Here is a 72,089-nt window from a genome sequence, read left to right as displayed (position 1 = left end):
GTTTCAGTTATTTATAACTTCCACGCTCCCTTCTAGTGGCAAGCAGCCAATTATTTTACGTATTTTAATTCTCGGCACATTAAATTTACAACCTGTAATTTATTAATTCATCTTCTCCTTTCAAGTCAGCCACAATAAAATCTCGCATTTTAAACCAACGTCAACGCACATTATTCCCCCAGAGTTTTTACAAAGGACGGCCCTTATGAACGTTAACCATATCTTCCCTTGTTTATTTTGTACGCCTCCACTCAATGGCAAAACGTCGCTGGTAACGTCCCCTTGGTACCCCGACGAACCCTTAAAATATTGGCCTTATTTTACACCGTTGTGAGGGGCAATATCTAGCCGCCGTACCAACTTACAGATGCCTTAAATAAACCTTGTTTTCCCATAAACAATCTTTTTGTAGAATTAACAACATCCCCCCCATCCATTTCCTTTTTTTTCTGGTATCATTTCTTTTGTAATTTTTAATACTTTCATTCCTTTTGTGATTACATTACGTGCACCCTCCCCGGCTTCAACATATAGGCCTGACCATTATCTATTTTACACATAGCCTATCGTTTATTTTTACTAGGGTCAGTTATTTATCTTTTTAAATAGACATTCTTAACTCGCGACAGCATCAGTTGTTCTACCGGAACCTCACGATTCCGGGCATCCGACATTATATTTCCTTCGTTCATTTCCTACGCTCGCCCGTACGGGGATCTACAACAGGTCCCATTCCCAGCATCAAGCGTCGCTTAAACCGATACCTTTGCCTAATCGCAACGACTCTTATTACCCATAGCATTTACGCCGTTGTGAAGGATCATCCATATCGCCTTATTGCCCCTGTGTTTTGGATTCATTTCAGACCCCTTTTATTTTTATTATTCGTATTTACGCCACCTTTTTTCTCTCTCTCTTTTCTCTTTATAGTTTAATTGTTTCCCTTGTCGCCCGGTACTCCGTCTCCAGAGTACCAATACTTCTTGCCTTCGGTTTTAGAGTGACAATAGTCCTTTCCAAATAGTATTGGTGGCCCTGAAAAGGGCCGTTTTGCACGAAGCTGAAAGGGTTCAACTTAGGCGTCCTTCTCGGCTAATCGGGACGGGGACGTCCGACCTCTGTGATTCCCCACTGGCGGCAGAAAATCCAAATCCCATTCAGGGCAAGGAGCCACCGCACTAGCCGCTGCATGGTATAGCGGCGTGTCCGCCTCCACCTCAGGAGCCCTCGTCGGCTCACTGGGAAGGGGGGATAACGCAGCCACCGGATGTGTCGGCGTAGGCGCGCTTGCTCCCGCTCGACGTCCGTCACTGCGCGAATAGGGTGGTGACTCCCTCCTTCCCTGTCCCCTAATACAGTTTGCACCGCCCGGAACATGGCAGGTGACGCCTCTGCCATAACATATAGGGCCCGTAGTTGACTCCAGGAAGACAGCTCGGGGAAGAAGGACGATAACAAAGGACCAAGGGGGTCCATGTTTGACCGCTGTCTTTTGCCGTCTGATTAGGTTCACAATTTCTAGCCTTGATCAGGCGATGGCGCATACGTTCCCTCCCCCCCGCATAATGTTGCTGATGTTTTAATTTCGAGCCAATCATAAATCTAGGTGTTAATTTACATCTCCAGCACTGTTCGCACAGCGAGCAACAGTTCGCACGATTTTTCTATGATTTTCACTGACTGATGCATTTTCTTTCTGCTTCGTTTCACACTCGCGATCATGGGATCGACCCCCCCTACCTATTTTTTTTTCATGTCCCTTCTCTTCCTGTTTGTCTCTCCCTCGCTTTCGGCTCTGCATACTTCCGAGGATAGTGACCTCTTCTTCGAATCCCTCGGTCTTTATTACGAAAAACAGGCACTAATGGTCCACACGTACGAACACGTCTTTACGACAGTCAATGTACACCTCGATATAAATATCCGCACTCAAAACCCTCAGAATTGTTCTCGCTGGACTCAGATTCAAAACAGCTCGCGGGAAAGATTGAATCTTACCTGCATTATGTCTCGCAGTATTTTCCATGTAGATTCACCGTCGGAGATTTTCGGCCGAACTGCGGAGTGCCCTTGTCGAATGGATCAGTACATTCAAGGGAAAAACGTTCAATTATTTTTAACCTTTTAAACTTGTTCACCGCCGGACTGAGTGTTTTAAATTCATTTTCAATCCACCATCTGCAAGCATCCATCCAGACACTGGCGGATAATCAACACGCGATTGCCGAGGAAATAAAATTCATGAAAAAGATTCAAGTCAAAGCCTTTAGTAAAGAACATGACATTTTGCTAATTTTGAAACGTCCGTTCTGGAACTACAAGACGAACTTATTAACAAATTTTGTGATATATATATACACACAGAGGAAAAGCATATTTTGGCAATGATGCAGGCTTCTCAGCTGTTTGAGCGCCTCGACTTCTTAATTATGGAATTGTCTTTAAATAAATTATCATACCATATTCTTACCCCGACTTGGCTTCGCATTTTTATTCAAGGGCACCCCCAATTTAAAACCACACTGTACACCACTGATGTTGGGTTGTTTTACGCCCTGGCCAATGTCTACTTGATCACATATGACGTCGATTCGAATTCCTTTCATCTCCTACTTGATAAACTGACCCCCCTGCAGGCTGGTTTCAGGTCCAATTATAGCACTGTAGATATAATTTGTTTGTCCTGAACACACTGATTCAAAGCAAATTAAACGAGAAAAGGGGGAAATTATATTGCTGTTTTGTTGACTTTGAAAAGGCGTTTGACTCTATCAATAGGCAAATGCTATGGGGGAAGTTATGGGACATGGGGGTTTCGGCTAGAATGATTAATACGCTAGTGAATATGTACAGAGGTAATTTTGTGTCAAATGTGGGCAGGGGGTGGTGTCTGGGCAGCACGAGAGCACGGTAGGCGTCAAGCAGGGATGCATACTTTCACCTTTACTTTTCATTCTTTTTATTAATGACGTTGCTAGCTTCGTGGGAGAAGAAGGAGCTGAAACACCGGAGATAGTTGGGACACCGATACCAATGCTTCTCTATGCTGATGATCTCGTTTTAATATCAAACGAAGTACAGGGGTTACAGCGGGGATTGAACAGACTTAAACAATATTGCACAACATGGAAGTTGAAGGTAAATACACGAAAAACTAAAATAATGGCGTTCAAGAAAGGTTATGTTTTCGCACCAAAGGAGCGTTGGACCTATGGGGATTCCGAGCTTGAAAGGGTCAAACGTTTCACCTATTTAGGCATCACGCTGAGTATGGCAGGGGAGTGGACAAAGCACATCGAAGGCAGAAAGGGAAAAGCTTGTTATGGGCTGGGCAAGGTAGAGCGACTGCAACGGAAAGTCCCTACAGTCAGTGTGAGATTGCTGGACCAAATTTATGAAGCAACGGTGAAAGCAACCCTATTTTACGGCACGGAACTATGGGGGAGGGTAGGAGGGCGAGTAGCAAATCAGATACAAGCGCGGTTTTTAAAACAAATACTGGGAACCAGCACGAGTGCAAGCACGTGTGGCGCCCTGAGGGATATGGGAAAACATAGGGAGGATGTCGAAGCGAGGATGAGATGCTTCAAGTACTGGATGAAGCTGGAACAAGGGGCCGGAGACTCGCTGAAAGAACAGTGTCTGCGAGTTCAGATTGAGGAAGGGTTCGCACGCCACTGGGCAAATGGGATTAAGGACGACTTGTACAGAATGGGTCTGGGGGAACTGCGGGAAGAGGTGAGGGGCGGGAGGTGCGAAACTGGGATGTTGCAAATCATAAGGGAAAGGTTGGTGGACAGTAGCAGGCAAGACATCATGGCAGAATGTAGGGGAAAGGTAACGCTCGTCGCCGCACAACCGCCAGGGGTGTGGGTGGAATGGGGGTAGAAAACGATACATTGATACGTGTACGTACCAGCAAAGAAGTGGATTCGCCTGGTTCCTGCTAGGGGTGGAGGCAACACAAACTCAAGGGGCCGGACGGTCGTGCCATCTGCACGTTATGCGGCGAAGAGGAGACGAGGGCTCACATCCTACACGAGTGTGTTTGGTCGGCACCCCTCAGACAACGCAAATGGGGGACAGTGCAAGGGACAGCATTGAGCAGACCATCCAGGCTATATGTAGGGAGGAGAGGAGTGGTATAACGAATGTAAATATCAAAGCCCTGGGCTCCTATTTACATGCAGTTTGGAGGGAGCGCAGGAAAATGCTGCAAGGAGTCAGTGAAAGTGAAGGGTATGGAACAGCAGGGGCTCAAGCATAGGTGGAGCGTGTAATGTAGTGTTGTAAAAATGAACAATCTCAAATGTAAGAAGAGGACCACATTGCTATTTATATATGTACATAGTATGTAATTATTTTCCAAATGTTTCTGTTTATAAATGTTTCTGAATGTATGATAAAGGGGGTGCATGTTTAGGGTCGGGGTGTTTATGTAACAATATTGTAAGATACGCACAGCCGAAAGGCTCGTACCAATATCAATAAATATCAATATCAATATATATATACTAGAGACCCCCTTGCACACCTTGGACGCGATTTCTCCGATGTACCGTGCAATTAATTTGCGATCCTATCAGCAGGGTCATGGTCCCGTGTTCGAATCCCGGAATTGACATACAGGGTGATGCAGAATGGCGCGCCCCGTTTTGTGGAAATTGTCGCCAGTGCATGTAAATTTACTTAGTGGATACTAATTCCACGGAGGGATGTGCCATGGAGATCAAGTCTCACTCTGGCCCCGAGCTCCGTAAAACCCGGTCACGCCACGACATACTTGCAGCCGGTATTGGTAAATTCATTTCCTCCCAGCTTCTTAACGGTAAAATCCATACACGTCGCACTATTGAAGTACTTCCCGGTCACACTGTTTTCTTGAATTACAGTCAATTTGACCAACTCATTTTTGACGATGAAATTATGCACACTCGCCCTATGGCCGACGCGTACATAGAACCCCGACCGGTTAAAATGTTTACGGACGAGTCTGTTAACTTTACGGGCCTAGTTTTTTTCGAACTGGGCTGACATGACGCTGGCGCTACAGCAGTTGAATAATTCCCGCAATCGCGATATTCCACTCCATGACATTTTAGTTTCCAACCTCCCAATTACAGTTTTTATTTTATTTTTTTGGAATGCGGCGTTAACAGGATATTTCCTGTATTACTGTTATCGAACCCGGAACCAACCGGCGTCTTCCGATTAAATCCCGTGGTAACCGTCTACGTGCGAGTCGCGATACATGTTTTGAGTTTCGCTTACAGTTTTCATGTTTGAAACCCCTCCTGCACGTCTCGGTTGAGTATTTTCAACAAACGTTATAAGCCTTCATTTTAATAGACTGACCTTGTGGTCTCCTGTATATGTTTTCGACTCCCTTCGACAGAACGTTCAATTGTTTTTATTCTCCCTCCTCCCGTCGAATAATTGTTTTCCTTATCCGTTTAAACCCCTTTTATATTTATAAAGTTTATAGACCCCCCCCCCCTCATGACTGAACAGGTATCACCTGTCTTGTTTTTACTAACTTCTCTCTCCTACACGCTAACCTATGTTCGTGTCACCTCGCAACCAACTGAGGCCCAGATTTATTCATGGACTTTCACGGGCGGATTCGGCGCCCCATGAAGGATGTGATTCCAGACTCCCAGAGTGCTCCAGCAGGCTGTGACCTCCCCTTACGTCACGGCCAGAAGACTATCCAGGACTACTACAAAAGAGGTCTCCCCTCTTACAGGACAAAAGTGCATCGTTCAACCCCCTCCAGGGCTCATCTTGCTAGGCGTCGTGTCCCTGGACCGCAATCGCCGGAACTTGGCCAGAATTAGCAAGCCCCAGTTGCTTGGGTAATATTATTGCTCGCATCATTTGTGAGGTTAGAAAATATTATTTCTACAGTAACTAACGTCATATTCGCAAATTTGATTCAGTGGAGTAGAATCAATCTTTGAAGCACATCTAAAACTATTGATCCAATTCTGAGCAGTATTTATGTAGTATAATATATTCTGCAATAAAATTATTATCTTCAGCAGTTATTTTCACTAATCAAAATGCCTATTGCAAGAGTTGCAATATTCGTTACTTTTATGTAAATATATTTATTTGTCTCCTAGTGGAGTGAATTTGTAGTGAAAATGTTTCTGTAACTTGAGACTGGCACCTCCTAAGTGGATGGTATTTCTCGCATCCTCCCTATTTTAGCCCTAACTTCTGAATTCCAATCGCTGAACAAGAAAACGTAAGATATTTCATCATGACAGAGAAAATAATATCTGAATCACGAAAAGCTGCTATCTTGCTATCTTTCGCCGCTGCCTTCTGTTGCGATATGGACAGTTTAGTTTAGAATTGTGGCATACTATGAGGCGGAAAGGAACTTCAGCAGCTGCTTTCAATAGTTGAAACATTCAAAATTACCTTTTACGAACTTTATAAGATTTGTGTTATTGAAATGTGCATGCCCCATCAACGGCTGCTTGCGACAAATCAAAGGTTACCTTAGTAATCGAATTGGTAACGAGAGGTTGAGTGCTCTATCTATTCAGCCCTTTGAGAAAGAGCTTGCAAGATCTTTGGGTTTAAACAAGGCTGAAACTGCTCATAAAAACAGACTTACCTTATCGTAGTTTTTTGCTGTTTTTTTTCTCATTTTGACAAAAAAATACTCAAACTCTACATGGAAATAGTGTTGCGTGTAGTATTTATATGTGTATGCAGCGAGTTAATAATTGTAATTCTTATGGCGTATTTTGTATTGTTCATATAAATAGTAAGTCTGTGATATTATTCCACTCAATAATGGCTTAGGAAAAGTAAACACTGTAACTATTGCATTTTATTTGACATAAAATATTTCGTGATTGATTGATTGAATTGGTGTTTTAAGTCCATTTTATGCACAGTAAGGCTAATCGAAACTGGACCTACAGTTAAAGTGGGATCCGAACCACTATGTGCCTCCACCGGGTGTCGAACCCGGGTCACCTTGATTACAAGACGACGACGCTACCACTGCACCATCTGGGAGGCCCATAAAAGATTTCGTGCCTGGAACAAGATGCAGTGGGCCTGACTGTCATGGTAAAATTATACCGTAGTAAAGTATTACGTAAATACCTTTTTGCCGGTATAAGTTAGGCCCCCAAGAATTTGACTCCGAAATCTGTAGCCCCCTCCCCCCCCCCCACCTATTTCAGGCTGGCGCCGTCACTGCTCGCTTACCAAAAGTGTGAGAAGTAGTACATAGTATAGTTTAATAGTTTGTTTCTTTCAATCGCTTGTTTATGTTTAGCTGCTAAACGAATTTATCAAACTTATACTTACTGCAATTCATAAACATGACGCCACAGAGACTACACAATATTCCAATTCAGAACCTATTCTCGATTTTGACACTTTTAGATTTCTTCCACTAAATGGCAGAAGCACTCACCAGTGTTATAAGCAAGACTTATTCAGAATTGTTGTTAAGAACAAAGAGGGAAATGTCAAATTTTAAGCCAAAAGTTTAGAAAATGCAAAGTTCAAAGGCATGGACGGAGTTTGAGCTTTTGCTTTGGGGGGGGGGGGCAGACCCTGGGAGAAGCATATGATGTACCTGAGGGTTATTGAATATCCCCTAGTTTATAAGGGGTCCGGAGGCCTTTCCCCGAAAATAAAAAAAAACTTAAAAACGGAATTTTAGGCCTTTTAGATTTGAAAATATTAAATTTCGTCGCTTAAGTAAACAAATATTAATTAGTACATTGGTTGTTAGTTTTAAAAGAAGCAAAACAGTACGATTATTGCATTTTGCATTTCATTATTTTTTTATTGATACAATACTCGTATTACTTTTAAAAAGTTACGGTACAATAGTAAGCTTCAGAAATTTTAGAAAAATTAAATTGAAAAGTTATTTTGATGCCTCAACAGTAACTGTTGACTCAACACAAAGTCATTTTACGTTTTTCTTTCTTCAAACTGTACACATCAATCAAATCGTCTACGTTAATTATTTTAACAACATATGGTTCAGATTATTAAATCATTAAATTGTTCAATCTGCCTTGACCCATTGTGCAACGCAACCAGTTGAGGATTCGCCTCATAGCAGAAAATGTCCTCTCGCAAGTGGCACTATTTGATAGCAGGGTAAGAGCAATTTCCAGAAGAATGCTAAAATTCGTGTATGATTCTGTATGTTTGCTCAAAACTGTGTCCACTATCTTTAGAACAACTTCAAAGACGCACTTATCAAACTCAAACCTGAACTTTCCATTACATTTCTTAAAATGATCATTTGTGCCTTCAACATTGTTGTGTCAATACCAGGAATAGAGTAAATCTCAATGAAACGTCATCCAGACGAATAAATTTTTCACTGGCTTCAGCAACTTCCAAAGTTTCACCATTAAATCTTCTTTTCAGTTCGCCAATCAAAATATCCAGCAATGGATAAAAAAATATCACACTTGTATTTTTTCTTCCAGTTTCTTCACTTTGAAATGTAGAAAGTGTTTCAGCAGATGTCTCTTCTCTGGTTCTCTGGCCTACTGAAGAACAAACGAGATAAGAATCTAATTTGTTTAATATCAGTCTAGGCCGTATTGGATTTGTACCTTCTTTCATCTCACCTCCACCTTCAAAAATGTTTAGACCTAATTCTTTGTCCATTTTCTGTCCCAAGTGTTTTCGTTTCGCTGAGACTCAAGCACAATAATCACTCCGTTGGCTACACTGGAACTTTGAGCTATTGAGGTATCAATTTTCTGAAGGGACTGGGAAAAAAAACATTTATGAGGGGAAATATTCAGAAAATACTGATAAACATATAATGAAATAAAACGATTTTATAGCTGAAAGCAGGCCTTTGGCTTCAGAGTTTCTAGAACGTCAAGATTTGCGGTATTGCCTAATAAAAAAAATTGTAGTAACTGAACTTAATCATGTGTTAATTTTTTAGTCTTTTTAATTTGGAGGCCAGGCCCCCCTGGCCCCTCCAGAACTCCGCCTATGTCAAAGGATGAAGGATTTTCCATAGACAATAGTTGTAAGCATCAAAGAAATTTCATTAATTGCTTGTTATCAAAAGGAATAGAAAAATATACCTATCAAAGCATGTACTGATAAAAAATAAGAAATTTTAGTGCAATACGGCTAACGTAAATATCGTATCAGAAGTTTAAAGAAAGAAAAATATATCATATAATGTATAATTAGAATTATAAAAAATACATGTAACACAAAATTTAGTTTTCAAAAAATTATACAGAACCACATCGTCCAGCCAAACACAATATAGGGTATCTTCGCCACTTTCAGCTGACTGCAATATGTCCAAAGGAGATATCGTAGCTCCTGGTTACTTTCGTTCGATTATTGCAATACGTGCAAAGGAGATATCGCGTCACGTGGCCACTTCCGGTCGGTTGCAATACGTCCAAAGGAGATATCGGGTCTCGTGGTCACTTCCGGTCGGTTGCAATACGTCCAAAGGAGATATCGGGCCTCCTGGCGGCTTTCGTTCGATTATTGCAATACGTCCAAAGGAGATATCGGGTCTCGTGACCACTTCGGGTCGGTTGCAATAAGTCCAAAGGAGATATCGGGCCTCCTGGCCCCTTTCATTCGATTGCAATACGTCGAAAGGAGATATCGTGACTCTATGCCACTTCAGGTCGGTTGCAATACGTCCAAAGGAGATATCGGGTCTCGTGGTACTTTCGGTCGGTTGCAAAACGTCCAAAGGAGATATCGGGCCTCCTGGCCGCTTTCGTTCGATTATTGCAATACGTCCAAAGGAGATATCGGGTCTCGTGACCACTTCCGGTCGGTTGCAATACGTCCAAAGGAGATATCGGGTCTCGTGGTCACTTCCGGTCGGTTGCAATACGTCCAAAGGAGATATCGGGTCTCCTGGCCGCTTTTGTTCGATTGCAATACGTCGAAAGGAGATATCGTGACTCTATGCCACTTCAGGTCGGTTGCAATACGTCCAAAGGAGATATCGGGCCTCCTGGCCGCTTTCGTTCGATTATTGCAACACGTCCAAAGGAGATATCGGGTCTCGTGACCACTTCCGGTCGGTTGCAATACGTCCAAAGGAGATATCTGGTATCGTGGTCACTTCCGGGCGTTTGCAATACGTCCAAAGGAGATATCGGGCCTCCTGGCCGCTTTCGTTCGATTATTGCAATACGTCCAAAGGAGATATCGGGTCTCGTGACCACTTCCGGTCGGTTGCAATACGTCCAAAGGAGATATCGGGTCTCGTGGACACTTCCGGTCGGTTGCAATACGTCCAAAGGAGATATCGGATCTCGTGGTCACTTCCGGTCGGTTGCAATACGTCCAAAGGAGATATCGGGCCTCCTGGCGGCTTTCATTCAATTGCAATACGTCCAAAGGAGATATCGTGACTATATGCCACTTCAGGTCGGTTGCAATACGTCCAAAGGAGATATCGGGTCTCGTGGTCACTTCCGTTCGGTTGCAATACGTCCAAAGGCGATATCGGGCCCCCTGGCCGCTTTCGTATGATTATTGCAATACGTCCAAAGGAGATATCGGGTTTCGTGACCACTTCCGGTGGGTTGCAATACGTCCAAAGGAGATATCGGGTATCGTGGTCACTTCCGGTCAGTTGCAATACGTCGAAAGGATATATCGGGTCTCCTGGCCGCTTTCGTTCGATTGCAATACGTCGAAAGGAGATATCGTGACTCTATGCCACTTCAGGTCGGTTGCAATACGTCCAAAGGAGATATCGGGCCTCCTAGCCTCTTTCGTTCGATTATTGCAATACGCCCAAAGGAGATATCGGGAATCCTTGTCACGTGCCAGTTTCGATGACACAATGAAAGTTGCAAGGAGTAATGGTTTCTCGGAAGCGACGATAGATGGCAGCACGCCATATAAAGAAGAGCAGAGCTCATTGTACAAACTAGGTGCGGAGAAGAGGGATTACATATATTATAGTAAATTGAGAAATATATAAAAGAAGAGTAAATAATATAGAAGAAGTAAATAGAATGTTGTATATAGTAAATTAAAATAATAAAGAATATAGTCGCATATGAAACGTTTAGGAAAGTTATTAAGTAAACGAATGAATTCAGGGTACTATTATCGTATGGGTGAAACACCTACGAATCATATATTTCGGACTTCTTTACATTGCTAACGTGTTGCGGAACATTTCTTAAGGCGAAATAATGCATTTCTAACTAAGATAATGTTTATTTTCTCTATTTACGAGTACTTACTGTTACTTGTTGTTTCGAATCTGTAACACAGTATGGCCGTGATAGCATACTGGTTTAGGGGGCGTTCTGAGAGTGTTTTGTCGATTTATGCAGTGGTGCAACCTCGTTCACCGGAAAATATCTACTTTCGTGCCCCTATTTGAAATTATGCTAATACGTCGCATTTACGTGTAGAACTTGTGAAATAACCTTGCGATTTACCACGTTCATTGTACATAAACAGCAATTCGGAACCATCTTCCTTTCGCAATTCGGAACCATCTTTCTTTCGCAATTCGTTAATGCTCTTCCTTTACGCACAACACTCTTGCAACCTTGAACATTGACGTCAGACGAGGAATGCCTACGTGGTTAGGTTAGGCCTGTTAGGTTAGGATCCATTAGCATAAATACAAAGAAAAAATAATATTTTCGCTAAGAGACGCGTTACCTTTGTATTGCCTAACATGAAAAAGGTCTCTCCTGTGACGTCAGAACACAATGTTGCTAGGGTGTTGTGCGATAAGTGATACCCATTCGGGTCGGAACCATCTTTCTTTCGTAATTTGTTAATGCTCTTCCTTTACGCACAACCATCTTGCAACCTTGAATATTGACGTCAGACGAGGAATGCCTACGTGGTTAGGTTAGGCCTGTTAGGTTAGGTTCCATTAGCATAAATACAAAGAAAAAATAATATTTTCGCTAATAGACGCGTTACCTTTGTATTGCCTAACATGAAAAAAAATTTCCTGTGACGTCAGAACACAATGTTGCTACAGTCTTGTGCGATAAGTGACACCCATTCGGGTCGGAACCATCTTTCTTTCGTAATTCTCTTCCTTCCAACCTTGAATATTGACGTCAGACGTCATACGTGAGACGAGGAATGCCTACGTGGTTAGGTTAGGCCTGTTAGGTTAGGTTCCATTAGCATAAATACAAAGAAAAAATAATATTTTCGCTAAGAGACGCGTTACCTTTGTATTGCCTAACATGAAAAAGGTCTCTCCTGTGACGTCAGAACACAATGTTGCTAGAGTGTTGTGCGATAAGTGACACCCATTCGGGTCGGAACCATCTTTCTTTCGAAATTGGTTATGTGCTCTCGTGCTAGTGAAAACACGGCGAACCTTGAATATTGACGTCAGACGAGGAATGCCTACGTGGTTAGGTTAGGCCTGTTGGGTTAGGTTCCATTAGCATAGATACAAAGAAAAATTATTATTTTCGCTAAGAGACGCGTTAGCTTGTATTGCCTAACATGAAAAAGATCTTTCCTATGACGTCAGAACACAATGTTGCTACAGTGTTGTGCGATAAGTGACACCCATTCGGGTCGGAACCATCTTTCTTTCGTAATTCGTTAATTCTCTTCCTTTACGCACAACAATCTTGCAACCTTGAATATTGACGTCAGACGAGGAATGCCTACGTGGTTAGGTTAGGCCTGTTAGGTTAGGTTCCATTAGCATAAATACAAAGAAAAATTGTAAAAACAGCTCTCTCCTGTGACGTCGGAACACAATGTTGCTACAATGTTGTGCGATAAGTGACACCCATTCGGGAAAAATGGCTTGTTCCGAACTCGACAGGTGGTTCTAGTGAAAACACGGCGAGGCTGAAACACTGGCTACGGGGTTGCATCGTCTTAACACACGGAACATTGCACTCTCATGCAAAAAGCAAATGGCGGGAGCAGAAACAGCGTGTCGGACAGAGATTTTCGCAGAAAACAACACGCATTCACATTAAAATGGATCAAATCTACATTCAGGAACTTCCAAAACGCTCAAGAAAATGATTTCCGTAAGTACTTTCTCCTGTAAATTTGAAGGAAATTTGAAGGAATCCGTTTCACCCATACGATAATGTTACCGAATTCAGAAATCTATCTCTTTTGATTTTCCTGACGAGGAGAACATCGTCAGTGTTTTCGATGTTTGTCCCCGGTGGCGCTGTGTCAAATTAGACGCCCCGAAGCACTTTTCGGTTGCGCTCTTTTATTAGTCGCACTGGGCCATTGGCAGCGCTTTTTATTAGCGATCCTGGTTATCCCCTTTTGGTCGTTACATAGGAGGTGGCGCTAGTGTCAGTTTAGTCGACCCTACTCCTTTATATAAGTATAGCTTGTATCGTTTGCCAAAGAAACGGGGAAAGGGAAAGAAAACATATATAGGGCATAAAGAAAAGGAAGCGAGACGACGCAACTAGATTTCTTATATATAGAAGAAATAATAAAAGAAGTCTTTTCTATAATCAAAAGAAGAAGAAGCCTATTCGATAATCAAAAGGAAAAGAAGAAGAAGCTTTTTCCATAATCAAAGAAGAAAAGAAGAAGAAGCCTTTTCCATAATCAAAGAAGAAAAGAAGAAGAAACCTTTTCCATAATTAAAGAAGAGGAAGCTTATTTCCATAATCAAAAGAGGAAAAGAAGAAGAAGCTTTTTCCATAATCAAAGAAGTAGAAGCCTATTCTATAATCAAGAGAGAGAAGAAGAAGAAGCCTTTCCATAATTACGAAGAGAAAGAAGAAGATTTCCTTTCAAGAAGAATGTAACCGATGTAAATTTTCGATATATTTCAATGTCTCTATATATTTTTCTCTGTATTTTGTATAGTTCTCAGAATATAGATCCGCATTTAACTATATCCTCTTGGCTATAAAACGCTTTCTTATTTGGAATTCTCAAACAAAGAACCTATCCCCTGAGATTAAGATATCTGTAGCCGTGGTAAATAACATGTAAGTACGTACTCACAAGGGGCGTAGCATTACTGGCGCTCCTAACGTGAGTCATACATAAGTTGGTAGCATTAGTGGCGCCCAACGTCGGGCATTACATAAGTTGGTAGCATTAGTGGCGCCCAATAAAGTGGAGCTTTGCCTTACATTATCTTACCCACGAATGAGGCGTAGCATCCTGGCCCCTTTCGTTCGATTATTGCAATACGTCCAAAGGAGATATCGGGTCTCGTGGTCACTTCCGGTCGGTTGCAATACGTCCAAAAGAGATATCGGGCCTCCTGGCCCCTTTCGTTCGATTATTGCAATACGTCCAAAGGAGATATCGGGTCTCGTGGTCACTTCCGGTCGGTTGCAATACGTCCAAAGGAGATATCGGGCTCCTGGCCCCTTTCGTTCGATTATTGCAATACGTCCAAAGGAGATATCGGGTCTCGTGGTCACTTCCGGTCGGTTGCAATACGTCCAAAGGAGATATCGGGTCTCGTGGTCACTTCCGGTCGGTTGCAATACGTCCAAAGAAGATATCGGGCCTCCTGGCCCCTTTCGTTCGATTATTGCAATACGTCCAAAGGAGATATCGGGTCTCGTGGTCACTTCCGGTCGGTTGCAATACGTCCAACGGAGATATCGGCCCTACTGCCCCTTTCGTTCGATTATTGCAATACGTCCAAAGGAGATATCGGGTCTCGTGGTCACTTCCGGTCGGTTGCAATACGTCCAAAGGCGATATCGGGCCTCCTGGCCGCTTTCGTTCGATTATTGCAATACGTCCAAAGGAGATATCGGGTCTCGTGACCACTTCCGGTCGGTTGCAATACGTCCAAAGGAGATATCGGGTCTCGTGGTCTCTTCCGGTCGGTTGCAATACGTCCAAAGGAGATATCGGGCCTCCTGGCCGCTTTCGTTCGATTATTGTAATACGTCCAAAGGAAATATCGAGCCTGATGGCCGCTTTAATTCGATTGCGATACGTTCAAACTAGATTTTGACGTGTTCCAGACTAATTTTATCGACTTACATTGTTAATGAATATTGCTATAGTGCTTCTCATTGTTTAGGGGTTTTACATTGTTTATAACATTATTTTGAAACAGATTTCCAATATATGAGAAGCCTGACAGGCTTCTACTATCCACGTCAAAAATATTGACCCCTCGATTTAAGTGCTTGTAAAATTGTACTCCATGGGTGGGAAAGAGTCAAATATACGTACCTCATTGGAAAGCCTGTAGCATTTTCTTTGAGACTGTTTAAAGGAAGGCAAAATTATTCTAAGGCTGTCTGTTCTCTATACAAACAAAAATGTTCGTAAATGTGTACTTTCTTGTGTTTTTTTATATATATGGAATTTTTCGGTGTGTAACTTGTAAGCCTGTCGTAAAAGTATGATTTTTCTTATGACTCAAGCTTGTTTATGTAAAAACATTTCAGCCATATATAATGTTGCTAACATTTGTAGAACAGCCACAATTAAAGCTTGATTACAATGTTGCAATTTCTGTAATGGTCAGCCCAATGGTCATGCAATGCAAATCAAAATGATGGCCGTGGAATAACAAAAAAAATTACATATCTCATCCTTGTACACATGTAAAAAAATAATAATCCTGATTATATAAAACAGTGGCATATTGATAACAGAATATTTTCAACTTCCTCTTGACTTTTCCGAAGGGCAAAGGTACCTATTTTGCAATAGGCTGGCTCATTCAAGAACATGAAGACTACAGTATTCCCACGCTTCTTGCTCTATTCTCGCACATATTCATTCATAATATACCATGCGTTTCCTTAATTCATTGTCCGTTTGAAAAAATAGATACTGAAATAGTAAACGCACAAAAACAAGAAAGACACACAGTAATACAGTAGACCCACATTATTGATTCTGCCCATTTGAGAGCAGAATCCTGCGTAATTTCCCACCTGTTGTGTGCGAAGTTTCTGTGTGCAAAAGTTATGTAATATGTTGAAAGTTATACATTGGGCCCCCTTTAGGTGGGTACCAAACGAGAACTGGAGGGGCCCGGGTCCCTCCGGTTTCGGCGCCCGTGTTGATGTGATATACATATGACACTGTTTTCTCACACCTGGAAAATGATACATTTGTTACAATCATGCAGTCATATCATTTACCTGATTAAAGATAGGTTGATGAAACCTTCACCACTGCATTTCTCGTGAAATTCTAGCCTGATTTGATTCTAGTCTGACTTCCACGCAGGAGACCCGGGATGGGTGACCTACGGTCGGAATTTTTCCGGCTTTGTCCCCGCATAAAGCGGCTCTAGGGTCCACCCAGTCTCAAACAAATGGTACCCGGTGTGGGGGAGGGGTAAAGGCGGCCGGAGCGTGGTGCTGATCACATCACCTCCAACATGTCAGACATCGAAAATATATTGGTCCCTACCCCCATATACCCTACATGTGTCTTCATGGCACAGGGAACTTTACCTTTACCTGTATATATTGTATTCATTTCTGTACCCCTGAGTAACTACGTTTATTTATTGCATATGCGAACCCTCTACTATGTCAATGGCTGAGGGCACCCTAAAGACTTACTTGTCCCCCTTCCCCCCCGCACTGCGGGATTTTGCGGCTTGTAGATCCGGCAGTGAGCAAACACATTATAAAGTGAGCGCTTTGATGGCAAGGATCATTTCGTGTCAACTTGCTGGGAACTCAGGAAGATCACGCACATACCGGCTAAAATGTAGGCCTACTGACTGTAACATTGTGTATGTGTTCCAATGTTCAATATCATAAGCAAGCGTACAGTTATTGTGAGTGTAATTGTGAAACTATAGAACTGAAAGGTGATAATATAGCAAGAAAAATGTATTCTTAATTTATAAAGACAATAAATGCTAGTGAATAATATCAATAAACCATTATTCATACTTTCATAAAAAATAATATGGAGGTTCCAATTATCTCAAACAACATCACCTGATTGCAAAAAGATGGCGGACTTTTTGTGAATTGAGGTTCATTTTCACATACATATTAGAATATAAGGTCGAAATGCTCACAGAGAGTAATCTGGGACTTAACGGGTTAAGGGAATGGAGGAGAAAAGTGTTGATAAAAAGTTCAGTCTAGGAAAGAAAAATAACATTCCATCTCATTGCTTTAAAAACTCTGTATTGATGCGTACAAAACAGTGGCACGTCTAAGGTTGATACGAACACCCCGAAAATTCCTTTTATGCGCACATTTAGAGTAATTTTAGGCGTAATTGTGTACATGTCATATCTTTGATGCGGGAATGGAAGTCATATTGACTCCAAGTAAAGGAAAGCCAAATCTAAACAAAAGTCACGGTCTTCTTAAACTAAAACTTTCTCTACACAGAAGCTTACGAATTGATGGCAAATATATTTACAAATATTGAATAGAGTACGAAACACCGTTGATCCAACATAATATAAAATATCCTATCCCAAAATGTCCTTCAGTTGGTACAAAAGTTTTAAATACCTCCACTTTGTCACTGACTCATCCAATTTACAGCCGACATAATCCCCTTCTTGTTTCCAGGAACTTTCGTCGGTTTGAAAACGCTTAATCTTTTACGAGAATATAACATCGTTTATTAACGATGATAAAATCGCTCTACACTGAATTTAGAAGGAAAAATATTGGGGGACTGGCCCTCCTTCCCCCTTGTGCACACGCCTGTAACCAGGAATGCTTACTAGGTCTATTGCGAGAGGAATCCTGCAGGCATTCGGCATTAATTCGTACCCTGGTTACAGTTGCAAATGTACAAAAAAGTATGTTACTTTCAAAACCTGAAAACGGCAACAATGGACAAGTACACTTCTCTATCGTGAAGATTTATAAACATACACTGTTATCTGCAGGTTATTTCATGTCGACACCCACTTTTTACCTCATATCTATCAGCAGTTACCGATTCATACGAAGGTCAAAGCTACTAATAATACAAGCTTACTTCTTTTGCCCTGTCACTGCCAGATTATACTGAGTCATGTAATCCTGATTGACAATGTGGATTAGAAAGTGGTGCAGGTAACTTCATTTTATAGAGATTTATGGCTACCAATGAAACCGACGTAGGCCTCAATCGCAGATAATGAAACGTTGTTTTAAGGATTCGACGTAATTCAGAAGTTTATTCACAATGTAGTTTGATGTGAAGTAGAATGTTGAAGCGTTGAAAATGTTGTTAAGTGTCTTGATTATTGTATATTTCGTGGCAGCTTCGTATACACAACAGGACACTACATGTGAGTTTTTGACGCTTCAATGCACTTAACTTTATTGTTGATTGTTCATACACATGGGGTCATTCTTTAATAGATTTCAGTTTATATATACGTATAATTGTAATTGATGGAATAAGTTAGTACATTTCTTATTCTCGCGAATCCAGTTAAGTTCGTATATTGCAACACATTTCAGTGAACAGCTAATAACAATAATACTAGTAACAGTAATAATAATAACAACAACAAGCTGACGGATGGTTTGCGTCAACCACAAATTCAAAATAAGGAAGGGCCATCTTCAATGTCAAGTAGCCTAAGGGTCCCTGCTCGACCCTCTTCAATTTTGATGAGGGCCTCCCCGATGGCGCAGTGGTAGCGTCTTCGCCTTGTAATCAAGGAGTCCCGGGTTCGATACCCGGTCGAGACACAAGTGGTTCGGATCCTACTTTAAACTGTAGGTCCAGTCCCGATTAGCCTTACTGTGCATAAAGTGGACTTAAAACAACAAATCAAATCAAAATGTCAAATCAAATCAATTTTGATGAAACTTCTAGCGGTTATGCATACATATTCCACATGGGTACCTGCAAAGTTTCACATTCATAAGTAGTTCGTTTGGGGCGCCATGGCTGTATCAGTGAAGGTCGCTTTTGTCGCGGAAAATACGAATGTTGTGATGAATTTGCCCCTAACTTTAGCTACGTAGTTGTAACCACTGAACAATTTGCTTTGAGAGGCTACGTTCAAGGGCCATGGGCATGTCGTAAAGTTGCTTAAATTAGACCCTGTCTGCTCAAATATGTATTCACTTATCCATTCTTAAATTCCTGCCCCAAAATTTAGTTCATAAATTTGAACCCATTTTCAGAAGCCTATATTTCAAAAACGCGGTAGCTCAGTCGTTATGTAAACTCAGGCCCGACAGATTGGCAACAGGGGTCCCGGATTCATGAAAAGTCCTGAAATACAAATTTGAGTGTAATGATATGAGTGAATGAAGTGTGATGGGGGAAGCTTCCGCTTAGGGGCTTTCCTTTTAATAAAAAAAAAAAAAAGTCGTTAGGGCATCTGACCCGGGTTCGATCCCCGGCGGGGGAGAACCGGAACTTTTTCAACCTGTTCAAGCGGCTCCGGCGCCCACCCAGCGTCGTATAAAGTGGGTACCTTGAGGAAACTCTGTGGGATAAAGGCGGCCAGGGGCGTGGTGCTGATCACATCACCCCAGCTCGGCCGAGATCAAGAACGTGTGGGGCCCTCACCCCACACCCCCTATACGCCTTCATGGCGTGGTGCAAAGCACAGGGGAATACTTTACTTTTTTTACTTTTATATCTCAAAACAAACAGTTCTAAATTGATCATTGTTAGCATGGCTGGAGAGAGCACATTCAGGGACTTTGGAACTTATTTCGGAGTGGGGGGGGGGCAAGTTCTTAAATCCACCAACCAATTTTTACAATCTATTTTCCCACACATATTATATATATATATATATTATATATATATATATATATTATATATATATATATATAATATGTGTGTGTGTGCGCGCGCGCACATACATACATACATAGGCGATCGGAGGTGAACTCCCTACCAAGATTAAAACCCATAAAACTTTCTTAAAATCTCCAATTTTTTGCTAAAAGCTGAAGCTGTAAAAAGGACATTCAGGACAACAGGGCATAAGCACAACACATAACCCCACAGAGGATTATAAAGGCTGTGGGACCAGGCGCCAGATTTTTCTTGGGAAAAGTAAGCAGTAATTTTCCCTTGTAAAGCGGTCAAGTGACCTTTGAAATTCCCTTTGGACGCCCTACAGATATCACCTTGTAATTAAATGGTCCCTGGTTCAGCAGCAGGTGAAAGAACTTGCCAGTGAGAAGTACTGTAATATTCCAACTTATACTGTAGCATTACTCCCGATTATCGTATTAAAATAAAGAAAGAAATTTTAGGGGATATCAGGTGCAAAGAAAAGTATTACGTAAAATACGTCTTGAAGTTTTATGCTAGTGAATTATGTTGATTATCTCTAGATATCGTTGTGGGGGATGTTATCAAGTTCTTGGAGCTGATGATAAGAATGGAGCTAGCTCTCAAAAGTATATTTTTTTAGCCTGTTCGACATACAGGGGAAATTATAATTTTATTCCATTTTTGTCGAATTTTTATTTCTTGAGTTAATCGCGATATTCACAATGAATAATGATTAGATTAAGTAGATAACGCTACAACAACAATAACACACTCATGCATGGCCAGGATCCGAACCTGAAACCTCCCCTCCTCGATTTCAAAATATCAGATGCAAGCGCAAGGGAAGTCAAATTCTTGCTTGCAGGCATTAAAAGCATGTTCCTTACAAGCACTTTGTTATGTACACAGGCCATTTAAATGTTAAAATCATTTATAAAAAATAATGCATTTTCAAAGCTCGAAATTCATGATCGACACTACTTAAAATCAAGAAATGTGAAGTGAAATTACTGTTATGTATTTTTTGCTAATCATAAACGAAAGAACTAAAATTTTAAAAAATGTCTGGTTTCAATTTTGCATTGATATTCCATGTAGAAGAGGAGATAATGTAACTGGCAGGCATGTGAATAGCATTTTACCTTGCAGGTATTGTATATGCTTCCATGAGTGGCAGGTTACAAGATTCCATATGGGTACTATCGTTCTAAATTGCTGCCGATGGCCTTCGGCTGATTAAAAGATGACAGACTGTTCAGTTATATTTTACTTTGATGTTGCACCTTTAATAATTAATAGACAGAGACATTTCACTCCTGTTTTATTGCCGGTTTTTCAACAGTGAAGACTCCAGGAGTAAATAACATGGTAGTTTAATGAACTTTCGTTCCCAAAAGAGAAATTTGCATGTGATATTTAGGAATATAGGCTATATAAAATTGGAATCTCCACACACAAAATAGTCTCGCTCGTCGCCTACCTCCTCGCTCCTTTTTTGGAGAGTTACTGCTTTTCAGTCGCCGTTGCGGTTAATCTGATTTTATAAATAAGTAACGTTAGAAAAACTTTTCGAAACTGACATGGATTTTCAAGACTGTCACTTACAGATATTGTCAATTATAATCAACATTACATATTTTGGAGCTGGGTGTACATATATATAATTCCGAAGCGGTGAAATTGTCCCCTATCCATAGGAATCGAACCCTGTCCCTTTAATGATAAGACGGCTGCATTAACCACTGCGCTATCGATAGTAAACAGCCAGTTTTTGTAATATTAAATTGTTCTCGGAACCGCCAATAAATTATTCCAAATAAGCAGTTAAAGGATGATACAATCCATTGAAAATACTAGTCTTAATTCTTTTTTTTTTTTTTCAAAATTTCTAATAGCCACATAGTTCTTGGAAAGGCTGGTAAAGCAAATCTTAACTCCTTCCAGGGCCAGCCCTAGGTGGGGGCATATAATATACAACCAAAACCTACAACCAAAATATTACAGAAGTCTGAAAAAATCAAAGATTTTTGTTCCTTAGTCTAAAGTACATATGTTCTATAAAATCACAATCTCATGCTACTACTTAAGAGCAATAAGCAGAACATGTTGAAGGCTAAAATCAAGAATTATGTGAGCTTGTAAATTGGTGTTTCTTTTCATGGTTCGATGTTCATTATATTTAATTACAAAACTCTGTGTGTTCAATATCAAACTATTGTTATACCTATATGAATGTGGCCAATTTTAATCATATACAGTATGTAACGTATAGCAGTGTCCACGTTACAAGAATATATAAACTTAATATTTTATATGTATCTATACCTCTACATATTAATGGTTGATTACCTAGTAATGTGGAACATACCTCGTATATAAACTATACATCCTGGTGTTAAAATTTAATATAAGTTTCAAGAGTTTGTTTCTTTCTGCCAGCAAGCTGAGCTGGAAGTTGTTATAGGTGACGACAATGCAGGAAAGCTATCGCTATTGTGTAAGAGCCAAGTAGACACGATCTTATGAAATTATAACTCCATTAAGCCTTGTTTCCATGATTATGAAAAACTAAATATGCTGACCAAGGCAGTAATTTATTTTATTAAAAAACATAAACTAACGTAACGTTTCAACCTTCTAGCAAGGTCTTCTTCAGACTCTGTATCAGAATTTAGCTACTTTTGTACTTGATACAGAGTCTGAAGAAGACCTTGCTAGAAGGTTGAAACGTTACGTTAGTTTATGTTTTTTAATAAAATAAATTACTGCCTTGGTCAGCATATTTAGTTTTTCATGATCTTATGAAAACGTTGTTACAGGGACAAAGACGAAAGATTAGGCTGTCTTTCCTACTCTATATCTGTCGTGTCCCTTGGCGGACAGTAATTAGACTTATATCATAATAATCCCTGATTCTTTAGCTGCAAGACAGTATTTTCAGAATTTAGCTACGTGGACGCAAAAGAAAGTTATGCCCGCGCAAAACAAAACTTGTATATTTTATTTTACCCAACATTTTTCAAGTTGTAAGAAGCCATACTCCCTGGTCAAATTAAATACTCAGTGTAACATTTAAAAATTCCATGGTATATTTATTAATCACAAAAGGGTAAAAGTGATAATTCATGCATGTAACTAATTATGTTTCTCATTGATACCTTATTGATTTGTATTTTATTGTGAGGTAATATTTGTGTAAAGTTAAAAGTTTGTAAATCCATCACGGCACCGATAAATCAGATATAAGCAGCGGAGCTCGGTGAATTCAAGCCTCTGATAAATGCGGAACTCGTATAACCATCTTTTCTTTTAACGCTCGAACATCTGCCTTTACATCCACTTCGATCTTAGAAATTAGTTCATTCTGGGATTACCTTAGGACAGTTACTTAGCTCTTCTGGTCAGAAGGCGTATATTCTCTCTGTTCTATACTCCTGGTCAGGAGATAAAATGGACATTTCAACTTTGACATGAAAAACGTTTTAAATCCATTCATTTTACAGATAATGACACAAACATGAGATGTGCAAAATATCTCGGCGATATTTGTTTTGGTTCTCGAGAAACACGCCTTCAAACACCGCTGAAATTCACCTCCTACGTCACGGATTTGAAAACGTCCTCTCCACAGACACCGGAACCTCAAGCGAATTACGTTTATTGTAGAAATTTGAATACCTTCAACGAAGAAATTTTTGCAAAAGATATAACTGATGTAGATTGGTCAAAGCTTTACTCACTTGATGATGTTAATAATAAAGTGGAGTTTTTGACCTCAAATATACAAAATGTTTTTGACACGCACGCACCTCTAAAAAGCGTCAAACACAATAAGAAAAATGCACCGTGGATCACCAGTAATGTTAAATTGTTGATGCGAATCAGAGATAACGCGCTACGAAAGTTCAAACGTTCGAACAATCCAAGCGACTGGCAACAATATAAAGAACTCCGAAACTTTACAACTGTCATAAGACAAGAAAAGAAATGTTACCTTACCTTCAAATTTGGCGGGAAAAATTTAAACCGGAGAAAAACATGGAATGAGTTGAAACAATTGGGTATTGTTAACAACAAAAAGTCTCACGATAATACATTCTCGCTCATAAGTACCACTGAAGATTTAGATGCTGTTAATGACCATTTTGGTAAAATTTGCAATGAATCTGAAATTCCTCCTTCACTTAAGGCTCAGCAAATAAAGCATTTCGAGAACAAAACCTGTTCCACCGCTGAACAATATTTTAACTTTACTGAGGTAACTGAAAAAGATGTACATAAAACTATTTATAGCATACGTTCAAATAGTTTTGGAGTAGATGGTATCAGCACTAAAATGTTCAAACTTTCTTTGCCTTATGTTTTATCTCTGCTAACGCATGTCATTAACTCCTCTCTTTCCATGCTACGCCCCTTGTGGGTACGTACTTAACTGTTATTTACCACGGCTACAGATATCTTAATCTCAGGGGGATAGGTTCTTTATTTGAGAATTCCAAATAAGAAAGCGTTTTATAGCCAAGAGGATATAGTAAAATGCGGATCTATATTCTGAGAACTTAACAAAATACAGAGAAAATATATGTATATGTATAATCGAAAAGGCTTCTTCTTCTTTTAAATGGCTTCTTCTTCTTTTAAAAGGCTTCTTCTTCTTTTAATATGGAAAAAGCTTCTTCTTTTCTTATGGAAACGGCTTCTTCTTCTTTTAAAAGGTTTCTTCTTCTTTTAAAAAGCTTCTTCTTCTTTTAAAAGGCTTCTTCTTCTTCTAAAAGGCTTCTTCTTCTTTTAATATGGAAAAAGCTTCTTCTTCTTTTATTATGAAAACGGCTTCTTCTTCTTTTAATATGGAAATGGCTTCTTCTTCTTTTTCTTTGAATTTCTTCTTCTTTTATTAAAGCGTAATCTTATTTATGTGCTCGCTTTCCCCCCGCTTCTTTGTCAAACAATACAAGCTATACTTGTAGAAAGAGTAGGGTCGACTAAACTGACAATAGCGCCACCCCCTATTTGACGACCAAAGGGGGATAACCAGGATCGCTAATAACGAGCGCTGCCAATGGCCCAGTGCGACTAATAAAAAGCGCAACCGAAAAGTGCTTCGGGGCGTCTAATTTGACACAGCGCCACCGGGGAACGGCAAATGCAAAAGCTGACGATGTTCTCCTCGTCAGAGAATCAAAAAGAAATTGAGATGAGATACATTTCTGAATTCATTTGCTCGCTTAATGACTTTCGTAAACGTTTCATCTGCGGCCATATTCTTAATTCTTTTAATTTACTATATACATCATTCTATTTACTTCTTTTATAGTATTTGAACTCTTCTTTTATATATTTCTCAATTTTCTATAATATATATAATTCCTCTTCTCCGCACCTAGTTTGTACAATGAGCTCTGCTCTTCTTTATATGGCGTGCTGCCATCTATCGTCGCTTCCGAGAAACCATTACTCCTTGAAACTTTCATTGTGTCATCGAAACTGGCACGTGACACAATATTCCCCTCCTTGAGGATAAAAAATTTCTCTATTGGAAAAAATCTTTTGAAAATAGATAAATTTTTCCACTTTCTCTACATCTCGTTTGACTTTTCTCATTGGTTCACATTTCTACAGCTTACATTGCTTTTCACTTTCACTGTGAAATTATATCTCCTGGCATGCAGCATTTTTCCTCATCTCTCTATTTCTTTCTTCTTTCTATTTTCGTTTCTAGATATCTTATCACCACGTTCCGGAAATATTCGTGACCTCTTAAGTTATTTTTAGATACAAGATATAATTCTTTAATAGTTCCCCTCCTGCAAATCTGCTAGTCTAATCTCTCCGAGATAGTCTTTACCTGACGATGTCCTGCCAAAATAGTAATTTTCGTTTCACCCTTTTCTTCTCTCAGCAATCTCTCTACAGATTATCAGTTAGCTCAGATTTTTCCGTTTCAAAGAACTCTCTCTCTCTTCTCTAAGTTGACCATCTAAGTGTTTTTATCAGCTACACTAATTCTTCACATCAGCCTTAATTTCATATCAGCATGTATCTAGATATATTTATTTTCTGGGATTACAACCCTTTCCTCGGAATACAACCGATTCTTCTTTAACTTTTGGGATTACAACCCATTTGTTTTACACTTTTCTAAATACACGATGACCTTTAGTCGTCTAAGCTTGCAAAGAATTCATTTTACTGATACTATTCGATCTTCTTTCATATTATCTTATCCTTTTTCCTGAGAATTTTCTTCGTAATTAACTTCCTTCTGTGCTTAACTGTTCTATCTTCTTTCTCTTCTGTTCGTATATTGAAAAGTTTACATCCATTTTCCATATTACTTTCTTTGGCATCTCTCCTTTTACAGGTTTCATCTTCCACTATCGGTCTCATTGTTCACTGGAGTGGTGACATAAATTAGCAGTTATTATTCTTTCTTAACATATTACTTGCAGAATAGATTTTCCTCCAACGATGGGTATTATATATCTTTTTACAGGAACTAACATTAAAGAACTAAAATTTTCTTCTTTCAAATATATCATTAATATTTGCCCAAACTAATAATTCCACGAATTTTTCTTCTGGTGAACTAGAACTTTTTCAGACAACTTTAATAATTCTAGAAACGTACGCTTGCCAGTCTGTAAATCATAACATCTCCTTCCTTTGCACTAGTCAGTCTTATTTGTTTCTTCCAATTCTTTCAAATACCCGTTGCTTGTCATTATCTTGTTTCTCTATTCCTTCCTCTTCTTTTCTTCTCTTCCTTCTATTTTCTTTTCTATTCTTCTCAAGATTCTTCTTCCTCCTCTTCCAACTTTCTTCCAGTAAAGAAATTACTTTCATGTCTCTCTTCTTCCAATCTGGTTTCTGCCAAGTCTTCTTCTTATGTTCTACATCTTCATCAAATGCATGCTCTCCTTGTCTTTTCCGTCTCGTCTTCTTCTTCCTTCTCTTTGGCGAAGTAGCATCAGAATCCATTTGATCTATGTCGACTCTTTTTAGCGTATTCTTAACTTTCTTCAGGTTCCTTTCTATTTTTAGTTTCTTTCTTTTCCTCTTCTTCCATGTCTTTACGTGAATATATCTAAATCTCATTTTACTTCTCTTTCCTCTTTGTTTACATCTTCTGCTCGGCTTATGCTTATTTTCTTCCTCCGTCAGAGACTCGTCACTGGAACTTTCTTCTATCATCTTCATTTCGACATTGATCTCTTCATCATTACATTCACAACTACATTTTTCATCCCTTGCTATTCCTCTTTCATCTTCTTCTATTTTCTTATCTTCCTCTTCTTTGACCTCTTTAAGTTCCTGAGTGGTTTCTTCTCTTAACTTTATATCTACTTCTTCTATCTTGCCGTCATGCTCGTCATTGGAACTTTCTTCTTTTATCTTCATTTTGACATGGATTTCTTCATCGTTACATTGCCAACTAAATTTTTCCTCACTTTCTATTCCTCTTTCATCTTCTTCTATTTTCTTATCTTCCTCTTCTTTGCTTACTTCGCTTAACTTTATAACTTCTTCTTCTATCTTGCTGTCATGCTTGTCATTGGAACTTTCCTCTTTTTCTTCTTCTATTTTCTTCTCTGTCTCTTCTTTGTTTACTTCGCTTAATTTTATAACTTCTTCTTCTATCTTGCTGTCCTGCTCGTCATTGGAACTTTCCTCTTTCATCTTCCAACTTCTATCTTCTATAAGGACCTTCGCTTCTTCTATATTGTCCTCGTTTTCTTCTATTCTGGAAACATCTACTTCTGTCTTGCTGTCATTTTCTTCTGTTCTTGAAACGGCTAATTCTATATTGTTTTCGTTTTCTTCTATTCTTGAAACGGTTAATTCTATTTGAGATTTACTTTCAACCAGCTTTCTCTCCAAATTTTCGTTTCTTTGTTTATTTTCCTCTCTGAGATTCGAAACATCCTCTTCTATTCTTCTATTTGTATCTAAACTTATACTTTCGATTAACGACGTTGTTTCTTCTATCTTTCTTTCCAACGACTTTCTATTTCCTTCACACATTTCATTCAATCTCAAGAACATCTCATGGGTTTCGGATCTCGAGGCTTCCAATTTCCTACTGTTTTCCTCGAGCCTTTCTTCCATCTTTTCATTACTTTCCTCTAACTTTTCTTTTAATTCTCTCCTACTTTCATCTATCTTTTCTCCGAGTCTTCTATTATTATTTTTTGCTTCTCTGTTATTCTCTTCCATCTGTGTTTTTAATTCTCTTTCTAATCTTCTGCTATTTTCTTTTGCTTCTCTGCTATTCTTTTTATTACTTTCTTCTATCTGCATCGATAACTTCTGGAACATTTCTATCATGTTCACCTCTTCTGTCTTCTTTGGTTTTTCCTTCGTTTTCTCTTCTTCCTTTTCCATTTTCTTCTCTTCCTTTTCATTTATCCTTTCATTCTTGCAATTTTTGCATACGTAATCTCCTCTTTCACTTATTCCTATGTATTTTTCTCTTCTTATCTTCTCACATAGCCAACGTTTCATTTCTTTGCATGAGCTGCATAGGATAGTTTCTTCCTTATTTCCCTCTTTTCCACAGCAGTTTAATATTTCCTTTCTGTCTTCCATTTCCTCCATTATAGTTTCTCTGTTCTCGCCTTCAATTTTATTTTCTTCCTCCATTTTGGCTTTTTCTCTCTTTGCTTTCTTATTCACAATTCTGCTAGCCGCAACGTTGGTCGCCACTAATGCTACGCCTCATTCGTGGGTAAGATAATGTAAGGCAAAGCTCCACTTTATTGGGCGCCACTAATGCTACCTGCTTATGTATGCCCCACGTTAGAAGCGCCACTAATGCTACGCCCCTTGTGGGTACGTACTTAACTGTTATTTACCACGGCTACAGATATCTTAATCTCAGGGGGATAGGTTCTTTATTTGAGAATTCCAAATAAGAAAGCGTTTTATAGCCAAGAGGATATAGTAAAATGCGGATCTATATTCTGAGAACTTAACAAAATACAGAGAAAATATATGTATATGTATAATCGAAAAGGCTTCTTCTTCTTTTAAATGGCTTCTTCTTCTTTTAAAAGGCTTCTTCTTCTTTTAATATGGAAAAAGCTTCTTCTTTTCTTATGGAAACGGCTTCTTCTTCTTTTAAAAGGTTTCTTCTTCTTTTAAAAAGCTTCTTCTTCTTTTAAAAGGCTTCTTCTTCTTCTAAAAGGCTTCTTCTTCTTTTAATATGGAAAAAGCTTCTTCTTCTTTTATTATGAAAACGGCTTCTTCTTCTTTTAATATGGAAATGGCTTCTTCTTCTTTTTCTTTGAATTTCTTCTTCTTTTATTAAAGCGTAATCTTATTTATGTGCTCGCTTTCCCCCCGCTTCTTTGTCAAACAATACAAGCTATACTTGTAGAGTAGGGTAAACGGTACGTTCTGGATCACCCCCAAAATTTTGGTTTACTTTTATTGTGTACACCTATACAGTAATATACTCAAAATCAAACTTTGTTACAAAAATGACACAATACAAGCGCAAAAAAAAGTCAAAGCTCAAATTCCAATTTTCATAGTGCAAAATTGCTAATTTTCGAAAATCCTTCTATAACTTTTGCTAAAATTTTATTTTTCAAATAATTAAAGCGAAGTGCTAAGTTAAAAATATTATAAATTATTACAAATTTTAGCAAAATAGCACAGCATCTATTCGGTTCAGATCTGAACACCCACACCCACCCACCCACACATACTTACCCACACATATTTACTTCTGGTCCACTTCCGGTTTACTTCCGGTCCACTTCCGGTTTACTTCCGTTCTACTTCCGGTCTACTTCCGGTCTACTTCCGGTCCATTTCCGGTTTACTTCCTGTCCACTTCCGGTTCACTTCCGGTCTACTTCCGGTCTACTTCCGGTTTACTTGACAGACACTTGTAGGTTACTGTGGTGTTTTCTGATTGGCTCACTGTTTCAGATGCGGTTTGAGCTTAGCCTACTTAAAGGGTTTTCGTATTACAGATCAGTTAATATTGTGAGAATAGTTGAAGTGTATAGAAGTGTTGTTCCAGTGCTCCTCATATTATACCTCTGTTTGGTTTGATATACTGAAGTTTCCGGGTTCGAATCCCTGCATGGGAGATTTTTATGTGTTTTTTATCCAATTTTATTTTTATTCTTATTGTCGCGATTAGCCAAAATCGAAAGAAAGGTGACGTAAAATAACAAAATTACAAACATGAAGATATAATAATAATAAGAGATGCAAATGCGTAACATGTAGTTTTCGAGGATTACTCTCAAGAAAGGGACGCGCCTGAACCCAGAACTCGGATTAGTTGGGGAGTAATTATCTGTGGGGCTAATAATACAGCATAGTTTTTATCATAGAATAGTTATAGGAAATTTGCTATCAGATGTATGCTTATGTGTTGGTTTTAGATGTTGATAAGTATAGGGAAAGGGGAAAAAAATGTTCTAAAAATGTGATTACATTAGTGATTTTAAATTGTATTCTTGGGGTCACGTACACACTTGAATTTTGAATTTCTTCCCGAGAAAATTTATATATAAATACCGAGAAACTTATATTTAAATAATATCTTGTAAAAATGACAACTTGTATAACTGACTTACCACTTGAACTGCTGTACAAGGTTTTTGAATATACAGGTGAGGATGTTGCGAGGCTCGTTGAATTAAGCAAAATAGTGCCTGAATTTCATCCACCGTGCAAGATGATTTTTATGGATAATCTACGCAAAATAAGTGGTATGAAAAACTTACAGAATCCCGAGTCTCTTTTTCGGGCTGCAGGCAAAAAGTTAGCTGATAGGATGGACGAGCTTAATGAGATGAGGGAAGGAAGGAGACGATATACGTACGATTGGTATGAGTCAAATGCAGAAACAGACAATATTATTACACAACTTATCGCATTAACTGAGGCGCAAACTTTTTTTATAACTTGACATGATATATAAATAAAATACTATCACTAACAAGGAGATAAACGGATTAACTTTTGCAGGCAACCAAATCTCATGAAACATCGATAAAAGATATGCTTTCTATTAAAAATGTAATTACTTATAAACATGGAATGTGTGATATTCTCGAAAAATGTAACCTCTCTTTTCTCTCTTCAAGAAGTCGAATCCTATTAAAACAAACAAAAAAAAGCATCAACACGGACGACAAACATGCATCACATGAAATAACAAACAACTTATTTTGTTTAGTTAAAAAATTCTAAATTTAATATCTAATGAAAACACATGATAACAACTTATTTGAACTAGTTTTCAAATTCAAATATTTAGGAGTAATATTAACAAATGAAAATTATATTAAAGAGGAAATAAAATAAAAAGTAGACTTAATTTAGGAAATGCATGTTACTTCTCTCTAAGAAACTAAAAATTAAAATATACAAAACAGTTATTTTACTTATAATATTAGTGGAGAAGGTTACATAATTTATATTTATATCCAGATATTATTACAACAATTAAATAAAGAAGAGTTAGGTGAGCAGCTTATGTGGTACAAAGCCCGAATGGGAGAGAAAAGAGGAGTTTACAGAATTTTTGTTGGGAGACCTGATGGTAAGAAGAGGCCTAGACGAAGATAGAAGGACAATATTGAGATGGATCTAAAGGAAATTGCTAGGGATAGTTAAGAATGAGTAGTGTATATTGGCCGGTTCTACGCCGTACTTAGTAGGTATGCATTTGTAGCCTCTCTTTTTTACCAATCGAATATCAGTTTTTGACATATTTTGACAATTTTTTGTCGATGTTTTAGCGTTTAGCGATGTTTTAGTAAAATTTCCCTTTTTTCCAACTCGTACTTGGTAGGTATATCACGATCTTACGTGATATAACTTAACCAATCTTTTTTTCTTACGATTTTTTAATTTTTTTACGATCCTAAGTGATATAACTTAACCTATCATTTTTTTATTTACGCACCGAACTAACTTACATTGGACTCTTGTTTGTTTTAATATTTCAGTATTTTAAGGTTTTCACAAATTTTATATAATCTAAAATGTGTTGGGTGTTGATTTTTTTTTTTTTAGTATGTGGCAAATTTTTTTTACGAATTTTTTAAAACTGCTCCGTGATCCTCTCGTTCTTCACGTCGTACGCGAAGGACTTCTCTGCAATCAGGATGACGCTGCACACGGTATCATCGGGCAGCGCGTCGTGGAACTCACAAACGATCTTGATGTTGGTGCGATCGTTGACCACCACCTGCTTCCTCTTCGTCGTGTTGATGACGAACATGGGTCTCCGTGCTTTGAATTCGCTGGGCGCGTAGTACATGTCCACGTTTCCCTCTGTTACTCTCTTGTAAGCGGTGTAAGCTTCGTAAAGTTTGAGGTAATCATCTTTGGTCATGTCGACCTCTGTTTGTCAAAAATTCGAGATATTTGCAATTTAACGCTGTGGACTTAGAAAATTTTCGATTGCTGAAAAAAAATTGGTTCCATGACGACCTATGTTTATTTTGGTATGGGTGCACAGAGGACACCGAGACTCGACCAACGCACTAAACCCGACCTTTCTACGACTATTCGTTCAAAAGTTACGAGAGATCAAAGTTTTGGGAGGTGGGCTAACTTCTTATCCCTTGGCCCCAGGACCACCAAAACTTGATACACGTATTCTCCACCTCCAAAATCGACAGGGTAGGTAGCTTCGCTACCGGGATGGGGGTGTTTTTCGAGTTATTTTTTCGATAACTCTTACCATTTTCGAGATATTTGCAAATTTAAGATTTTTTAGCACAGGACTTGGAAAATTTTCGGAACGTTTTTTTTTTTTTTGTTCCATGACAACCTACGCCAATTTTGTTATGAGAGGACAGAGGACACCGAGACGATGCTAACGCAAGAAATCCCAGCTCTCTATGATTATTTTTTCGAAAGTTACGAGTGATCAAAAACATTTTTGGCAATTGGCCCACCCTTGATCTCCAAGAACCTCCGAAAACTTGGTACACGTACTCTGCATCACTAAACTCGACAAGAGGGTCAACGGGAAGGATATTTGCGCTATCTCTTACTGTTTTCGAGACATTTTGCAATTTAACGCTGGACTTGGAAAATTTTCGACAGATGGGGGTCAAATTTGGTTCCATGACGACCTATATTCATTTTGGTATGGGAGGACAGAGGACACCGAGACTCAACCAACGCACTAAACCGACCTCTCTACGACTATTCGTTCAAAAGTTACGAGTGATCAAAGTTTTTGGGAGGGGCTGGGCTTACTTCTTAACCCTTGACCCCAGGACCACCAAAACTTAGTATACGTATTCTACACCTCCAAAATCGACAGGGGGCATCTAACGATGCCGTATGGGGGTGTTTCTCGATATATTTTTTCGATAACTCTTACCATTTTCGAGATATTTGCAATTTAAGATTTTTTTAACGCTGGACTTAGAAAATTTTCGGTACATTTTTTTTTGTTCCATGACGACTTATGTTTATTTTGGTATGGGAGGACAGAGGACACCGAGACTCGACCGACACACTAAACCCGACCTCTCTACGCGTACTCTACGTCACCAAAAAAGGTTAAAGGTTCCAAATAACAATAGTTAGAGTTTCCCCAATCTAGTAAAGTGGATTGGTTGAAATCTCCAAGGCGTATTTTGTATTTTTTTTTCAAATATGAACACGTTAAAACTGAACTGTCTCGGATTTTTGAGTTTTGTATTCGCCCTGAGAAAATTCTATATAAAATAACATCCCTGAAAATTATATTCACAGTAGATTGATTTTTTGAGTTTTGTAATCACCTCAAGAAATTCTATATAAAATAACATACCTGAAAATTCTATTCACAGTAGATTGAATTCTTGAGTTTTTGTATTCGCACACAAGAAATTCTATATAAATAACATACCTGAAATTCTATTTACAGTAGATTGAATTTTTGAGTTTTGTAATCACTCGAAGAAAATTGTATCGCTATATACTAGACTTTTTGATTTCTGTGATTTTGGAGAAAGCAATGGCATCCACCACCAGTTTCAATCGGAAAAATGATAAAACTGAATGTGTTACTTGTGGGAAGCTAATCTCAAGGAACAATTTATCGGTACACGGGGCAAGATGTAGCGAAACAGGTTCGAGAATTAATCGTTCGTTACCTTCTAAGCCCTGTCCTCGATGCGGAAAGATGATTAGCATCACAAATTTTAGTAAACACCTGAAAATTTGCAAACCATCGACCGGACAAGCATCGAAAAGGAAAATCGATGATCCAGAAACGGAACCTTCCACTTCCAAGCAAATTAAATTATCTAATGAACCCAAACCAATTAGATCTGCATTCAACGACCAACTCCAGGATTTTTCAATTAAGTCAGAACCAGGCCGTGACATCCTTAGTTTCTTGGATGAAACAAAAACATCTGTACTAAATATTTTAAAAGATAAACTTGAAAACAACTCTATAAAAGTATACGTTGTTCTGTTTTCTGAATACGAGAAAGTTGATGGCACAACGAGTTTTTTTTTATCATCGTACAAAAAACCAGACTCTTTATTTTGCTGACGTCGAAAATTTAGACAACTTCTATTATAAAGTTTCGAACGAGCTGGTTAAGAAACATGACGATTTCGAGGCTAAAGGGTCGGGATGGTCTCTATGTGGAAGTCCTCACACGTTAACTGTTTACGTGAACCAATTCTCGCCTCTTCGCGCTTCCAGCTACGTTCCTCTTCCACCGAACATTCAACACAAGAGAGCTGTGTTAAATATACAGAACAGCGATAAAAAGTGTTTTCTCTGGTGTGTGTTGGCAGAACTTCACCCGATTCATAGGTCAAATCATCCAGAACGGGTTTATCATTACAAGCAATACGAGACCGAGTTTGAAAGTGTAATGTCTGGCATTGAATACCCGATGACATTGTCGGATATAACAAAGTTCGAAAATCGTGCAGGAAAACGCATCGCTATTAATGTATATTCCTTCACGTCAGATAAATATCTAGTGCATCCCGTCAGGATAAGCGATATCGACGATGACGATGCTTGTGTAATAAATCTCCTTCTTATTTCCAACGAGGATGTCTATCATTACACGCTAATTCGTTCAATGTCTCGATTACTAGGAAGCCAAACAACCAAGCATGAACATTGCATCGAAGTTTGTCCGAGATGTCTAACCATGTTCGACGATCGAAAACAACTCGATTATCAAAATTACACCGGACGTCAAATTGCTATCGATAAACTTGCCGAACATAAAATTTATTGCGGTGACAACAGACCGGCTAGAATGTTGATGCCCGAAACGAACGAAGTCGAAGAATTCAAAATGCACAAGGCATTGTTAGAACATCCCGCAATCATCGTCGCAGATTTCGAGTCTTTCCTGAAACCACTCTCCTACTGCGAACCGGATCCTGAAATTTCCTCCACAACGCCGTACCAGCTTCATCAACCTAATAGTTTCGGCTATGTTGTTGTGCGACGTGATAAAATAAATGAAGCATATATATACCGCGGACCAAATGTAATCGAACACTTCCTGGAAAAAATGGTGGAGGAGGTTGAGGTAATTGGTAGCGTACTGCTTACATCAAAACCGATGGCACCTTTAACTGAAAATGAACTTCAAAATTACAATTCCACTGAGGTGTGTCCGGTATGTGATCAAAGTTTCACTGATGAGAACAAAAAAGTATTCCACCACGATCATTTCAGCGGAAACTACATAGGTGGAATTTGCAACACGTGCAATCTTAAAATCCAGAAACCTAAATTCATCCCCATATTCTTTCACAACGGAAGCGGATATGATTTTCACCACCTGGTGAGACATCTTGGCTACGATCCGAAACGTATAGGTGTCTTGGCCGAGAATGAAGAACGCTACATTAGTCTCAGCAAGCAAGTGTCGATTCCGGGAACGAAAAATACAATCGAGATGCGCTTCCTGGATTCGTATAGATTTCTCTCTGCAAGTCTGGATGCTTTAGCGAACAAACTCACCGACGATCAATTCAAAATAACTAGAGCTAGTTTTTCCAACGTAGACATAGAACTCGTTAGACGTAAAGGGATTTATCCTTACGAGTACGTTAGTGATGGTTCTAAATTTAACGACGACGCTCTTCCACTTCCAAGAGAATTTTACAGCAGACTCAGAGAGAAAGGAATCACGGAAGAAGAATACCAACACGCGCAACTCATGTGGGAGAAATTAGAATGTAGGACACTCGGAGACTACCACGACGCATACTTAAAATTAGACGTGACGATACTCGCGGATGTTTTTCAAGCGTTCAGGAAAACGGCAACGAATATTTATAAATTAGATCCAGCGTATTTCTACAGTCTACCGGGATTAGCGTGGTCGGCAATGTTATTCCAGACAAAGGTCAAGCTGGAACTGATATCGGACGTTGACATGTTGCTATTTATCGAAAGAGGGATACGAGGTGGAATGGTGCAATGCGTACAGAGACATGCAAAAGCTAATAACGTATACATGAAAGGAGATTACGATTCAAATCGAGCATCGAATTACATCTTCTACGCCGACGTTAATAATCTCTACGGACATGCCATGGTTCAAAAACTTCCTTACGGGGGATTCGAATGGTTAGATCCCACTTCGATAGACATTATTCATTTCGACGATAGCGAGTGTGGTTTCTTCGCAGAGGTAGATCTCCAATTCTCCGACCACCTGCACGACACGTTTTCGGATTTGCCTCCGACTCCCGAAATCAAATGTCCACCCGACTCGGTTCAAGACAAGCTTTTGTTAACATTGGACCCTAAACAGAGATACGTCGTCCACTACAAGAATCTCCGGTTTTTGATTGGGAAGGGTGTTCAGATAGTAAATGTTAGAAGAATACTAAAGTTTAAACATTCCACGTGGTTAAGACCTTACATAGAAACTAACACACAACATAGAACAGCTGCCACTTCCGATTTAGACAAGGACTTCTTTAAATTAATGAACAATGCGGTGTTCGGAAAGACCATGGAGAATGTTAGAAAGCACGTAGACGTGAAATTAATTTCCGATAAGAATAAATGTCGGAAGTGGATAGCCGATCCTAGATTCAAGTCGAGAAAAATTTACAACGAGAATTTGGCACTTTTCAATCTAGATATAAAATTGATGATATTCAGAAAACCAATTTACGTTGGCGCAACGGTTCTCGACTTGTCGAAACTTTACATGTTCGAATTTCATTATGACGTGATGAAATCCTTCTACAATGATAAAATATCACTTTTGTACACGGACACCGACAGCTTTATTTACAGCATACAAACACCTAACCTATACGAAGACATAAAAAATCCTTCCATGCTTGAGTATTTCGATACTTCTGCGTATCCTCAACCCAACAGATTTGGAATTCCATCTCGTAACAAAAAAGTCCTAGGTAAACTGAAAGATGAATGTAACGGTGATATTATTGTCGAGTTCGCGGGTTTGCGTTCGAAGATGTATGCCATGAGAACAGGGAGTAGCGTCACGAAGAAAGCAAAAGGTGTGTGCAAAAATACGGTGGAGAACAAACTCACCTTCCACGATTACATCGATTGCCTTTACTCACAATCGACGATACTAAGTATAGAACAAAGAATCCAAAGTGTAGACCACGTGATTACAACAAACAAAGTTAGGAAAGTAGCATTAGATCCGCATGACGATAAAAGATGTATTTTGTCTTGTGGAATCCACACGTTGCCTTGGGGACACTATCGTTTAGAAAGTAGTAAAAATTGTAGGCAATGCAAATGAAAAAAAAATGAACTTAAATAACTATAACTAAAATAAAAAAACTTTAACTATCTCACATACACAATAAATAACTAGCAAGGACAATGAATCACTTTGGTTTCCGAAAGCAAACAATGGAGACTGTACACCGCACGGCAGATCATGAATTTCTACCTTCCATGTTATCTAAACTCAACGGCCTGTTGATCAATCAATTTTCTCAACGCTGCTCTTCTTGCTGGAACAGTGACGATTTCGGATTCGCGACGATCGACGTGACGAGGAAACCCAACGACGGAAAATACAGAAACAAAATCAACGACTTTCTAAACGTTGCAACGTTGTGAGATAGTTAATTTTTTTTATTTTAGTTATAGTTATTTAAGTTCATTTTTTTTCATTTGCATTGCCTACAATTTTTACTACTTTCTAAACGATAGTGTCCCCAAGGCAACGTGTGGATTCCACAAGACAAAATACATCTTTTATCGTCATGCGGATCTAATGCTACTTTCCTAACTTTGTTTGTTGTAATCACGTGGTCTACACTTTGGATTCTTTGTTCTATACTTAGTATCGTCGATTGTGAGTAAAGGCAATCGATGTAATCGTGGAAGGTGAGTTTGTTCTCCACCGTATTTTTGCACACACCTTTTGCTTTCTTCGTGACGCTACTCTCTGTTCTCATGGCATACATCTTCGAACGCAAACCCGCGAACTCGACAACCCTTGCTGCGCATTTCCAGACATCCTTTGTTGTCTGGTTGAATCCCTCCCCTGCCCTACAGTATTGCATAGCTTTCCCCTGTTATTGCGTACTGGTTAACCTTGGAAAAAACCAGTTCTGAAAATCTACCGACGCGATCTCTGATTGGTCAATCGGATTCCTTCTTTGTTCTGACGTTCTGACATCATTTGACCTTGAACGCACACTCCGCCAAATTCCTTTCTCGTCTACCCTCTGTGCCGAAAATGTAACTAAAAGTCTTTCCTGAACAGATTGAATTGTGTTATTTGAGTAAATATTAGGCTAAACTTGTGAAATAAACAAATAAATTGAGAACACACACTTTGTGTGTCGAAAATATAACTAAAAGTCTTTCCTTAACAGTATAAATAGTGTTATTTTGGTAAAAATAGGTATAAATTTGTGAAATAAACAGATAAAAGTTGTAAAAAAATGTCTTTGTGTGTCGAAAATGTAACTAAAAATCTTTCCTGAATAGTACAAATAGTGTTATTTTGGTAAAAAATTAACATAAAGTTGTAAAATAATAAGTTAAAAGTTGAAAAAAATGTCTTTGTGAATCCAAAATTAATGAAAAAATGTTGCCTGAATAGTATAAATAGTGTTATTTTGGTAAAAAATTAACATAAAATTGTAAAATAATAAGTTAAAAGTTGAAAAAAATGTCTTTGTGAATCCAAAATTAATAAAAAATGTTGCCTGAATAGTATAAATAGTGTTATTTTGGTAAAAAATTAACATAAAATTGTAAAATAAACAGATAGAAGTTGAGAACACACACTTTGTGTGTCGAAAATATAACTAAAAGTGTTTCCTGAACAGATTGAATTGTGTTATTATGGTAAAAATAAAAATAAGCTGGGAAAATGTTTGATATAAAGTCAAAGTTTGGTAAAAAATAAACTCAATATTATGTTAAATAGCACACAGTAACATAAATTTACTACATAAGTCAATAATCAATGGGTCCTAGGTTCGATACCCCGTGATAAAAGCAAATAGTGAAAACTGTAGGCCCAGTCCCCGAGAGCTCTCCCTTCTTCCTAGTACAGATAATAAACCTTTACGCTTCGTTCTCCTTGTTCAAAATAAAATTCTCGCTCCAATCTAATTGGGTATCCAAAAATCCTTCTTTCTTGTGTTCTCGGTAACATTGGGCTACTTTGACAGAAACCTGTTCTAACATGCAAGCTTTCTACCCTAAAACCCTCGTTAAAGCGTCCTGTGCCTTGGGGCAACCCTGAGCGGAATATTAATTGGCGGCGGAAACCGGTTCTACAAGCAACGCATAGCTTCAAAAAATTTGACCCTTGCTGCGCATTTCCAGACATCCTTTGTTGTCTGGTTGAATCCCTCCCCTGCCCTACAGTATTGCATACCTTTCCCCTGTTATTGCGTACTGGTTAACCTTGGAAAAAACCGGTTCTGAAAATCTACCGACGCGATCTCTGATTGGTCAATCGGGTTCCTTCTTTGTTCTGACGTTCTGACATCATTTGACCTTGAACGCACACTCCCCCAAATTCCTTTCTCGTCTACCCTCAGCGCGGAGTTCACCGTCTTCTGTCTGGCATCAGAGCGGAGTCGAGATTCGGAGACAGTATTCTATCTGGCGTGTCGTACCATCGTCTTTCATAACATAATGTAATGAAATTATTACATAGTACTAATTAATAACATTACATATCGCGGGTTCGAGTACCGGGATCGTCCTAAATCGTAATTGGACCTGTACCTACACCCATTACCACCGTTCATAGCGGTTCATAAACCATAGAAAACTTATTTTCAATACTATAAACATTAATTATTATAGTTTCATACATTATATACTTTGTAGTAATGAATATAAAATCATATGAATAGCGTTAAGTACCTCTAATTACCTTTTATATACATATTTTTCATAAAATAAATAATTATATATTCATAAAAAGTTATAAACATGCAAATACATAAATGTAAAGTATTCTAAGTACTTGCAAATTAGTTCTAAGTACATGCAAATTAATTAACACCCGTGCAAATTAAAGACCACCCATGCAGCGACAGACGTTGGCGGGGATACCATCTACTGCCCTCGGTAGAGGGTTTTCCCATTAGGATGACAAAGCAAAACGTGTAACAGTCAATGGCTGAACACGTGAACAGCCGTGTTAATTGCGAATACATAGGTTGGTTCTGACGAGGAGTAAAAAAAAAATTTAAAAAAATATTAAAGGTTTTTTTGTATTTTTTTTTTTGCCTTTGCATACGTTGTTAATTCTATATTTTTCGAGACTTGAGACGAGAACGACAATTTGCTCTCCCAAACCAAGACGGATGTTTATATTTATAAATCGAGACGAGACTGTCAATGAGACATTTACAAATAAACACGAGACAGACATTTACAACTCTCAACGAGGACGAGACCAAGGATGCCATGTCTCGTCTCGATAGGATCCTTAGTGGTGAAGTTGTGAACCAACCAATTAATGCGTTCGGGGTAACGAGTTGAGGCGGCTTTTTTCGCAGTACAAAATTCAAAATATATCGTACCATTTCAGTATGGGATATTGTTATACACATGGCCGTATATATAGTTCACGTGGGGGTGGGGATCAACTTTTGGTATGATTAGGGTTGCTTTATTTCGTAAGTGAAAATCCAGGACACTGCTGGCCGGTAGCTTGTTGGGGAGCAGGGGGTGCTGGACCCGACAAAGTTGCGTGTATGTAGTCACGAAGTCATGCTAGCATTGATACTTTTCTGTTCATCTTGTGTCACTACGTTTTTAAAAACCAAATATCTTTAAGATGGGTCTGCAGTCCCATCTGGTGTGTAATTTCCTTCCCATCCGTATCCCGTCCTACGTCTCTAATTTAAAAGAATAAAATAAGACCGAAGAAATTTTTATGAACAAGCGGATGAACAGGTAACTCTGGTAATTTTACTGAACCAAAGGGGGGTGGACCCGTTGAACCCCCCTTAAATACGACCTTGGTTATACACATTATTTCCTTGTAATAATTATACAAAAACTAAGTATTAATATATACTGTGCAACTGATGTAATCTTCTCAGCGTATTTTCTCTTAATTGCCCAAAAATATTTGATCGTAACTTGCGCAACAGAAATGAAACTCAAACTGAAATTGCTTTCTTGAAAATAAAGTAAAATAGGCTTTATAAATAAAGTGAAGAATGTGAAAATTCTTATTTTGCACTAAGTAGAGTAATCAGATTCCTTCTGCTCCATACTTGGTACGAGGCCTATTATTTTTATTCATTTAACCACAATAGAAAACCTATTTTGACGATGTTCTTGTCGATTTTATACTATTGCAAATCTGTGTTTTTTCAACTCATACTTCGTACGAGTGGTACGAGACCTATTGTTTTTATTAATTTAACCACAATGGAAAACCTATTTTGACGATGTTTTTGTTGATTTTATACTATCGTAAATCTGTTTTTTTTTCATCTCGTACTTTGTACGAATGTCACAATTTCTTACGAGTTAACCCTTTCAGACCTGATTTTTGTTTTTGAGGAGAAAAATATCTTTTTTTTATTGGCAAGTCTTTATTTTTGATCAAAAATATGTGTTAATTACAAAATTATGTAATTTTGTATAATAGAAAACAAATTATGATGATGTCCAATATTATGGACACGAGGTCTCAATGGTCGTGTTAGTAATACATAGCACATGCCAACTTATTTCAATAGTTATACTTCAAGCATTGATCATTCATTGCACATAATACGTATATTCAAAGAAAAACACAAAAAAAACACTTTACTTTTTTGTTATGTCTACTTTCTATGGAAATCTATGAAACAGTTATTGTCTTTTGTCAAACATAAATGAAGATTACACTTGCAACACAAAAATTTTGTCTTCCCTTTGCAATTTTCATTTTTGCATCTTCCTCCATCTTTGATCAATCACTGGAAAATATTGAATTCCATCGCAGCGAATTTCATTGGAAGAACGTCGTTCACTTCTTCCTTTCTTCTGACGAGGATCTCCTTCATTTTTAAATTCAGTATCATTGCTTGGTCTACCCCTTCTCTTTTTCTGACCACTTTGAGAATGTATTAGGCTTTCACACATTCTCATTCTAAATTGTAGCAAATCCATTACATGTTTTGCAGGTACATTATGAGCCTTGCAATATTTTCTGTATTCCATCCAACTATTGGCTAATGCTAAGTCTACTGCATGCATAATTAATCTAAGAGTCCATTTTCTAGACTTTACAAAAATTCTATAGTATCCTATCAGTTGGTCAAGCAAATCTACACCCCCTACTGCTTTATTATACAACTTTACTACTTCTGGCCTGGTAACTTCTTTGTAACTTTTTGATTGTTTGTCCCACCTCTGTACCCTATCTTCTTGACCCACTCCAACAAAATTGGAACCCATAACAACACTGCGGTTATCTAACCACTTTGTCAGAATAACATCACCATCTCTACTTATAACTTGATCACTACATCCTCTCCCTTTCTTCTTCATCTCATGATCACTCTGCAAACGTGGTGAAGAGAAACGATTTATTCTCGCAGTACCTGCAGCAAATATTTCTTTCTTCTTCAATATTTGGAGCAGGTGATAGTTCGAAAAATAATTATCATAAAACAACATGTGACCTTTGCTGTTTATTCTTTCTGTTAGATGTAGAACAACTGATGCACCCAACCCAAATGTTTTCAAATGATTTTCATTGAGCCCAGTGCTTTTTCCTTGATAAAATATGAAATCCTAGGCTAAGCCACTCTTACCAGCCAAAACAAAAATCTTAATGCCCCATGGGCATGGCTTGCCCTTTATGTATTGTTTCATGGACAATTGGCCCTTAAAAGGAACTATCTGCTCATCAATGCATAACTCTTGTTCAAGTGGCAGTTCCAAGCATCTCTTACGAATTGCTTCGTACAATGGACGTACCTTATAAAGTCTGTCAGTGCAGTCGTGGGGTCTTTCTAAATTGTTCACAACATGAAGAGCATTCCTTAGTTGAAAAAACCTATCCCTTGACATGTTATCATAAAACAGCCTTAATCCAGTGAATGAATCCCAAAACATTCGTAATCGAGGAAATTTTATATTTCCCACAGCAATATGAAGACCTATTAGAATCTTTATTTCACTTATGGTTGTTGGTTTGAAATTATTTATGCTTTTTTGTAAAGCATATATGTTTGTGTACATTGTGAAATCTTCAAACACACTTTCAGGAACATATTTCATAAAAAAATCAATGGGATAAACGTCATCTGCATGCACTTCTTCATTAATCACATCACTTGGCACATACTCAATGTCAGGTGGTACAAACGGGCGACGTCGGTACTGAATGTCATGTTTCGGTGTAAGGAAATCATACTCACATGTATGAAGAGAATGGTTTCCATCACTGTTATGTTGCACTCCTTTATCTTGACTGTTCTCTTCTTTTTCATCCTCTTCTTCAATTTCCTCAACTTCTTCCTCATGATCTATGAAGCTTTCCGCTCCTTCAAAACCAACACCAGTCACTAAATTATCTTCTGCCAGTGTCACTCTGTCATTTCCAACTCTTATGTTTTCATGCAATTTCCTAGGAACGTCTTCAAACATATCATCATCGTCAGACAAGTCCAAATCTGAAACCTCACCAGACACCAGTAAATCAAGAATTTCAGAAGCTTGCCTCTCATCTGAAGGGTGTCGAACCTAAAACAATATTTGTTCTGATAAGTTATTTGTAACAAAATGTCTCTCTCTCTCTCTCTCTCTCTCTCGCTCACTCTCTGACACATACACACACAAATACACACACACACACAAAACATATGTAAACAAAAATGAAACTAAATGTAAGACTGCACATAAATTATTTTGATCAAAATTCTGATATACCGAAACCACATGAAAAACACTACTTCCTGGTTGTTTTTCATTTTATACTTACGTATTATGCATCCCTGAACAGTGAAATTTGTGTGGGGTGTGCTTTTTTGTTTTTTCACTACAAAAAATGCCCGTTAGCCCCACAAACCATCCACGGGTAGCCCCACACCATTGGCACCCCACAAACCATCCACAGGTAGCCCCACGCACCATTCACGGTTACGAGGTATGCCTACGAGGTTAGGTTAGGCCTGTTAGGTTGAGTTCCATTAGCATAAATAAAACACAAATTTACAGATTTTCGTGTTAATCACAATACACTCTACAGCAATAGCATCAAGAAACTTCGAAAATAATACAGAATCACAATTTCGTAAGTACATTCTCTTCATTTCTTCTGTAAATTTGATGAAATGTTGTTCCGGTATACCAGAATATTACCTTATTTTGAAATCGCTTATTAACAAATTTGCAGCTATCTAAGAAGATTCAATGTTAAGCATCGTTTTAGTGAGTTGTAGTAATTAAAAATAAGTAAAACACAAAACATATTACATTATAATCGTTCACAGTTTACCATTAACACTGCTTTGTTTACTTTTACCATTGAGGCCTCTTGTCCATTATATTGGACATTACATTACAATTGAATATAAATCAGAAATTCTTAATTTTGATAAATCAATGTTACCTAGTACAGCAATAATATTATAGGAATCATGACTAATATTTTTTCTTTTCAATCAAATGCTTAAAAAACTACTAAAACTTATTGTAAAGTTGACTTACGTGACGGGCCAGGCGTAGGCTCTGCCATCATGCACAGATACTGCGTTACTTCACAGATTACCCAGCAGATGGCAGTAAAAACTTTGAGTAGAACACAGTCACATGTTTACAAGACATAACGAAACGGTCGAAAGGTTGCCAGTGCTACATACTTTATTCAGAAGACAAGAAATAATAGTGTTCAAAATTATCGACATTCGGACCGAAAGGGTTAAAGTACGTAACGCCTACACCCATGCACACCTACACCTACACCCACACACACCTACACCAACCCACGCACACCCAAGCACACCCATTAAAATTTACTTCCGGTCTACTTCTATTGCATCATGTTGCGCAACAAGTTATTACGCTACATTGCGATGGCTCGTAAGGGTAAACTATTGCACGTTACGCAACAAGTTATTATAATCTTATGATGACCTTGTATCTGACGTGACGTGGTGTTTTCTGATTGGTTGGATTATGACGTAATGCGATGACGTGTTGTTTTCTGATTGGCACACTGTTTCTGATGTTTTCATCGCGGTCCGCGCTGAGGTTATTTAAATGCGAAAGCATTACAGGTCAGTCAGTATCGTGAGTGTTTGAAGAGTGCGGACGTGTTGTTGCAGTGCTGCTCATATTTTTTTTGTTAAAAGTTAAGTATTCAATTTATTTTAAAGCTACATAGCGCATAGTAATTTTGATCAGCTTGAGTTTTGATGTGATCGGACGTTACTTGTTGTCTCTGGAAATTCTGTATAAATAACATAGCTGAAAATGTTATCGTAATAGCTACAATTATTTTATCTTGAAGGCGGTTCAAGTTGTTTTTCACACAGATTGAATTTGTATGAATTTGTATTTGTATTGAATTTTGTATTTTTTTCGGAGAAAATTTGTATATAAATACCAGAGCTGAAAAAATTTTATTATAATTATAACTATTGTCTTTTTTAAGTTACATTCTATCAATTATCGTAAGTTTAAAAGAATCTTATTGAATCTTGACTTGATTGTGCGTCTTATTGTTATTTAGTTAAAGCATATTAAAAAAAAATGTCATCTACCACTTTCATCGAATGTGCTATTTGTGGAAAATTCATCTCCAAAAGTAATATTAGCAAGCATAGGGCAAGATGTTGCGAAGCAGGTTCGAAAATAAATCGTTTGTTACCTACTAGGCCTTGTACTCAATGCGAAAAAATAATTAGCATTGCTAATTTAAATAAACACATGAAAATTTGCAAAGCATCAACCGGACATGGAACATTGAAAAGAAAAATTGATCATCCTGAAACTGAAGCTTCTACTTCTAAACAAATTAAGATGTCTAATGACCAAAAGCCGATTAGATCTGCATTCAACAACCAACTCTTGGATTTCTGTTTTACTTCGAACCCACGCTGTGATATTTCTAGTTTCTTGAGCGAAATTAAAACATCTATCATAAATATTCTGAAAAATAAACTAGAAAACATCTGCATAAATGTATATGTTGATCTAATTTGTGAATATGAGAAACTCAATGGTACAAGAAATGTTTTCTTTCACAAAACGAGAAGTCAAGTTCTTTATTTGGCAGACATTGATAATTTGAACGTTTTTTATTCTAATCTTACTAGTGAATTGATTAGGAAACACGATGAGTTCGAGGCTAAGGGATCAGGTTGGTCTCTATGTGGAAGTTCTCACAGGTTAATCGCTTATGTAAACAAATTTACACCATTTTCTGTTTCGAGCTACGTTCCACTTCCGGTAGAAATTCAGCATAAGAAAGCTGTGCTGAACGTTTATAACACTGACGATAAGTGTTTCATGTGGTGCATTTTAGCAGCGCTTCACCCGGTTCATTGGATAGATCATCCGGAACGAGTTAGTCACTATAAGAAATATATCGATGAGATTGAATATGCTATGACAGGCATCGAATACCCTGTTGCTATTTCTGACATAACAAAGTTTGAAAACAGGGCACGAAATGGAGAAGAAAAACGATTAGCTATAAATGTATATTCATATACTTCCGTTAAGAATTTTGTGTATCCTATTAGGATAACTAATATTGTTGATGATGAAGCTGTGGAAATCAATCTGCTTCTTATTGCTGACGATGATGTTTATCATTACACGCTAATTCGTTCACTCTCCCGCTTAGTCAGAAGCCAAACAAGCAAGTTTCATGCACACATCGAAGTTTGTCCAAGGTAGTTAACCGTATTCGAGGATCGTGACCGACGTAATTACCAACATTTCAAAAATCAAGAAATTGCCAAACAAAAACTTGCTGAACATAAAGTCTACTGTGGAGTCAACAGACCGGCTCGCATGTTGATGACCAAAGCGAATGAAGTGGAAGAATTTAAAATGCACAAGGCCTTGTTGGAACATCCGGCCATCATCATTGCGGACTTTGAGGCTTTTCTCAAACCATTGTCTTATTGCGATCCGGATCCAGAATTGTCTTCCACAACACCGTACCAGGTTCATGATCCAAATAATTTGGGATACGTTGTTGTTTGGCAAGATAGGATAGATAAGCCATATATATATCGCGGACCGAATGTCATTGAACTCTTTTTCAAAAAGATGGTGGAGGAGGTTGAGAACATTGGCAGCCTCTTATGCCAATCGAAACCAATGCTTCCACTATCAAGCGATGAACTTCAATCTTACAATAACATTGAGACGTGTCCAGTGTGCGATCAACATTTCACGAATGAGAATCGGAAAGTATTTCACCACAATCACTTCACCGGAAACTACATTAGTGGAATCTGTAACACCTGCAACCTCAAGATCCAGAAGCCCAAATTCGTACCAATATTTTTTCAAAATGGATCTAATTACGATTTCCATTTCTTAATTAGAAATCTTGGATACAATACGCAAATAATAGATATTCTTGCTCAAAACGAAGAGCGTTATATTTCTATAAGTAAGAAAGTTAAAATTCCAGCAACGAATGAAATCATAGAGATGAGGTTTCTAGATTATTTTAGATTCCTATCGGCAAGTCTCGATTCTTTAGCGAGGAAACTTACTGACGAACAGTTTAAAATTACAAAAGCTAGTTTTCCCAACGTACACCTAGAGCTGATTAAACGTAAAGGCATTTATCCTTACGAATATGTAACCGATGAGTCTAAATTTGACGATGACACTCTCCCATCTCAAAAAGAATTCTTCAGTCAACTGAAAAGAACCGGAATCACAGACGAAGAATATGAACATGCGAAATTAATATGGAAGGAATTGAGATGCAATACTCTTGGCGATTATCACGATGCATATCTCAAATTAGACGTAACAATACTTGCTGATGTTTTCCAAGTGTTCAGAAAAACAGCAATAAATATTTATAAATTAGATCCAGCATACTTCTACAGCCTTCCAGGTTTGGCGTGGTCTGCTATGTTGCTCCAGACCAGGATCAAGTTGGAATTGATATCGGACGTGGACATGTTACTTTTTATAGAAAGGGGGATACGTGGGGGGGATGGTGCAATGTTCGCAGAGATACGCAAAGGCAAACAATATTCACATGTCTGAGAATCAATACGATGCAAATCGACCATCGAATTACATATTTTACGCTGACGTAAACAATCTCTACGGGTTCGCAATGATACAGAAACTTCCATACGGAAGATTCGAGTGGCTGGATCCTATTTCAATTGATATTAATTGTTTCGACGATCGTGAATTTGGTTTGTTCATTGAGGTGGACATTGAATTTCCAAATACTTTCCATGCTACTTTTTCCGATTTGCCTCCCGCTGCAGAAATTAAATGTCCACCTGATTCTAATCAAAGCAAGCTTATGTTAACTCTAGAGAGAAAAGAGAGATATGTCGTCCACTACAAGAATCCCCAGTTTTTGATTGGGAAGGGTGTTCAGGTAGTAAATGTGAGAAGAATTCTCAAGTTCAAACACTCTGCATGGTTAAAATCTTATATTGAGACCAACACGAGACACAGAACAGCTGCCATTTCAGAATTAGATAAAGATTTTTATAAACTAATGAATAATACCGTTTATGGAAAGACGATGGAGAACGTCAGAAAGCATGTAGACATAAAATTGGTTTCGGATAACAATAAATGTAGAAAATTAGTATCTGATCCTAGATTCAAATCGCGAAAAATTTACAACGATAATTTAACACTTTTTAATCTAGATATAAAATTGATAAAATTCAGAAAACCTATTTACGTTGGCGCAACGGTTCTCGACTTGTCGAAACTGTACATGTTCGAATTTCACTATAATATTATGAAACCTTTCTATAATGATAAGCTGTCAATTTTGTACATGGACACTGATAGTTTTATTTATGACATACAAACATCTAACCTCTACGAAGATCTTAAACATCCTTCCATGCTTGGGTATTTCGACACTTCTTCCTACCCTCAACCTAATGCTACGTTTTGACTAATCGTGAAGATGAGGATGACAGTACGTTTCATCGTTCCTATATAAACGTTTCAACGTTTCAAGATCTATAAGTAGATGGAGAACCTTTGACCCAGAATTACGACGGAGAACTGAAGCAGCCGGATTAACTCGAACCTTGAGCCGAGGAGACTCAATCCCGAAGAGTTACTGAGCGTGAAGCCGAGGTTCAGTAGACCCATCAACCAAGTAACGATCCAGGGGTGGATCTTACAAGTGGCGCTGCAAGGTTTGGGGCTCGAAGTATATATCCGATGGTTCTTCTGAAGTTACGAAACATCGAGATGGCAACAAGAAAGTCTAAACGCAATTCATTGTCGACGATTGTAGAGGAACACGGAATTTTGCACTTTGATTGTTGCTCCGATCAAGATGAAGAAAAGGGGGCATTTAGGTGCATTTCCTGCAGCCAGTGGAAGCATTTCGTTTGTGAATTTGAGGCTGAATCCGTGAAGGGCAAAATTTAGATGCCGTCCGGTGTAAAGGTTTGCCAGGACGATGAAGATGAGAATAAGGAACCTGCTATTGAACTTCCTCCGTGGTTAACAGTTTGGTCCGAAATGGAAGAAAAGAAAAGGACAAAAGAGAAAGCACAAGAAGAAAGAAGGCGACGAGAAGAGAAAGCACAAGAAGAAAACGGCAAGAAGAGAAAGCAGAAGAAGAATGAAAACGACGAGAAGAGAAAGCAGAAGAAAGAAGCAAACGTCAAATCGAAAATACTACAGAGCTGAAAGCTCGGAAGGCGGAAGAGAAAGCTAAAAAAATCGCTGAAGAGAACAGGCGGCAACAGTTCTGGAGTATATTAAGAGAACAGAAAGCAGAAGAAGAAAGAAAACGACAAGAAGAGAAAGCAGAAGAAGAAAGAAGGCGACAAGAAGAGAAAGCAGAAGAAGAGAGAAAACTACAAGAAGAGAAAGCAGAAGAAGAAATAAAGCGACAAGAAGAGAAAGCAGAAGAAAAAAGAAAATGACAAGAATAGAAAGCAGAAGAAGAAAGAAGGCGACAAGAAGAGAAAGCAGAAGAAGAAAGAAAGAGACAAGAAGATAAAGCAAAAGAAGAAAGAAAACGGCAAGAAGAGAAAGCAGAAGAAAAAAGGCGACAAGAAGAGAAAGCAGAAGAAAGAAGAGAAAGCAGAAGAAGAAAGAAAACGACAAGAAGATAAAGCAGAAGAAGAGAAAGCAGAAGGAGAAAGAAAGCGACATGCTGATAGAGGGGGAAAATGAAGAACGTTGAAAACGGCTGCATGAAACTTAAAGCAAGGAGCAGTCCCAAAATAATGAGAAGTGGGAGATACTCCACACAACGCTTACAGCTGAACGGGAGCGTGAAATGGAAGGAATTACTCATTCCATGGACACTCTGGGAGTGAGTGTAACCGAGCTTAAAGAACAGATGACGGCTTATCTAGGGAAAAATGAGGAAGTAAGTTCTAAGGTTGCTGAGTGCTTTGAGAGGCTAGAGAATTTTGGTGAAGAACTACGTCAAGGAGAGAGTAAGGTTTTCTCTTTTTGTGAAACGATGGCTTGTCGGGAAACATTCAAATAACAATATTTCTTCCAGGTAATATATCCTAGGAACTTCATTCTTGCGGGGTAACGAGGTTCTGGCATGTGGGCCAACGATCTGTGTATTACTCTGTAGAGTTTGTTTGCAATACAAATTTAAAACAAAAATTATGGAACGAACATGCTGTTACGTCTTCCTGTATTTTAGGCACTTCGAACTTATCAGCTAACAGTCAGAGAGTGCTTTTCGATCGAATGAAACTTCTAATAATGGAAGGTAAATGCAAGCTGAGAATTATAATTTGGTCTTTTATCCACCTGAGTTTGAGGACCTTTATTTTTAGATTTTATTTGTAACAATATTTTAAGGTAAATACTAATGCGAGGAATTAAAAAAATACTGCTAATTTCGGCACTGGCTTCCTATCATATTCTGTAATAGTTGCATTTGTTGTAAGAACATACTTAATACATTAATTAACTTTATATAAATATTACATTATCTGTTGCTTTTCCTAATTAAATATCATACCATATCCAACAGACACATAGAATGTATTTTATTAATAATAATAGTGCGCAATTAGAAAACAAGACGGTAAAATTCTGATCTCCGCGAAACGCATTTCTTCAATTTTACAAGAGAAAGTACTTACGGAACTGAGTTTCTGTACACTTTTGAAAGGTCGTGGAAGTGTTTTCTCCCATCGTTCAATTTATTTGGCTGTAAATCATGTATTTTTCTAGATTAATGTCTCTCCGATTCACAAAAGCTGTTGCCTCTATTTCCTTCCACTACGTAAACGGATGTTGCGTGCGTTTCATGACATAACCCCCCGGTCAGTCTTTCCAACCACGCGTATTTGTAACTATGTTAACGTTACCCATTTTTTAACTATATTAACCTAACCTAACGTAACAAAGTTAACGTAACGTAAGTAATGTAACCTTTTTTTAACTATGTTAACCTAACCTAACCTAACGTAACAAAGTTAACGTAACGTAAGTAATGTAACCCTTTTTTTAACTATGTTAACCTAACCTAACCTAACGTAACTAAGTTAACCTAGCGTAACTAAGTTAACCTAACGTAACTAATGTAACCCTTTTCTTAACTAGGGAAGTACTTATTTTTCGGTTAGGAAGGTTGGAAACACTGCATACCCACAACGCTAGTCAAGATTTGCCCGCCATATTGTGTGTAACGCAAGCCAAAAAGGAACGAACTATAATTACTCGATATGTGCAAAATTGAAATTATTTTCGTCAAAAAAGCGAAATCCCACTTTAAAGAATCTTTACCAATGCATAATAGGTAAGTACGAATGTGAAAAATAACAAAATAAACGAATTTGAGACGTCTCCCGGAGATCGGAATTTTAATAATAAGGCTTGTGAAGCAACACAAATATGGCCTTCCCGATGGCGTTGGTAGCGCCGTTGCTTGTAATAACGGGGTCCCGGGTTCGATACTCGGTGGAAGCACATGGCACAGTGGTTCGGATTCCACTTTAAACTGTAGGTCCAACCCTAATTAGCCTTTCTGTGCATAAAGTGGACTTTAAGTCCACAAATTCAATCAAGCAACACAAATATGAAATATTAAATCTACGTCACAAACATCCATACCCAGGCCGGGATTCGAACCTGTGACCCCTTGCGTCGTAGCGCAATGTGCTAACCACTCTGCCACGGAGGTCGGCTATTAAATCTACGTGGAAAGAGTTTCTGCAGCAGGTTTGAGTTGAGTCAAACAAATTTTCATAATGTGTCAGTATTCTCGCGGCATGTATCCAAACATGTACTATATAATACAGGTGTCTCTCTCTCTCTCTCTTTGAGAGGGAGAGAGAGCTAAGGCCTACCTACCCACTGCCGGCCTCACTTCCACCTGCCGAGGCGGGAGATCATCGAACCTGATACGAGGTGACCTGTGGTCAGCATGTGTCAGCACCCCTAGTCATTTTTGTAAGTTTCCATGACTGGATTACGCTACTTATTCGTAGCTCCCCAATTTCCTCACAATGGTGGGTGGCATTTCCTCAGAAGGAAAGTTGTTAGGCTTCACCCAGGAGACTCGAACCTGCGCGGTCCGTAGCTCGAGCCAAAGCATGAAGTCTTAGACCAAACTGACACGGTGTGGGACTAATTATGTACTAAGTATTAAAAGCAAGAGAACCTTCTGCGCATTGCAACATGCCATGAATGTATATAGATGATTCACAATCTCGGCCATTTATGAAGGTGGTGTTATCATCACGTTGCTGTCCCCTCCTTTACCCCAAAATACTCTTATTTTAGACCCGTGGTGAACCTCAAAGCAGTTTTCGTGCGAGGGCGTTGCTGAGAAATTCCCACTGGAGACCAACCACCCCAGGAACAGAATCCGCGCCTCCAGCGTGACAGTCAGACTATTTACCGACTGGACCAACGAGGATTTTTAAAGCACATATAAAATGAAGCCAGCAAAATAGTATTATATTTGTACGATATCTTTAAATATATAGACGTGTTTATAAAATATAATATTGATAATACAAAAATCATTGATTAAATTTTCCTCGCTTTGATAAGTATGCGTTACATTGAATAGCTTCTTTAGGCATTATTTACATGGCAGCTGCTCTCATTGTTTGACGAGAAGGTTGAAAGGATGTGCAAGGGCAAAACATCTGTCTTGTAAGTCGTACGTTACATTTTTCGCACAATTTCTCAACAAACGCACATAAAATAAAGTAACACAGTACAAGCGTTAATTAGTGTTGGCTATCCACGAGGTGTTCAAAGTATTATTTTCGCGGGCGATGTTTCAACTTCAAAGCTAAGACGATCTTATGTTGCTCTCAATATTGAATAAAGAAATAATTAGAAACTGACTTCCGATTGTGTAATGGTTTTTGAAAGTTGCACACGTGATGATGCGGAAGGCGAGTGTGGAAATAAGTCCGAACTTTGGAGGAAAAAATTGAATCAATCCTGCTCCGGAAGTGGCGGATCCAGAAATTATCCTTGGGAGGGGCGAATTTCAGAGTCGGGTACCTCATCGAATCTACAATTGCACTGTTAGTCCATTCTTCCTTCCAATCCTCGATGATCTGTGAATAAATTCTGCAGTCAATTTGTAAATTCTCTCTTCTTGGCCTTCCTTGCACCAGTATATGGCGGTTCTGTGTTTGATTATTTTGTCTTCATTTGCGATGATGTTATTTTTGTTACACATGTTGTATATTTTAGGTATTCTTCTCAGATTGGTCCGTCGAAAGAAACTATCGCGTTGTGGATTATGAATGTGAATGGGTTTGTACGCGACATAGAGAGTCTGAATGTGTTCGAACCTATTACTACCAATTTATTACTATATTTAGATTTATTTTCATTTTGTGCGAGCCATAGGCTGTACGCACTACATATTTTTGATTTTTCTACACTATTTTGTTACATTTAGTTTTCTTTTAAGCTGTCTCTTACTTTGTCCCCTATATACACATTCTTCCCCTCCCTCGACAGTTCTTCTTCCAGTCTTTCTTCCTTCCTCCTCTCCCCACTTCTCTTTTCCTGCACTCTCACCAAAAAACGCATACATTTCCTGAAGCCCGCTTGTAGTGGTGAGATTTTGCCGAATATTTCTGTCCATTTCAGGATCCTACGGTTTAAGATGTGTGTGTAAATTTTAATCCATATAGGTAATAAAGAAATGCCCCTGAAATTGTTTGCATCATTTCTGTCCCCTTTTCCTTTATAAATAGGACAGATTATGGAGCTTGCCCAGTCCTTCGGAAAGTACCCCTCTTTAAAAATCTTGTCCATTAATTTGCTTTGTGCTTCCACCATATGAATGTCAGTTTCGTTGGCTTTGAAAAATTCCGCCTGAATGGAGTCAAGTCCTGCCGCTTTCCCCTTTTTCAGTTTCCTTATCGCTATTTTTATCTCACCGACCCCTATATCTTCGTCGAGAATCGGAACGAAATCCCCTAAAAAGTATATTCCCCGCGTAACTTCCCCCCGACGACACGGCGACAGTGTGCTTCCCAAATGTAAGGTTCAATATGTGCCCAGTTGCTTTTTTGGCCCCGTAACTTCCGTAATATGCCCCACAAAGCGGTGTTATTCTTTTCTTCTACGGCTTTTCTTATATCTTCAAAATTTCCCTGTTCCCATTTCTCCTTTTCTTCAGTTAAAATGTTATTATAAGCCTTTCTACTCGATATATACGTAGTTGTTTCTGGTTTCCATGCTATTTGCGTATCTCAGCTTTTGAAGTTACGTAATCCATGTCATCGTTGCATTTCTCGTAATTTCACACCTCGATATTTAGCTTCCTTTACTTTTCTAAGATTTGTCTGTGAGTTTTATCTGTGAGTGTTTGTTCCCATTCAGCTTTACCCTTTAGGATTATAAATTGGGTCTCCTGGGTGGCAATCGTCAATTTCACCATATCACACACACAAGTCCTCGAAAGAGTTTATCGTAAAACTGGACTTCCATTCCAACTCTGTTCTTGAATTAACAATTATTACGAGATCTGCAAAATCTATTGTGCTTTTGATATCCGAAATATTTCCTAATTTTTTGAGAGATGGCTCCAAGTTTAGATTCCACAATTCTGGACTAGAGGGATCTTTGCGTTGTTGATTTTGAGGCCGTGAAGTTAGACATCTGATGGGCTTTCCATCTGATATGGTTCGTGGACAATATGTCTCTCATGGTCCTGAAAAGATGTGGCCAACTAACGTCGGTACAGGTAGATGTCAGTTCAAAGCCTCACAACGCCGTCAACGTCTCTACCATCTGTGAGGGCCTCTTTTTTTCAGTTGGAAGAAGGACGCAAGGCCATTTGTACCTTACAGCCTTGAGCCGGAGAACCAACTGCAATCGACTTGATATATCGCTTGCAAATACAGTCGATATTAATTTCGATTGCATCTGTGTATAAGAAGATCTCGCTTTCATGTCCACAGCGATCTCTCATAATACACCATTCTTCCTTTTGAGTGTGCAAATACTGTCATACACAAATCTAAGGTAATGAAAATGGCATAAAGCCCTTGAAATACCTATCACTCAACCTAACCTACAAGCTTAAGGAATTACTTCGCAGACCCAAAAGGAAGAACCATTAGTGCTCTAACATTACATACCTATTATTTGAATACCTACATACTGGCTATGAATACTTACTTCATTACATACCTACATTTCCTGAAGTGACATGGAAAAATCTCAGGGGTTACTGTCATAACCGTAATTGTACTGTGGCAAGCTGGTCAAGTTCACCCCAGCATAACAACGGTGGATGCTGAGGAAACGTAGGACCTTCCCAACCCAGCAATATTCCACAGCAGACAAACTCGTACTAGCTCGGAAAACCTCATGTACTATCACACCTAGTATAGGGCCACCAACGCAGAGGCAGGCCCATTGTCCTAGGTGGAACTTCCACGAGGTCTCCTACCAAACGGTAGGGAAAAACCTTATTGGGAGAGATCCTACAGATTTTCTTGCCATCCGAATAACAAGAATCCGTGAGATATAGGGTGGAAACGTAACGTGTAAAATTCTTTAATTTTTAAAAAAACTGCCTTGGTTAGCAGCTATAGTGTGTTTAATGTAAACAAGGCATAATTGTGTTTCAACAAGAATCCAAGTTACTTCAGGAAAATCCTGTGTGTTATATTTTGTTAGCACATAATATAACACACAGGATATAACTAGTAGATAAAATAGCAGATAATGAGAGTAAATAGCTTTCATTCTGCAATCTAATCTATCAAGCTGTATACAGCAGCTGTGATGGGATTCTATGAGTTCACTAGGCGCCATCTAACTGAAATCTGGTTGTCAGGCTTTGGCAGGCCTGTTGGCCACAGGGTTTATCTATTTTACAGACAAACACCTTTGAACATATAAAGCATTAACACGGGTCCCTTGTTCGAATGCCGGCCTGGGAATGGGTGTTCTCTGTGACTGTCCCGTCATCTTCATCTTCGCGAGCGGCCAAAAGTGGCAGAAAAGCTAAGTAAAATAAGCCAAATGAATGTAGCATTAATAACATAAACATGAAGGTTCGGTGACCGAGTGTGTTAAGTGGCCGACTTTCGATCTTGCCACCAAAGTTCCCGGGTTCTAATCTCGATCTGGACATGGGTGTCCTTGGAAGTGTAATTTAATTTAATCAAATCATCACTAAATTCGCATCGCCGCTATTTGCCAGAAATTACAGAGAAGCGACTGAAAATAATAAAATTAAAAACCTATGTACTATCCTGCAGCTTTTGAATGGATATCCGGTATTAAAGAACTTTTACCTTAAGTAAAAGTTCAATAGAATTCTTATACATGTTGAGCCTTGGGTGTAGGTAGTTTCATAGCTACTGTAACGATCTTCAACAATGAACAATAACTGTTGCATGTTAAACATTGTTGTGCTGCTTTGTGTTAGGTCACGTTCATTGACAAACTAATATAGAATGTAAAAGAATAAGTTTCGAACCTAAAGAAAATAAATATTAAAACTGAACAAGAAGTTAGTAAATCTCTGTACTTTGCCAATTTTACTTTTTTTTTTAAATTATTTTTTAAATTTGTTTTTAATAAAGTCATTTTGGCATCGTTGCTCTTTGACTGTATCAGCTCATTTTGAATGTCATGTGAAGTTTTTCTGTTGTTTCTGCTGTGTATAATGTTTTTCGATGTTCTCGAACCGCTCATTTTTAAGAAGCCAAAAATTGTGTTTATGCTTATCAACCTTTATAAGAGAAAGTTTCATTGTTGTTGTTTGGCTTCCTGAATATTCTAAAATCAGACGGCTACCACCGGGTTTATTAAAAATACTAAATAGTTGACATATTCATTCAAATTGTAATGTTTCACTAGAAAATTATAACCGGTTGAATACATAATGTAGTAGTTTTACCGCCCACAAAAATTAGTCCTTTACATCTATTTTCCTCACCTTTATTTATTACATTTCTTTAAGAAAATAATAAGACCATGGGATGCGAGGCCCCATCGCCCAAACCTTTGCTACACCTCTGTTGTTATCATAATTCCTCCCATTGTCCGCACACCCCTACTAACCTGACATTCCCATGACAGCAATTCATCGATGGGATGGGTAAAGGTAAAAAAGGTAAAGTTCTCCCCTGTGCTTTGCACCAGGCCATGAAGGAGTATAGGAGGTGTGGAGTTAGGGCCCCACACCTTTTTGATCACGGCCGAAGGTGCAAAAGCTGCACGTGTGAGAGAGCTTTCTCCAAGCTTACCCAAGTTAAAACTAAATTAAGACCAACTCAGAAGCAGGATAGATTGGAAGTCCTGCTTTTGCTATTTGTGGAACAGGAAAAAGCTTAGTCTATTGATGTAAATGAAGTTATTGATGAGTTTAAGAACGTTGTACCTTTTGACAGACGTCTCTTGTTATAGATGACGTGTATTTTGATGTATTTGTTTGTAACATTTATGAACATTTTGTGTGTGTGTAATTTCTATGCAATTTGATTTTTTTCTACTACATATATTCAGAAATTTTCAACACTGGCATTTAGTGAATTTATATTCCTTTACAACCATCAGTGCAGTTAAAGAGCCAAGTGATTGTGTTGCAAAATATGCTATTAAAAAGGTACAAGACCTCATTTTTTTTTCTTTGTGCACACCCAAATATAAAGTTCTAGCTACGTCTATGGTCCAAAGTAATGGAAATATTCAACTCACCGACAACCCCTTCTCCGACCCAACAATTAGCAACATAGTCGCTTACAGACAAAGGTATCACAGGGAGTACAGCTTAGTGCTTGTTGTTTAAGTTCAATTCTCAGAAGTACTTATTCGAATAGTGCTGTGTTTCGCAAATTGACAATGTTTTCAAATATACTTTAATTTTCTTGTTCCACTACCATTGAAGAGCCATGATAATTTTGTGTTTAGAAAATAATATATTTATAAGTTAAAAGATGCATATTAGCAATTATTATTACAATAAAGAACATGCCTAAATGTGAGTTAACAAAAAAATATGAGATATTTTCGCATGCGGCTGCTTCATGGATTAAAATGCATCAATGGTTAAAAAAAACTACCTAATATATTATAGACTGCATAATTCTGGAATCTGTCTCTTTCCAAAACAAACTCATTTTTTTATGCAAGGACAAATATATATTTTTTACAAATTAGAAAAATCGTCGATGTTATTTTCGTAGCTTTTTATAGATTCACATTTGCATATATTTCATAGCTCGAGAGTGGGAGGGGGCATGGCCCCCGTGACCCTCCCCTGGGTACGGGCCTGCTTCAAGGTAATGATGGACTTGTTTGCAATGACCTTGCTTCCCTGCACTCTTATCAAAATACAGGAGTAATGCAGTGTTTCCTGCTCCCTTCAGTAAGAGCAGGGCAGATTCATTTGTTCGGGTGTATACAATGTGCCTCCACCGGGTATCAAACCTGGGACATCTTGATTACAAGGCGACGATGTTAGCACTGTGCCATCTGGGAGGTCCCAGGAAATATGATATGTAGACAAAAAGCATATGGTACTTGTGAGATAAGAGTAGAATATTTTCGCACCAATCACGAGAATATTTCACATATTTTATTTGATACTTAGTGTAAAATAATTTATGCTTGAAAACCAAAGCATGATAATTTTATTTCACCTCTATAACATTATTAGTGAACTTAAACCAGTTTTTTTTAATTTCTGCATGCTATGCTCTGACCTATAGCAAAATGCATTCCTTGAGAAGCATTTCAAATTTGGATTCCTACCTACCAATGAATGAAACAATTGGTTATATGAAGGTGTTATGATATTACAACAATTTCATTACTGCTGAGGTATTGGCACTGGCCTTACTGGAAAGTAGATTGAATTGGCAGCCTCCATGATGGCGTAGTGGTAACATCCTTACCTTGTAATCAAGGAGACCTGGGTTTGATATCCAGTGGAGCCACTTTAAACTCCAGTTTCAGTCCTGACTAGCCTTTCTGCACATAAAGTGGACCTAAAACACAAACTCAACAACAACAGCATGAACATTTTAATTTGTTGTTTTAAGTCCACTTTATGCACAGTAAGGCTAACCGGGACTGGACCTGCAGTTTAAAGTGGGATCCGAACCACTATGTGCCTCCACCGGGAATTGAACCTGGGACCCCTTGATTACAAGGCGACGATGCTACCACTGTGCAATCCGGAGGCCCAACAGCATGAACAATATCACATTGGCATTTTCTTTACAGACTCATTTCCTGAACCTTCGTTCCCGGACAATGGCATCTGCAGACCGAATGAGTTCCAGTGTGGCGAGACGTGTTGCAGAAACGGTATAGAATGCTGCTTGCAGCACTGCTGCATGCCTGGTGCACACTGCTGTGGTGGTGTTTGCTGCAGAGATGAGTTCACATGCTGTGGGCATGGGTGTTGTGATTCCAATTCCTTTTGCTGTGGTGTAACATGCTGTCCTTTGGGGCAAATGTGCTGCCCTGACGGATGTTGTTCTTATCTAATGGGGTGAGTTCCGTTCAGTGGTCCCTGACATCAATTAAGCATTTGTACCTTATTCATTATTATATTCAACATTTGATGGGACCCAAGTAGCCAAAACCATTGGGCCAACTGCCATAGGCATCTGGGAGGGGGGAGGTGGGCCGTGGCCTCCCCCTGGAAAATGAAAGTTAACCAAAAATTATGTATTTCACACATATAATTTCATTTTATCCACAATAGTATGTTAATTATTGCATGAACACCATAAATTCAAATGTAAGCAATGTTTTTTTTAGGGGACAACACTATTTTTGGGGTAAATGTGCCTTGCTTGCCCCCCCCCCCCCCCGGAAAAATACCTTCCTTACTCCTCCCTGTAAAAATTTCTGCGGACGTCCATGCCAACTGCAGCTTTTACCTGGGAAAGGTTGGGTTTATGTTGGTTGGTAAATTCAAGTTGGTCTTTTATTGGGCCAACCATGGAAAAGTGAGCTAAAATCAGTTTTAAAAACTATATTCTCCTGTTAAGACATCTTTCAAGAGTATGCTGTAAATTCTAGTGTAAAATAAGTGAATGTAAAAGTGTTTCTTTTTTAATATTTCAGTCACAGCACATACTGGAAATAAAATACAGTTAATGAAAGTAGGAGCTATTTTTAACTTGTAGTCACTCACAAGTCATTTGTCAGCAGCCATGGCTATTGTTTGTCTGTTTAGCTGTAGCAGAAGAACATTCTTACAAGTATTCTTGTGAGGGTGGTTCAAGATCGATATATGTAAAATAAACAATGTTATTTGCAGATTAAATTCCATGAAAAGTGGATAACTAAGTAAACTAGAAATTTTTATTGCTACCACTTGAAGGTACTTTGAAAACAATGATATCACATGAATGAAAAAGTGCTGTGTATTTTTTTATTTTGCATGAATAATTTGATCTAGTGTTTATATTTGGCCTCTCAATAAATTATATATATATAAACCTATCTATACTTTAGTGTTCAGTACGTTGACCAAACATAAAAACCACATGTTGAGCCAACCTTGGATACACGACCAAAATTACAGTTGCTCAACGGTATGTTTTTAAGTTTGGCCAACCATTTGGGTCAACCACTTTTCGTTACTTGGGGAGCCATTGTGAATTTGTATTATACCATCCCCCATTTTTAAAGAGGTTGCATTATTTTGGGTGTAAAATTAATTTTCTCCTTCCACAGGTTTGGAAACTAGCCAAGTGGTCAAAATTACTGACTTAACTGACCTATTTATTAATTTAATATCAATAAATTGTAATCCTAAAAGTAAAAGTGGGATTTCATTTTTTAAAGATTTAAGACAGTGTTTTCATTGTTGTACAAACTTATGTAAGGCAATAATATAATCTTTTAAAAGAAATAGTGTGTAGCAGATATTTAAATGCAAAATATATCTTGCCTTTAAGTTTGTCTGGTTTTTACAGAAAAAAAAGATTATTAATGAACTCTTTTGTTTATAAAGAGGTTTTCTTGGGATATCAACCAGGTGAAAATTTCCAGATAGGCTTCCGAGCTTTCGAGAGCTAACGTCACTTTCATCTTCAGGGATTGAAATCCTGAAGAAATCCTAGTATGATGAAGATGAGAGTTACGTTAGCTCTCGAATGCTCGGAAGCCTATCCAGAAATCACATGGTTGATATCCGGAGAAGACCTCTTCTTCATTCGTTGCCAGGAAAGCTTCGAGAATTATTTATTTAGTTTATAGTTTTCTGCACTTCATCAGCATGCATTCTTTTCTTGTTCTCTTCTTCAGTGGCTTTCTCCACTCCTCTTGGCATGAGCTGTGCCATATTGACTCCCAGCCTTCTTCACTTAGGAACGTTTAGCAATCATCCTCTTCTCATTCTGTTCTTCTCTCAGCTTCTCCACTTTTGCTTCTGTCTCTTGTATACTATTATTTTTGCACTGTCTATCTTTATCAGACTTTCTGATTCCTCTGCCTTTTCCGTTTTGTCCATTTCTTTCTCTCTCTGCTTCTTGTCTTTAATAGCACACTGCTCATCACAATGTTGATTGTAATGAAGATGAGCTGCTCTTGTCAGTAAGAGCTCCTGTATATGATTAACAAGTTACAACTTGATCTCATGTCCAATAAAAAATAATTATAATAATTCTGAAAAAATAAATGTCGCTACATAATATAAATGCATAACTGAATGTAGAATAAAGAGTATAACATCACTTGGAATTTATTGTTTCACACTTGTAATTATTGTTACTTTTGTTTTATTTTCCAGGATGGAAAGAGGCATGGCAATAGCAGTGTTAATAATCATTGCTATTATTGTTGTTTCATGTTTGTTTGTTTTCATCTGTTTTTGCTCTAGGACTAGAAGAAAACCTTATGCACATGTAAAGAATAGAGGTAAAATAATAATAGCTTCACTAGTCAGTATTAGTTATTCAGTAAAACAGGGATCATTCAAGGTTGACTGAGACTTTTGTGTGTAAAAAATTGATGAATAATTGTATTGGGTTGATGTATAAGTTTGTAGTGTTTGTGTTTGGTAAGGCAACACTGCAGTGTTATGAGTTTGTTTATAGTTTAATGTTCATTTATTGGAGTGGCATTGTGGTGCTTGTGAATACGCATTGAATTTTACAGATTTGAAGAAAAAAGGTGGTTTTTTTATGGGTTAAAGAACAATAAGTGCCCAGTTTCTGACATATTCTTTTGTTCGAGTTTAACATAGGGGCAAAGGCAGCATGAAACATTTGCCCCTTGTACGGGGAGAATGCCAACGGAGAAAGCAGGGCAAGAAAATGGTTTTGTCATTACAAAGAGGGCATTTTTGACTTAAGCGTTTCTCTACATTCAGGAAGGCCATTGGGCTTTAATGAAGACAGTTTAAACGCTTTAATCGAGAATTAGCAAATGTGATGAACTGTGATCATTCAACCATCGTGCGACATTTAGATTCCATGGGTAAGGCTCAGGATACCACACAATTTAAATGAAAACAACCAAATCAGCGAGTAGGCCAGGAAGACAGCATCAAGTGCTGTGACACGATAATGCCCACCCACACTCTGCTAACATGACAAAAGCTGCTATCCAGGAGCTTGGTTGGGTGGTTATTCCACATCCTCCTTACTACCCTGATCTTGCACCCTCGGATTTCAACCTTTTTAGCTCTCAATCCATCAATCTTCAAGGAAGCTCCTTTGATGACGAAAATGCTCTTGAAACATGGCTTGACGATGCTTTAAATCTTAAATCAGCTGATTTCTTCAGACGTTGAATTGAAAAAATGCCACAGTGTTTGTAGACAGTCATAGACAATGAAGGAGAATATATTAGTGATTAATTTTTGTCTTTAGTTCATCTCAAATTAGTATCAAATAAAAATACTTTTGCCACCATGAAAAGAACGCTACGAACTTATGCATCAACCTAATAGCATGATAAAACATATGGAGGATGTAATGTAATCCTTCATGAGTATCCAGCACCTGGCATGACATATTTTGGCACCTGTGCAGAAAACATGACAATAGAGTGTGTCTGTGGAAGAGCAGTGCTTAATCAAATTTCTTTGTGGAATGTTAAACAAGCTGAGATTTTGAGAAGATTGCAAGCCTCATGTTCCAGACAAAAGTGTATAAATGGTGTAAAAAGTTTGGCAAAGGACGAGAATTGGTGATGAATGAACAACATGGACACGTTCATTTGACTGCAGTTATGACAGGTAATATCGACAGTGTTGAACAAATGATTCTTGAGTACTGGAGAGTAATAGCGCTGGCCATTGTGACGCAAGTGAATATCAGTGTTGGTAGTGTGGAGGTGATCATTCGTGAGTATTTTACTCTTCAGCAAGTCTGTGCAAGATGGGTTCTCTAACAGCTGGCATTTGATCAGTAGTGGACACACATGACGATCTGTGAAGAGCTCCTGAATCAGTTTAAAGCTGAAAGGTGCTGCATTTTTGCATCAGTCACCATGGTATAATAAAACATTGATGCATCATTTCACCCGAGAGACCAAAAGAAGCAGTATGTAAGATTTCCCTGCCAAACAAGAAAAGCAAAGAACAGAAGACCTTGGGAAACATCTTCTGGGACAAGCAAGGTGTCATTCAAGTGAATTCTTTGGAGAAAGGGTTCAAAATTAATGCTCAGTATTACTGCACATTGATGCAGGATATCATACAAGATGCTATCCACAAAAAAAAAAAATAATAATAATAAAAAATGGTATGCTGTCTAGAAATGTCATTCCTCTCCATGACAATACCTGGCCCCACATGGCCTATTTGACAGCAATAGTGCGGACCTCCACGGCAGAGTGGTTAGTACAGGCTGCTACAATGCCAAGGATTCCAGATTCAAATCCAGATCTGGGCGTGGTGTTTTTTGAGTGTGTCCCTTCATCAATTTTATCATATCATCACCCATCTTCATTGTCGCAATTAGCCAAAAGCGGCAGAGAAGCAATGCTAAATAACAACAATCAATTCAAATTAACTCAACAGCCACATCTCTGGCCAATACACTGGGACATTTTTACCCTATGCATCTTGTCCATACTTAGCCCTAACATTACAATTTGTTTGGGCCGCTTAAAGAGCATTTGAGGGGGAAGAAATTCAAGACAGATGAAGCACTAAAGAAAAATGCCCTGCAGTGGATACAGCAGCAGCCCAGTTCTTTCTATGCAAAAGAATCAGGGAGCTTCCACAATTATGGCAATGGTGTCTGGATGCAGAAGGGGGAATACTTTGAAAAACTGACATAGTTTCTTATCACTTTCTCTGTAGAAATAGTCTTTGTCAACCTTGAATGACCCTCGTAATAACATATAACCATATCTAAACTAACATTTATGTTATTACAAGTTCATTATAGTTTTTTATATGCTATAAAGATTGGATAAAAGGTTCAAACAATATCAAATAATGTTGTTGTACACAATATAAAGTATTTTCACACTGCTTTAGCTACTGTATAAGACTCTAAGTCAGTGATTCCAAACCTATTGGCCTAGGGGTGCTGCAAGATATTTTAGGGATGAACTAAAAAAGGAAAAAAAAAATATTATTAGGAAGTAGGAAAAAGAAATATCAGATTAATTTCATGCCCAACAGATGGTGACACTGATCGACACACTCGTTCCCAATGATGAATTAGTTACTCATACATCCAGCAGATGGCAGTACAGTGAACCCCTCATGAACGTTCCATTTATTACCTTTCAATAAATGAACAACAATAGTACTGGAGTAGGTATTTATTTGACATTAATTGCTCCTGATAACATATTCCACTTCGATTTAAGATTAAAAATTGAAAACAAAATCTAACAGGGCCAAGGGTGCCATGAACGTAAGAAGGTTGGGAATCCTTGCAGAAAGTGCAGATTGTCTTACTTAAGATTTGAGCACATGTGGTGTTATTCTAATCATTTTACTTAGGGAAGTTGGAAAGCAATGTGAAAACATTACAATCAGTTTATTAATCTTCATGATGGAAAATGATTTCCACGTGCATACATACAATCCAATTCCTACATTACTTAAAATATGTTTTCTTGCTGTCCAGCAAGTGCAGATAATGCACCAAGGAAAGAGGAAAATATCCCACCAGATGCTGACCAGAAGCAGATGGCACAACTGCTAAGAATCATGCTGTTAAATTTGAAGGAAAATTCGAAAAAAAGAGGTAAAATTATTTACTTAATCAAGAAGACATGTATTATATAAGAAATAAATCACAAATACAGTGTTAGTTTGAATTGGGAAAAATATAGTTTATGATGTATTGCTAGTAATTTTCACAAGTTAGTAATAATAATAATAATAATGATAAATGGAATTTCAATTGTAATTAGATCCAGTTTGAAATAAGTAGCTCAAACTGTAAAAAAAAAGGTAAAGTGCTCCCCTGTGCATAGCACCATGCCATGAAGGCATATAGGGGGTGTGGGGGTAACACCCCACACTTTCTTGATCCGGTCGTGAGTGGTGGTGATGTGATCAGCATCACACCCCTGACTGCCTTTACCCCCAGGTACCCATGTTATTCGACGCTGGGTGGGTGCCGGGGCCGCTTCCACCGTTAGAAAAGTTCCCGGATTTGAACCGGCCAGGGATCGAACCCAGGACCTTTAGCATGGTAGTCAGACCCGTTACTGACTTTTTTTTTTTTTCAAAAGGAAATACCCCCTACACGGAGGTATCCCCCACCATTAACTCTTTTTCTCACTTTTACACTTTTCAATTCTTACATTTTTCTTTGTCTCTTATCAACTGGATGAACACAAATACCCATGCCTTACCCGGGACTCGAACCCGGAACCTCTGGCGTTGTAGCACGCTCTGCTAACCACTCCGCCACGGAGGTCGGGACCAACTGAGCCACCGCGGCCACTAACTATAACTCACTTATCTTTTCAAGTAATGAATAAATGGGAAATTACCTTAACTCGGCTTCCACCAGATCTTGAAGTTTATGAAGCCCAAAGTAGGTACCTGCAGTCTGAAATGCCACATCACACATCGTCCAACATTCCAATCACAAAGTGCCATTTGATATTGGAAGTAGTAAATCCCCCTTCCTCCTTTGGCAGGCTCCATGGTCGAGTGTGTTAAGTACGAGGGCAAATCGAAAAGTCTTTGCGTCTAATTTTTTTCTAGCTTGTTATAAGTGTTATTACAAATGCGAGATATATATGAGCGATGCAGTAGGCTTTTCTTGGAACAACGGCCCTATTGTAACTTCCGATTTCTTCCATGGCACGGCACTGTTATCAGTTGGCAAAGATGGCCGGAGTGTTCAGGAAGTCCACGCCATATGAGCAGCGAAGTGTTATTCGTTTATTATGGTGCAAAGGACAAACAGCCACAGATATCCACAGGGAAATGGACCCAGTGTATGGAAACAAGTGTTTATCAGTGCGAAGTGTGCAGTGGTGGGCAAGGAGTTTGAAAATGGACGGGAAAATGTGGAGGACAATGAGCGATCGGGCCGACCTCGTTCCTCGCTGACACTGGACAACATTACCCGTGTTGATGAAATGGTGAAAGCTGAACTATGTGTTCATCTGTAAATGTCGTAAACACTACCATAGGAAATGCCAATTTCAGTGGCAATGTCCTTCAGATGAACACGTCGTTCAGCTTTCACCATTTCATCAACACGGGTAATGTTGTCCAGTGTCAGCGAGGAACGAGGTCGGTCCGATCGCTCATTGTCCTCCACATCGCTCATATATCTCGCATTTGTAATAACACTTATAACAAGCTAGAAAAAAATTAGACGCAAAGACTTTTCGATTTGCCCTCATAGTCAACTTTTGAACTCACCATTGAAGTTCATGGTTTTGAATGTAGGCTCAGGCATGGATGTTCTTTCATCAGTTTAATCTAATCATTACTCATCCTTATTGTCACAATTGGCCAAAAGTGGCCAGACAAGGAACATAAAAATAATAAAAATATAAATACAATGCTCCTCCTATGTTACCAGGATATCAATATGACAAAAGAAGTTTGTATCATCACCATACTCTATTTATTTTCACATCTCATATTTTCTCCAACTAAATTTGTTTAAACCAGTTTGAAATTGAATGTCAGAAGCATTTGACAAAGAAAAGATAAGAGTTAGTTTATCTTGGTTTGTTTGCTACAAGAGGCTTTGCATACTATACAGAATAGTAGAATGATACTATTGATGTTGTCCAAGAATTTTATTTGAATCATTTCTCTATTCTGAAAGTGCTGCATAGAAAAAAATACCGTATTTATGGATGTATAATACACATACGTGTATAATGCATGGCCTGTTTTTTTATAGGGAAAAGCGACAAAAATTCTACCTCATATATAATGCACAGTACAATTCAGGTTCAAGAAATGGTTTTCTTAGTTGTAGGTCATAAAGGTGTTGTCATCTTGTTTATTCTGTAGTAGAAGAAAACAAGATCAAAATGTGAAAGAGGGCGAGTTGTACTGCTGCTTTTTTTCTTCTTCTTCTTCAAGTTTTGTGGTATATGCAGCAAAATGACAACAGGGCTATGGCTTGAAAATCTGACATGGTGAGGCAATTGGAAGATAATGGCGGAAGTAAGAAACGTTGAAGACAGCTCCATCCAAGAAGAGGGCTTCTCAGAAGTGGAGGAGCAGTTACATAATTACTTCATGGATTTGCAATGATAAGGAAGACATTTTCTATTATTTCTCACATGGCAAATACAGATGTTACACATCCAATTTGTCGGGAGGGTAGGAGTGAATCCCACCAGAAAGGCACAGCTTTTCTCAATGTCTCAAAACGCTCCGATACAAAGTGAAAAATCATGGGAAGTGACCATTTCACTTTTATAAGTGTTTTTTGCTTTTAAATCATTATTACTAAAGGAAGCCAACCTGGTAATTTGTATTTGCACCTGTTGTTACATACATATTACAGTGCTCAAAAAAAGTTTTGCATATTATGATTGTATGCGGTTTGAGTCGCGATATCCCCAAAAGGTATACAATGTTCATTATGTGAGCAATGCTCGAGACAGAAACCGACATAATGCGCCAAGTGAGTTCGATATTCAGCAGATAGAGGGCAGTAGTTGCCACATGATCCTTGTGCAGATTTGAAAGCAGCCCGATGGGAGGCATTGTCCGTGTCTTATCGACACTTGTTAGTTGGAAACTGCACAGAGAGCGGGTGGAAAACGAAGGGCAACATGCCTCGAGCAACCATTTCTGCTACGGACTGCATTTGAGTTGTAACACTGCTGCAAGAGGGATATCGCCAAGTAGACGTCGCTGCCCGTGTTGGAATGAGCCAAAGTGATGTCTCTCGAGTGTGGAAAAAGTTCAGGGGGACACAATCAGTTGCTGATCGACCAAGGACAGGGCGGCCACACAAAACAACACGCAGGGAAGATCGGTACGTGGTGATTTCGGCACGTCGTAGGCCTACTGCAACTGCTACCAGTTTGTGCCAAGACCTGCGGGGGGCCTCAGGAGCGAATGTTTCCAATCAGACAGTGCGGAACTGACTTCATGAGGAAGGATTGACGTCAAGAAGACTCATACCCAAGGTTCCTCTGAAACCACACCATAAGAGAGACCGTGTAAGGTGGACAACAATGCACAGTGAATGGACTCAGGAACAGTGGGAGCACAATCTCTTTACAGACGAGGTCACCATCAATTTGAACCCGTTAAGCAAAAGCATAAGTGTTTGGAGACGATCAGATGAGAGATTGAACGAGCCCTTCATCCTGGAACGTCACCAGCAGCAGGGGGGCTCCATCATGTTTTGGGGTGGAATCATGTTTGGTCGACGTACGCCCCTAATTCCCCTCCAGGGTCACGTGACTGGTCTGCTGTACCGAAACGCTATTCTCGAACCCGTGGTAGCAGGTTTCTCTACAACTGTGGGGGATGGCTTCACGCTGGTGGATGATAAAGCTCGACCACATCGAGCCAGAGTGATTCACGAGTTCCTTGATATGCACGGCATTCGACGCATGGTGTGGCCGGCGTATTCTCCAGACATGAACTGCGTGGATCATGCATGGGGTCACCTGAAGAGAGCAATTGTCAGCCGCGAAAATCCTCCTGTGAACAAGGTGCAATTGCGGGAGGCTGCCATTCAAGAGTGGGACAGTCTTCCTCAGGATAAGTTGAATGCTCTTATTCTTAGCATGCCCCGTCGTGTTCAAGCATGCCCTCGGGCTCGAGGTGGCTATACACGGTACTGAACTCCCATCTGTTGATCCCAAGCATGCCTGCGAGCAGTAGGTACACGATATTACACTGCCTTTCTTTTGTGTTTCACATCCCACACTTTCAATCTTGTGCTTCTGGTATGATTTTGTTTCTTCTGCATGGCTGCACTGTTTTCTTTCTGTTTGTATGTCCCCCCTGTACTCTTGAATATGATTCCATGTATCTAGTACAATAAAATTATCACAAACACTGAATATGCAAAACTTTTTTTGAGCACTGTATATGCAGTGACATAGTGAAAACATGCATTGTTTCATATTGGCTGTGCAAATCATTCCGTGTATAATACGCACCAGTTTTTAGGGTGACAAAATTTTGGAAAAAAAAATGTGCATTATACATGAGTAAATACGGTATTTCATTTTCCTTATAAATCATTCACATTGCTTTTATTTCTTTACCCACAGAGAACAGGATTTTGTTTGTTTCTTTTCTTTGATAATGTTGTTGAGTTTTGGATTAATTTTTGAAATTGTTTCTAAAGTCATTTGCTGCCTAAGCAGGGGATTTGAAGGAGACAATTTAACTAGATATTTTCAGTCTCACCAGCTTTACCAGATTTTCATGGGGTGTACGTTTTTTGTGTGTCAAGTGTTATTTTTTTCCATCATATAATCAGTTGAGTTGCAATTTTAGGTATCTTTCTTATTTTGCTCTTAAATTGAAATATTTAAAAACTTAATATATTACATTATGACAGAATTATGCTACTTATCATTTGCAATTGTGAATTATATAAATGATACATCTGTTATTAACCCTGATGATTTTCTTACTGCAGATTCAGAGGCAACTTCTACAACCTCAAGTCAGCATGCAGAAACAGTGGTAGCACAGCAATTCCAACTTCAGTACATCTAAGAATTGTTTTACAATAGTTTTTCAAAATTACGTAAAATGTATATTAAACAATGCATGTTATGTACTTCTTGAACTTGTATATTTTTATAAAAATAAATATTTAATTTTTATACAATTAATATTGAAAAACACGAGCAATACTTTCTCAATCGTGTGGATAACCTGGGGGTGTACAATGCATAGTGTCAGTGTAAGATGCATTATATTGGAGGATCTACCCCTATCCATTAATGAAATAATTCAACAGCCTAGCAAAACAAATTGATACAATCTTCACCAAACACAGAGTACACACACTAACTGACAGAAAATATCAAGGCAGCACACCATTCTGAATTTTCCCCATGAACTAAACATTGATAACAGGCAAGCCCAAAACATTTGGCTTCCGAAACTTGAGTAAGGCCCGCTTTAGAAGAAAGTATTTTTCTTAACATTTATGCCATGACCAAAATGCTACCGTGTAATGTACACAATCTTATGGGATTTCAGATGCCATGGCATATTTCATGGCATTTCTCAAGGACAGGATCGACCATATTTCCGTACCATAACTAATCAGAAGCTACCTCTAGGTCACGAGTGCAGATGAAATGGCAGCTGCGAGATGTAAACAATGTATCACTTCACATTTTTAAAAAATGATAACTATTCAACTGAGAGGAATAACGTTTGCTGTAAAAAGGTTTTAGGTACAAAGCAATAGTACTGCTTAAATACATACTTTATAATGTATACAGTACACATATGGAAGAATATTTTAGTTGTTTCAATTGTAAACAGTCTCTCCCCGTGGCATAGTGGTAACATTATTGCCTTGTAATCATGGAGTCCTGGGTTTGATACCCGGTGGAGGCAAATGGCACAGTGGTTCGGATCCCACTTTAAAATGTAGGTCCGTCCTGATTAGCCTTTCTGTGCATAAAGTGAACTTAAAACAACAAAACAATCAATCAATTGTAAACACTGTGCACTCACCAAAGATGGTGTAACTCCACGTGTCTTTCATGCTGTATATATCATACATCACAACTGCAAAAGCTAACTGGAATGTTCCATGAAATGTTTCCGTGTAAAGTACTCTCTGCTATAAGATTTTTGGAAGCATTTAAATAGCATTTATGCTAGCAAGAATGCTAAAGGAAATGC

The 72,089-nt window shown here is 38.5% G+C and overlaps 1 protein-coding gene across 1 annotated transcript; it reads left to right on the top strand.

The window, feature by feature from the left end:
- The first annotated feature begins 18,103 nt into the window (after positions 1-18,103).
- LOC145988424 (uncharacterized) lies at positions 18,104-71,032 on the top strand. The gene is made up of 5 exons (XM_083123314.1): positions 18,104-18,241; positions 60,056-60,326; positions 62,580-62,707; positions 65,884-66,003; positions 70,861-71,032. Exons 1-5 carry the CDS (start codon positions 18,175-18,177, stop codon positions 70,938-70,940), a joined length of 666 nt encoding a protein of 221 aa, XP_082979440.1. The 5' UTR covers positions 18,104-18,174; the 3' UTR covers positions 70,941-71,032.
- The last annotated feature ends 1,057 nt before the right edge of the window (positions 71,033-72,089 follow it).

This window comes from Lepisma saccharinum, chromosome 5 (genome assembly GCF_977018435.1).
Source record: "Lepisma saccharinum chromosome 5, izLepSacc3.1, whole genome shotgun sequence".
Taxonomy (NCBI): Eukaryota; Metazoa; Arthropoda; class Insecta; order Zygentoma; family Lepismatidae; genus Lepisma; species Lepisma saccharinum.
The sequence above is the reverse complement of the archived record's forward strand: the minus strand, read 5'-3'. Positions and strand labels throughout refer to the sequence as shown.

Excerpts from the sequence above, each read along its gene's own strand:
- LOC145988424 (XM_083123314.1), top strand. The coding sequence starts at position 18,175 with ATGTTGTTAAGTGTCTTGATTATTGTATATTTCGTGGCAGCTTCGTAT. Across the intron at positions 62,708-65,883 it reads TGCACATGTAAAGAATAGAG|CAAGTGCAGATAATGCACCA; the intron begins GTAAAATAATAA and ends CTTGCTGTCCAG. Across the intron at positions 66,004-70,860 it reads GGAAAATTCGAAAAAAAGAG|ATTCAGAGGCAACTTCTACA; the intron begins GTAAAATTATTT and ends TTCTTACTGCAG.